Source organism: Dermacentor silvarum, chromosome 9 (genome assembly GCF_013339745.2).
Source record: "Dermacentor silvarum isolate Dsil-2018 chromosome 9, BIME_Dsil_1.4, whole genome shotgun sequence".
Classification (NCBI taxonomy): domain Eukaryota; kingdom Metazoa; phylum Arthropoda; class Arachnida; order Ixodida; family Ixodidae; genus Dermacentor; species Dermacentor silvarum.
In genome coordinates, this window is record NC_051162.1 from 46,552,866 (window position 1) to 46,624,954 (window position 72,089).

A 72,089-nucleotide genomic window follows, 5' to 3' on the forward strand; every position below is an offset into this window, starting at 1 on the left:
CTTTACACTTCCTGGCAAAAGCTTACAAAAATCTGGCGCGCTGCTTAGTCACTGTGCTGGCACATCCATCTTTTTCATTCTATCGTAATTTTGTGGTCGTAATTCAATCGTGACATTCAGACGCAGTGTCCAGCTATTATCGTCTTTGAGCCATCGTCCAGCAGTCCTTCTCATGCATGCGTTCTCATACCGTCGTTTTCATGCCGTTGGAGTGGCGCCATAGTCGTCAGTCTAGCTTTGTCATGCTTTTCTCGTCACAAAATCGTCGTCACGCATTCGTTGGGATAGGCGGGTTGTCATCTTATTATACTCACGACAACGTTATTTAAATATCGTTGTTATACGAATCTCATCAGTTCGGAATCATCGTAGAGAGAGTCATCGTAGGCTAGCGGCAGGTCAGGGGTTGGTGGACATAACCACCGGAGTGCGGCGATAGCCGGCGGTCGCCCATTGCTAACACTCTTTTGCAAATATCGAAAAAAGGGAACGTGCGCAAAGTACAGTCCGGCAGTGGGTAGAACAACCGCCTCGGTAAGCCAACCGCCTCCGTCTTTACCAGGTCTATCAGTGCGTTGACTTATGGGAACTATTCGGTCCCCCATGTTTAGCGATCATTTCAAGGGATTGTTTCGTTCATGATAACTTTCAGCGGCGCCTACCGTCACAGGCATGAATGAAGCAACCGGCTGTTTCGTCCAGATGCCAGCTTCGCACGTCGCTTCAGCTGCGCTGTAATTAACAAGGACCTGGCATGTGGCCTGGCGCCCGACCATCGAATTTTGAGGCCTCGCTTGTATTTACCATCATGGTCAGAGAACTCAACAGTGTCCTTGCCTTAAACCGTTGCATTTGCCTCGCACTCATTAAGTCTCGTTATATGAGCCGCAGTGCAACTTGAACTCTTGTTAATAACACATCAAGGGTTTCTTTAGATATTAACAGCGGAGCTGTTTAAGGCCGGTGTTGAACCATGCCGTTGCGTTGATCAGTTTTGAGAAGCGAGGCGAGTGAAGGAGTGGAGAGAGAGAGAAGAACGGAGGTGCAGTTTCTGGGGGCGGAGCCAAGGAGAGGGAGAGTGGCGAGGATGAGAGAGGGAGAGCGAGCGCCGAGCGGCAGGTGGGCGGAGCCAAGGAGAGAGCCGGCGGCGTAGCTTGCGTAACTTCGTATGGGACTACTGCTTTGCCCAGTGGGCGCTGCGAAAATGGTGCTAAAGAGCTCCCTTTGTCCTGAACTGGGTAGTAAGTACCAAGCTCGGTCGTCTGCTTCGGAAAGCACGTTTACAATATGGACCCGCCACTTTCGGTTGTGTTGTATCACGGCCTCCACCGTATATCGGGTGCCGAAGATTTTTTCAGGGTTGGCACGCAGCGTAAATCAAGAAATTATGCAACGCCGAATACGTGCACGCCGTTAAAGAAATAAGCGGCGAAGTTTAAGCACGGTGTCAATCGCAAGTGAAGCGAGTCGCGTACGAAGTTGAACATCAGGTAAGGTTTGCACGCAGCTAGATTCACGCGCAGAAACACGAAATGCTTGCTATAAATAAATTCACAGCAGCGGTAATAAGACATCTTGTGTAAGGAACTATTCCAGCGCATGACGGGTACTCGCCACGGCGGCAGCGGTCTTTCAGCATGCCGCGATGGACGAACTGCTCGAGCGTACGATCGTACGCGCCGCGAAGGCACCGCTCCTTCAGCATGCCGCGAAACGACGGACCTCCTGTAATATTTGTTGACTGCATGCCGCTAAACAAGTAGTCATGCCTGCGCTGTAGTAACGGCTATCTGTCCCTTCAGCAATTGATGAATAACTGATGCAATGCATTTGAGCTCGCAGTAACGTACTACGTGCGAATCGCGCTGCAGCGCGAGCTCGTGCGCTGCTCGCTTGACATAGCTTTTTATGAGAGCGCTCGAATATCGATGTGCTGTAATCACTACTGCCTTGCTGCACTGTCTCAACGTGCTGGTTTGAGGTCAAGGATGAGCACATTTAACTTTCAAGTCTGTGCTGCTCATAGCGGGGTAATCAAGTTATCCAGCGCGCCCGACGCTCCGCTTCGTGAGGCCTTGAAAGAAAACGGTAGAATCTGATGTTTGGATTCTGGCCTTCTTGATCGTGGCAGCTCACGACGCAGCAGTAACGACGGTGACGCTTTTTCGCGTTTGAGCTAGGTCTCTCCGGATCGGCGTCGCCGATTCCTTGTGCTTCCAGCATTACGTCCCACGGCACACGGAGAGTTCGTTTTCGTTAAACTAGGCTGCGGCCAGCTCGCAGCTTGGTAGGCGTGGTCTCTGAGAAGTGACGAGCCTTTTTGCAATCGCAACAGAGCAGAAAAAATGTGGTTGATCCCTCTTATATAGGAATCGGTATAGAACACGAAAGTGAAACGTGTCTTCACAGAAGTAGTGTAATGTTTATTGCACATTGATATATAATGTCTATTGGTGTTTTGTGGCTAAAGCGCCCTTAGGCGTTGATGCACCCACGCTGACGCCTGGTGGCACGTCTCCTCCATCACGACTACCAACGTCGATGATCATGAGCAACCGTCGTGCATATGGAAGCTGCACTACGCTGCACACGCTAGCACAACGCGAAAGATGAAGCACGTAACTGACACACTAATACAACGCGCAAGACAAAGCACGTAACTGAATCGTCACCGAGTCAAATCAGCGCGTACAGCGCGTCGTAATTGCAGCCTCCGCGATCAACTTCAGAAACATTTTCAGAGCTAATTTCGGAGGCCACGCTCCGCTGTGCTGAGTACGGTGAACGCCACTACCAACGCCACCTAGGTGGCGTTGGTAGTGCTTCTTGATGCCAGCGTCCCTTCGAATGCTGGCATCGAGGCGTCGTAGTGGTGAGACCACCGAAGCGTTCACTGTCGGTGCGCGTTAGTGTCATAATGCAGTACTTCTCTTTTCTGCTCGTAGGCGGCGGCACCGCCCCGAACAAGAGTGCGGGTACACGGAGGAGTGTTAGATATATAAGGCGCGTCTGTGTAGCTCTCTGCAAATGCGTTTGTGGCGCAATGGGTTAAACGCTCGGCGATCTATCGTCGCGGACCGTGAGGTCGTGGGTTCGATTCCCAAATTTTGCATGTTTGTGGAACTTTTTCTTCTGGTTTCTTTCTTTGTATTATGTTCTATGACGTATTTCCGTGACGGAAATACGTCAGTGAAGTCTTGGTGGACCCCGGCATAAAACACTTTCGTGTTAAAAAGTGTGAATCAACGCAAAACTCGGGCTAGAAACATGCTTCGCCACAGCCAGGGCTCAATACTACCCAAGCTGGTACTACCCAGATAACTTTTCTTGCCGCCACCAGGCGCCGCTACTATACCTCAAACTCCAGCGCAAGACGCCCATATTCCGACGTAAAGTTCCTAGATTTTCTCAAAGCAATAAAATATATATATATATATATCCAAGCACTTTAGTCCGAAGTAGCGTAGACGCGCGAGCGCGCTCGGCGCGATGATGCCACGACAGCGAAAGTGCAGCTCTCTTTAGTATGGTGCGATGCGCGGCCGACGTATCCGTCGTTCGTCGGCGTGTCCGGCTGCAGCCGACGTCGACATGCGAAACACCGCATTTCGCGCCGTCCTCATCTCCTAGAATGTACGGCGTCTCGTCGAGCAAGATGGACTGGTAGATGCTGGTGGCACCACGTGCAGCCAGATCACAGTTTTGTATCATCCTGAAAGTCCGAGTTTCGTATAGAATGTTCATGCGTGTAGGCAGTGCGGCGCCCGCGTTGGACTATAGTGGGGTCGGTTTACCCGCCACCGTAACGTGACGCATCTGGCGTCGCCAGCCTCCACCGTCGCTAGCTGACGCGCACGCTACGCCCGACCATAGAGTGCCCTGAAAAGCTTGCACTGTTGGTGCAGATCATTATAGTTGAACTTAATTATAGTTGAAGCCATCAGCTCCGCCGTTTCATTAGCCTTCGGGACGTTAGGTCAACGAAGCTTCGGGGAATTTTTGTACCGCGTTTTCTAAGTGATGTCAACCTAGTGTGTTGTCTGACGCCTCTCATGTGCTGCGCACACAACGCATCCAAAAAAAGTTGCAGTTTCGCCCGAACGGCGAAGCATCGATTGCGATAGCAAATTAGTAGGCAGCTATACGAAGTAAGGATGGTACTTTTACTGGCAATACTTCTAAACATTTGGTGTGAGTACGCACAGGCGAATATCAACACACATGACCCTCGACGTCCGCGGACACTCGCTGACAAAAGGCTGGCTTGAGGAAGCACCGCAGCAGCAGCGAACGAAATGACCTTCGCGATCCCTACCCCCCCCCCCCTCCCTCCCTTCCTGACATCCCCCGGCGGCCTTTCGGCCGACCGAACAGAGCGTTTCCTGTCAGCTTTCCCCACTTCCGCGTGCCAAATTGTGCCGTGATCGTCCGGGTCCCCTCACTCGCTTTCATTCGCACATACAGTATACGGTGCGCGGTGACGATGTTATCGCCCTTGGAATGTATACGGAACATCATGGCGACGCCAAGGGCAAGAATGTGCCTTTTAAGTGTCCATGAATAAAAAGTTATCCATGAACGTGTCATTTACGTCAACCAACGTACTCACATTAAATCAGAGGGGGTCATAGTGCTAGTGGACATGGACAAGAACGAGAGAACAGAACGAGCGCTAACATTCAACTGAGATAGTAGTTGAAATTTGGCGCTCAAATAAACAGTCAGCAGAATGTTGGCGCTCGTCCTGTTCTCTCGTTCTTGTCCGTGTCTTCTAGCGCTGTGACCCCCTCTGATGTACTTAACCAAGTAGCCAAAAAGCCATAGTTTTAAACTCACATTAATGTTTTTGCGGAAACGGTTCTTGTATAGATCAGAGACGCCACCAGAGAAGCCTAATCAGAACCGCAAAAAAGCTCGAAGCCAAAAGATCATCACGAGCGCGTTCAGCAAACATCAGATATTGGCGTCAGGCAACAACAATCATTCCTCGAAAGCTTCACGTTCTCACAGTCCCGACACAAGCGTTGAAACCCATGCGCAGTGTTTGTCTTGCTAAACTTCAGGACGCCGCCTTAGCACTTAGTATTTTACTATATTAAAAGGCGAGGTGAAAGAAACTGAGCAGGCGGAACCAAAGCGACGGGACTAGAAGCTACCTCACACCTATTACATCACGAAGGCCTAGATGTCACTGATATATATATATATATATATATATATATATATATATATATATATATATATATTTCTGACTACGCTTCAAGGTTGTCACGTAACGCGCTCTTTTACTATTCAAAGTGCATAGTTTCCTTTGCCTCTTCCCCGTTTTCGTCGTTGGGCACTTCTTGATGTTCGGTAGTGGGAATCAAGTAAGAAAAACGTTCGTTCATTAGTTAATTCGCTTCTTGGTTCGTTATTTCGTTCGTTCCTCCGTTGGTACGTTTGTTCTGGTTATTCGCGTACACTGGCAATCATTTCTGCACAATTTTTCTTACTCCATGTATACGGCTGCTTCGGGGCTGCGACGCAGGCTATTTTGCTGGCTGTTGTACGACTGATATTTGCATTTCACCAAACTGCCGCGTTCCGCCTTTGGCAGTCGCCGCTAGCGATGCAAAGCCATTGAAGAATTCTCCTTAACTACTTCACGGCAAAAGGCGCAATTCATGTTGTCCAGTCATATCAGTGTACATTATGCCATCTGCACCCCGTCATTGGGTGGTCCTCTTCGTTACGAATGTTGCCGTCGTGCTTTCATCGTCGTTATGCCATAGTCTACGTCTTTACTGTGCCCGCGTGCACACTACAGTCGTTGTCCTTCTCGTAACCATCAACACTTGCATCGTGTCGCAGTCGTCATTATCATTGTCTATGACTAAGGAGGTTGTGCTGACACACTCGAAAGCACTGTTTGGAATCTTTCGCAGATTTCCGGCTCTGAGAGTCTCCTTTTTCGTTAGATGCAAGCACTTCATAGACAAAGCGGCCGAAGGTAAGAGTCGCTATAACACATGCCAATGTACTCGCTTTTGAAATTACCGTACAGTTGTGCTCGCGAAGTGACACCACGATATCTCTATGCCTGATAATCTTCTAATGTTAATAAAGTGAAATTGGGCAGGCACAATGGAAGCTTTTCTCACATATTGGCCAGACATTTTCAGGGAAGAAAATACTGTACCAACGTGCAATACGGTAGCAACGTGATCCATAAACTAAATGCATAAGTTGAAGCCAACGAACGGATGTAGGTGTCCGATATTGTGGTAAGATGGCGATATTTACTGCTGAGATTCAGAACGCACAATGCTTTGCAGCACGGGGTATTGCATGACGTATGAGAGCATGCTAGATTTTCAGAACCTATGTTATATGTTCTTTCACATATATTCTTATTTCTAGGGGGTTGTTGGTTGATTTTGCCTTTGCAGGCTACCACTGAGGGAAGAGAATTCACATGGTGAAGCATCTAATCTACATGGTATGTTTTCATAACCAATTCAAATATGAATTACGCACCCGTCCCTGTGTCCTTCTGTCTGCGTTTGCTCCAGTATTCGCCGCTAATGTATGCTACTCAGAATTCCCAGAACAATGTATGGTAACATATAATGCGATTTTAAGTTTGCTGCACACTAAGAAGTACACTTGTGTGTATTGACAGAGTTGGCATTTGATTGCGATATGAATTGCACTAACAGTCAGGCCGCTTTGACCTTCCAGTGGTCGCGCTGCCCTGGTAACGTTGCACATGAGTGGCCCTTGTGCGGATAGGAAGAATATATAAAGAAATGAGCTTAGTTTTTAGCTTAAGAAGCAGTCAAGCCAAGTGGACATACGGTCACCTTCCACTCAGTCGTCTTTTCAGCAGCGTGGTCATCGTTCTGGCATCAGCGTATGGTGCGTTAGCGTTCGTACTGAGCATTTATGTACAGACCATCTTGTCTGAACCGAACGGCCTGCTAACTTGAGGCTCAATTTATCCAGTAATTTTATTGAGCGTTTAGAAATACTGGTGTTTATTCGTAAATTCCGGCTATAGACGTGAAGAGAACTATAAAAGGCGCAAGAAATGAATGCAAGCTAACAGCCTATAAGTCTTGTGAGGCCTGTTCTTGAATACGCAGTAGTTGTTTGGTCAGCTCAATGGACATTTGACGTATCAAGTCTCGAATCTGTCTAAAAGAAGGCATTCCGGTTCAATTTTAGCCGATACAATAGCAACCCCTCTCCTTCATACTAAGGCAGTGTCTTATAGTTTGAACCGTTGGCTCACAGACACACTTGTGGACGAGTAATCATGTCGCACAAAATTGTACCCTGTTCAATTTGCACTTGACAGCTCCTCTACACGTTCTTCCCTAAGCGTGTTATTGTTTGATGTTTTTAGGTATTGTTTGTCTTTTACGTATTGTCTTTCTTTTCTGTACCGAACTTCTGCACTGTCTCAAGTCGAGGACAGCAATGTTTGTAAATAAATAAAAATAAACAATGTTTTCCGTCCGTCTCACCTTGTGCACTCAAGAATTACGGTGTTGGTATCGCCACAGCTGGCGCGCATCATCGCGTCAGCCTTGTATCATGCCTAGTATCTGCAGGGTGTTCTCCCAACAGCGGAGTTGTGGTTGTCTCGCGTGTTGGGCCACGCTCCGTTTCCTCCATGTATGAATAGAAGACGTTGCCCACCACAACGCTCTAACTCTGGCACTGTTACAATCTTTGCTATGAGAGCTTGTTGGTACGTTAACCTTCTGGCAAGCAGTTCTTGAGGTTGCCGACAGGGGTGTGGTGCGCCGACATTAGCTATCGGGTGCTCCACTGTTGCTGAAGCATTTGGCTGTGGTAAGCTAGCGGGTCCACCTCACATCGCCAGGTTTCACCACCTTAAAACTTGCCTGACTTTTCTTCACTGTGGTTGCATAGTTTTTAGATCAAAACGCACAAATATCAGTTTCGATCGAGCGGCGTAGTAGTACGTACCGTCACTGCTGAGTAGTGCGCATGCTGCTTTCCAGCAAGCGGAAAATTCTTTTGGGTGTCTTTAGTGGTGTGTAATGTTTGTCTTAGTTGTGTTATTGCCAATAGTTTATTGTCTAATTTGGTACTATGGGGAACGATGATAATTAGGTTCATGTCAAGCATTGTTTTGATCCACTTCTATAAAATAAATGTATGGCTAGTGGCAAAATCAAACCTCTGACTTAGAGCTAAGCAGCCCCAAGCTCTCACCCAGGGATCTCCAAACTTTTTCTCCAGAGGGCCAGATTGACGACAGGTGGCGGTGTTGAGGGCTGGACAATAAGGTTTTTTATGAGTGAAAGTAAATTCGTAAACATACGTTACGGTTTTTAGTGTACGCCCAGTACTGTAACTGGCCCTAGACTAAAAACATTATCCCTATTAGTCGGCTTGCTTTAGTCCAGTAAAGACATATTAAAGGACACAGAAGGAAAGTATTAGGCGAAGTTAGAACGATAGGTTATTTGTCTAGAAGTCTGTCTGGGTTTACTCTGTGTCAGTAGAGGTCTTTGTTGCATAGAAACGTACTACCAAAGGTGCTAATCTTCCTCGTCAATTTAATTGCCTTCGCAAAAACGGACCTCCCCCCTTTGTCGCTCCAAGTGAATCCGCTTGTGCTGATGTCACATGAGAGTAGCCTTCATCCTAAATGGGCAAGCCGCAGGCTGAGGATTTTATTTTTGGACGCTTACAAAACTCTGTTCACTAAGAATGAGGAATTCGCTAATATGGACACCTAAGCATGAAATCTAGCTCGACTTGACATTTTTTACAGCATAAGCTGTTAGGGGCTCATTCGAATAGCCGTTTATGTTGGCTATGAAGCAACCGCTGGCCCGTGACCGGTATCACCGGAAATGCGAAAAAAAGTACCCACTCTGCGCGAGGACTGAACCCAGGCCCGCTGCGTGGGAGTCGGATAATTTACCACTTAGCCACGCAAGCGCTTGCTATCAGCGTCAGAAAAAGGCCCTGTAAACGCGCCCTAGGCAGGCGCGCAGGCGCAGACGACCCGAGCCTCCGCAGTATGGTGGCGCCATCTGGTTAACGTGCCCACAACCGCCGCGTGCGAAGAGATGCCATTCAGACGAGATGAGATTCAGACGAGGCGCGCAAAAAACGCTATCCCGACGTAAGATGTACGCCACGTATTCTGCGTACCTCTTCGGTACACGTTATGGCGTCTGCTCGCAAGGTACGAACCGCTGCTGCAGAAGCGAATAGTAGAGCTACGTGCGCGGCTACAACCAGGCAACAACGGGCTGAGCAGACTGCTGTGCAGAGAGCATTACAAGCCGCACCTCTCCGTCGACGACGGGCGGACAGTTCAGATCGTTCTCGCCAAAATCGAGGCGAAGACCTTGTTGTGCGTGGTGCCGAAATTGGAGCTACTCTTGCGCCGTTCAACCAGCTTACGCTATGAGTGTGCTGCGTGTTGCGCGCAGGCCTGTGACATTTTTGTTCCCCTTTGATTAGATTCATGGAGCTTCTGCCATGACGTTCAGCAAAGAAGTGAAATAATCGTTTTACTGTTATAATTACAACTTCGATTTTGCCACCAGGTATTCAAGGGTAAATCGATTTGAAATATCATTAGACAATCTGTGGTGGCCAATAAGCTTGATCACATATCATGGTAACATGAAGACGTTATTCCCGTTGACAGTCATTCATCTGCAGCAGGCAAAAGTGTGCAGGACGTTGACGTCCTCTATAAAACATGCCCATTCCTAACAAAGAGCCCTCTGTTATGCTGCTGTGTCGTTTATGCAAATTCAGTTTTTCATTGATTCCGTGTTGACTTTTGTGAATAGTGTTTACGTTTTATTACTCTAGATATGTGTACCTGAAAGACAACCCAATACATAGGACAGGCAGTGCTAGTATTTCATGTTACTCCTTCTTAATACTTGACACCATCATTTCAGCTAACTGTGACGACAAACTTGATTCGCCAATAATAACCACATAACTGCGGTATTGAAATAGTTTACAAACGTAGGTGCTGCTGGAAATGTATATTCACCAGTGGGAAAGTGGTTATAATGTTACTGAACCGTTCAGAGCCTAATGATTTACGTAAATTTGTTAGATGCTGTTAGATCGTTTCACTGCTGTTCAATAATTTATGATTGAAAGGAATGCGACAGTGCATCGACGTCACAGCCAATGAACCTTGGAACATTTGTACTTCCGCCTTTATTGTATCAAGGTAAGAATATTGGTCACAAGATAGTGTACGTAGACCACCGAGGATTCCTGGCCAGGGAAGGCATGGCGGCATTAGTATACGCACTAATCCTTCAAAAGCAACACAAATGCTGCTACTTTCGATTTTGCACCTGCTTCTCAAGAAACTATCTTTGCCTTGAATCCTTTCATATCCATGAACACATAAACAGGTCATGGATATGGTGTGCCTCTCATCTCACCTTTTCTCCCACTTGGGGTGGCTGTGGCTCGCGCGACACGCTGCTGTGCCTCTGACTGCGCTAATGTATGCTTAAAAAGCCAGTAAGCACTCGAGCGTTATATAGGAGCTTAGTATAGTAAACCAAAACACTATAAATGTCCTTTACTATGAAATGTTACTAGGAAAGCAGGAGCTACTGAATCCCAAGTTATTCGGCAAGCTTGAGGTCCCGCGTAAAAACGCCTCGTTAAAACCGTAGCTGACGATGGAACATTCGGGTTGCACATTGCTAATAGTCGTCACATTTTAATACCAAAACTAAGAAAAACACAATTACAGCTGGCCGCAAGTGACACATGACCTAAAACGCAGGGCTGCTCAGCAGGGTCTGCGATATTCAGCAGCAGGGGTGGCTGCGACGCAGCGCTGGAAAATCTCGAAGGCCACGTCTTGGCACTTACGTTATAGCCGGTAACCACCAGGGGCACGCATTGTCTCATTGGGTGTTGTTTAGATACTCCTAATGTAATAATTATAGAATTTTTAGCTGTGGGGCATTGGAAGGTTGAATCAGTGCATGTAGCTCTAGTTTACAGCCAATTTAGACATTGGGAAATTTAGTTGCACTTGGCATTTAATGCCAGCTCCCTGCTGTACATCATTTTTTTGTAAAATTGGAACGGAACATAAAAGCAGCCTATTTTGCTTGGGTAATCGCTTCAATTGCTTTTCAAACTAGTTGCAAATATTTTGCAGAAATTTTTTCTAGCAGAGTAGAATGGCAGAAACCCATTAGTGTGTACTGCATGTACTTTGGGGGCTACACTTTCCGCTATTTTTCGCACGCTAAATGTGGAAACGGTTGTGAACGGCTTTAAGAAATTGTCCAAGTTTGCTTACTGCCTTTCTTGCGCATTTACTTCTGTGCAAGTTGTGCTGCGTATCTGACAAAAAGCTTCACACAGAATTCGGGGGCGCATGCTCATGTGGGCCCAGCTACTAGAGTTTCGATAACGCTTCTATACGTCCTTCGGAAACATATTCTCCCGCCTGCCTCGTTCAAACAGGTTCTGCAAATTTTGAATCAGCCTGCGGCTCCGAAAATGTGATGATTGTGTCGGACGAAGGCAACGATGATGTTACTTCTTTCACCCTTACCCACGAAATATCACATACGTAAGTACCATTGCATAATCTGCTGAATCTGAGTGGTGATGTTTGCTTTTTTAGCTCTCCGGAGACAGTTCAATACTGCATAGACATTTCTATCTTTATAGACTATCTCCTGCGCATTGTCTTCACTACGGTGAGTGTCCATATCACCTATTTATGGCGGAGGGTTTACTTTGTCAGTCGGATACGAAGATATCTGACCAATGAAGGACCTCACATAGCCCGCTGTTTACTTGCAGCTTAGGTAACACGGTGCCCTCGAGCGACACCAATACGTACACGCCCATACATTTTGAGCCGCACTCCTCGCACTTCCCAGCATCAGCCCACAAATTTGGGACATGAAATACTGCACCTTAGTGGCTGCAAATGAAACAGCCACAGTTTTGTGGCAGTGCGTTATGTTTTTCAACCATTGTATCCAGGAGGACATTACTTAAAATGTCCGGAGGATACAGATTTTACAGGAGGATACAGAGGATACAGGATACAGCCCGTGCCAAGTCACATGTCATATTTTTCAGTGTAGAAGGCTATTGAAACCATTGAAATATGGTGACTATGCGTCGCGATAAGCTATTCGTTCAAAATGTACAGTGTTGATTTGAATATTCTAGTGCTTTTAGGAACTTCGAACTAGCCTTGTAGCCCGTCCTAACGAGACGAAGGTTGATTTGATCATCATTAGTACAAGAGGAGGTCACGGAAACGATTATCAGTGGGTTCTCCTGTCGGTAAGTAACAATATGGCAATTAAAGCTCAACTTGCTACTTAGCCAGCAACAAAGTAAATGAGGTTAGACAGCTACTATTCAGGATCAATAAATATTTACAATTTTCCATGAAGATCATTATTGATTTATCTATATACTGCTGTAGCATTTCAAAAGAGGAAAATAAAATGCTAGGATGTGGACAGTAAGATCGTATATAAAAACATCTAGAAGCAAACATTGCTGATGATAATATTATTTATGAATTATATTTGCACAAGGACAAATAAAGTTTGGAATAAAGTAGTGTAACTAAAAGATAATATACCCCCTATTCTTTCCGGCAAACCACACATAGTCACATCATGATCTCACATCGTACTTTGCACATACTAACCTTTTCAAACGCTCGTTTTTTCCACGAACAATTAGTGAATGGAATACACTATCTTGAAATGTTTTTCCATAACGTGGCTTTCCTGACTTCGAAAAACACATGCGTCTTTTCGTGTAAACTTCATTGTTGTTATTGCCATACTACATTATGACTACGCATTATTTAGGTCGTGTTTACTTTACCCTTTTGTGCATAAACTGTGTGTTTAAAGTGATTGTGCATAAATTGTTGATGTGTTTGCCTTACCCATGTGTACATAAAACTGTTGATACATAGGTATGCAAATTTTTATACACATGTATATTTAATCATCTTTGTTAGTGTATGCTTGTCTTTCAGTAGCAATGCTTATTATAACCTGTTGTATAACTTGTTCATTTCTTTCACTATCGTTCCCTTTTTTTGCCCCTCCTGCTTGGTCTTCGGACTGCAGTATGTAATAACAAATTAAATAAAAATATGAAATTACAAAGTTGATAATATATATTTAGCATTCCATGTGTGGCTAGTGCCTTAAGCAGATTTGTCTTCACGGGTTTCTTAATTACTTCAGCGCTTTTCCGTGTCTGCTATTCGTCCCCGTGTTTTTCTCGCACGGTGTATTACCAGTATATTTATTAATACTGCTTTATGACACGCTTTCAAATAAAGTGCTTCTTTGTTGAGGTGATAATTCCTAATAACATTCACGGTAAATCTTGCATAGATATTGTGTTTATTCAAGGTAAAAAGAAATTATGGGTGACAAAGTATTGTAGTGGGAGTGCTAGTAAAACTAACACATTATGTGGCGCTTTATTACTTTAGTGCTTGGCATGTGTCTGCTATTGGTCCCCGTGTTTCTTCTCGCGCTGTGTCTTAACAGTATCGTTACTACTACTGCTTTATGGCAGGCTTCTAAATAAAGTGCTAGCTTGTTTAAGTGATAATTCTGATAACAATCACGGTAAATTGTGCAAAAATATTCTGTTCAATAAAGAAAAAAAGAAAATATAGATAATATAATATTCTTGTGTTAGTACTAGTAACTCTAACAAATTTTGTGGCATGTCGAATTGCTTTATGGTTTAGCATGCAGTATATTGGTAAAGTAGATTTGTTCTGAAGCTGATACAAAAATTTCTCCAGCCATAACTGTCATAAAGTTGAATAGAAAATGTTACCTATCAGCGAATATAAGCTGATTATCTTGCAACATATTATTACAGAATTATTTATGATATTTTTAATTTATAGGTTCCAAACATAAATGGTATTTTAAGTATCATAATTACTATTACAGCCCTATTGGAAAACGTAACATGGTGGGCATAGTAGAACCCGGCATCCAGCATATAGTGGAATAATAAAGTGGGTGCTCATGATGGTCATGGTACGTAGTGGGCATGCTGGGTGGGTAGTCGTTAGTGGGCATACCGGGTGGCGTCATAGTGGGTTGTTGGTAGTGGGCATACCAGGTGGTTTCATGGACAGTGGTGGATAGTGGCACGCCGGGTGGAGGTCATAGTGGGTGTCGGGCAAGTGTGGTTGCGCGACTGGCAACCATGTTAGGCTGCAGTAGTCCCGGTTGGTTGTTTTTTCGCTTGGTTTCACACGTGTTGTAGCATCATAATAGAGTTAAATATGAGCGTGCAGGCCTGTTTCAAAAAGATACTCAACAGCGCCTTATAAAATGCATTGTCCATAATCCATCTATCATAGTATTCTACTTGATCACTCTTCAGTTTCACTCCTTTGAGAGAACTTTCTCGAATTGTCTGACTTTCTGCCCGGTTTGTTCGCACCGTACACATAGCTAGATTTCTGTCGTCCGATATCTGGAGCCGAGCGAATATACATACTCGTGTAGCACATCAAGACGTTTCGGCGGTTGTTTACATTGTATCTCAAGGTTTCTGTGAGTGCTACAGTTTTTCGAAATTGACCTCAATGCAGCTCAGCAGCGAACTGCGGGCATACCTTCAGTGACGTGGTTCTCTCTGTCACGGCCGAACGTGTGTGTACTTAATTAAGAAACACAAGGCCATAACCAATAAATGAGAAATACTGTATTGAACCGTTGGGATTGACCCAGTAAGAAACACTGGGGCCGTACTTTCAGCTTACCTGGTCATACCTTGTCTTCGCTGGTTTCAGCTTCGCAATCCATACAGCTTCGCTGTATGGAGTGCGAACTCTTACAGCAAAGAGTTCCATACTTTGCAAGAATCCATACTTCCATACTTCCGCAAGAATCCATACTTCGCACTCCATACTGCGAAGCGAAGCTGTATGGAGTGCGAAGTAGGGACCTTCGCGAAGTATGGAGTGCGAAGTATGGATTTTTTTGCACTCCATTCGTATGGAGTGCAAAAAAAAACACCGCACAAGCTCTCCATACAGCGAAGCTCTGTGGAGCGCTGGGGAGGTGATTTTTTTTAACAAATTTAGATAGAGGGAATGTTATAAACAGCCTTTACACCTTATTCTTTCGAACTAAGCATGCTGAAAGTTAGCGGCAATTCTAGCTGAGCTGCAAAGGAGGTAGTGCTGGTTTCAATGACTGAGCATTCTTGTTCAAGAACGCTAGCCCCTTAACGCAAAAAGGTATAATGCCGTGTATCTGCACAAAAATGTGTAATTTTCAAAGTTGAAATTTCAGGTTGGGTCAGCTTGAAATTTGGAGGTGGGCCAACTGAAATTGGGAGGTGGGTCAATTTGAATTTAGGGGCTGTGCCAACCTAAATTTGGGGGTGGGCAAACTTGAAATTGGTGGGTGGGTGCACTTGAAATGTGCAGTAGGCCAACTTGAATTTTGGGGTGGGCCAACTTGAAAGTTCGATGTGGGCCACCAAAAGTTTGGAGGTAGGCCAACTGAGTTTTGGAGGTGGGCCAACTAAATGTTTGGACGTGGGCCCAATGAGGTTTGGAGTGAGCCAAATTGAAATTTGAAGGTGGTGACTTGACATTTGGGGGTAGCCCAACTTGAAATTTGGGGGCAGATTAATTTAAAATTGGAGGGTGGGCTAACACAAATATGGGAGTGGGCCAACTGAAATTTGGGGGTATACTTACGCATATTTAGACAACTCTAGTGGAGTTTCTGCATTGTTTCTCCTGCTAACGACTGCAAAGAAATCGCAACTGTTGTACGCATGTATGTATAAAATGGTTGGTCGATCAAAACCTGTGTCGTGGTTTGACCGATATACATGTTTTGAGGCTACTATGAAACCAGAATAATGCCATGAGCAGAAATGCAGAGGACGCATTGCAAAGTTCACCTTTTTCGCTCATGGAGGGCAAGCTAGTGAACATTGTGCTTCGTATCGCTCCATCTCTATCTGCCACGCCAAGTTGGCCATGAAAGTTTGCTGTATAAAGATGCCAGTTACCGACAAATCCCTAGTGCCGGTACAGATATGGATCTGTTGTGTACTCAATGCAGGCTCTGCATGGGTATCTGGCACGAGTACATATTACTCGTGCCAGATACTGTGGTCACGAACAGGCTGTCACCTATGAATCCGGTTAGATTAAATGAGGCTATAAGCATAGAGTTTCAAGCTTGCACTTCAGTGAGGTATACTGGGCACAGTATGGACTACAGCGTTGAAATCAAGCATTTATAAAATTATTCTCAGTAGATGAGTGTTTCTAAAATAACCATGATGACATGCACCATTTCCTTTTAAACAAAGTAAACCGAGAAACAATGCCTCCTTTAAAAAACCTATACCTGGGACGTGAGCCGTAAAAGCACAGCCCTACCCTTTCCTGCTTTCTTCCTGTCCACTTGGTACAGTCACTAGAGCCTCTCGCGGCGAACGCTTGCAATGCACCTGTGGCGGCGGCCGAGGCGGCGCGTTGCCTTACCTTGGTAACTCTGAGCAGACGACGCACGCCCACCCTTGCCTGCCGTGACCATTGCTTCACCAGACGACATTCATGCTACATATTGTCGCGTTGAAGTGACGGTCTTTGTCAGTAGGCAAAGAGAGGAGATGACTTGGGAAAACAGTAGCCTTTATTTGGATAAACTTGTGCCCATAAGCGAGCTTCTGGTGAAACTATTCGGCAGCGGCGAAAACAGCATGCGTGGTTGATCGTCGGCAGAAAGAATGCCAGCGTTCTTCAAACGCATCTCCAATGTGCTAGCGACGCGACGCTGTACACGAGCAATGCACGCCACGAGCACACAGGAGAGCGAACGTTTCTAACTTTTTTGTGAAACCTTCTCCCTCACTGTAGTGCCTTTTGGCGCCTGTGGGTACTGAATAAATAAATAAATAAGTATATAAATATGGACAAATGTCATCAATGGAAACCATAAACTTGCTGTCATGTCCTAGTAACACGCCAAAATTAAAGAAAGCATATCGTTTCATTTACATTTAATACTTCTAATTGCTTCAAGAAGAAATAAACTTTATTGAAAGGGCCGGAACTTCCATTGTGGTGGTCTCAGGTGGTGGCTCGAAGTCCTTGGATTCGGGCGGCATCTTCGGCCGGATGGCCTAGAGCTGGTCTTCCTTCGTAGAAAAATTTTGTCACGCAGCAGGCGCGCGCTCTACGTCGTACCTCAAATGCACGCCACGAGCGCGCAAGCAAGCACCTACACAACGCGTACTCCGCTGCGCCGACACAGGGTTGCTGACAGAGTCACTCCGGCAGTACAGTCGCGAGCGCCAACACGCGGCGCCCGCTCGCAACGCCCGGCCGCGTACCTGCAATTGCAAAGCAAGCGACGTCCCAGGAACAGTTTTTAGGGGGCGTTAGCGAAAACACACCTGCACAAATCATTATTCCTACTTTATAGTTGCTACACTTCTTTATCTCTCACGTTATCATATCTGCAATATTCAAAGTACTGTACATAGCTTTGACACATCCATGATAGAGGAAAATAGGGAATGACACATTTGTATACAATGATATGCTGAATGAGCCAGAGGTATACAATAAACAATACCCTTGTTTTATATGACACTAATTGTTCTTGGTGCTTCTTCATGCGCACATCATGGACAAGGCACACTTATTTTGTGGGGTTATAGAGTGCAGTCTGACATTATTTAGACGCAGGAGGCGATATCATATATTGGCGAGAGATATCGTTTCTCACTTCATACCAGCATTATGACGTGCATACATCATACTGCTGATACAAACATGGCCCCCATAAAGTGCGTCAAGTACTCTAAGAATGCCAATGCATTAAGGAGTTTGCAAGGGAATCATCACTTGTCCATTTATTACATCTGAAATAGCCACCTCACGGGCTCAATGGAGTGTGTATTTAATCGTGAGGTCATATTGTAGCACTCTTCAATGAAGCACACTAAACAAAGTGGTTTATTGTGGGCGAACTTGCGCCCGGAGACTTAACACTAAAACACATTCACACAATTGACAAGCAGAGTTAACAGGAACGCGTTCCACAGTCAACCACGTCCGAAGATTGAGCACACGCGAAGCCGCGTTCGCGTGCACGAGAGACACGCGCTGTCTCGCCACGCGCAAGGTGTTGCTGGCGCTCTTCTAACGGCGGTGCGATGAGATGCCTGGAAGGATACTTCGCGTGGAGAGATCTCTGCGGCATTACTCCCCCTCCGAAAACGCATCGCCCCGATGCGCGCGAAATAAATTTCATATGCAGAAGTGTTTTCATTGCCTGTCGAAGTACGGCTTCATGCGGACTACATGTACGACCTCTGCAAGGTTGTGGCGCTTTGATAGCTTTTGTCCATGAGGAATGGCTTCTTAATTCAGGTCACCTACTCGGCGAATAACTTCGTAAGGACCGAAGTATCGGCGAAGCAGTTTTTCGGATAGGCCGCGACGACGCACTGGTGTCCATACCCACACTTTATCGCCTGGCTGGTACTGTACTTTTCTGTGACGCAGGTTGTAGTAGCTGGCGTCCCTACGTTGTTGCTGGCGTATACGGAACCGTGCCAACTGCCGGGCTTCTTCAGCTCGTTGTAGGAAGTCGTCCACGTCGTATGGGTTGTTAGTGTCGTCAGCATCTACTGGTAACATAGCATCTAGTGTAGTTGTGACTATGCGGCCATAGACCAGTTGAAATGGAGTGACCTGAGTTGTTTCTTGAACAGCCGTATTATAGGCGAACGTAGCGTAGGGCAAAATTACGTCCCATGTCTTATGTTCGAGATCGACATATATGGACAGCATGTCGGCCAGGGTTCGGTTTAGACGTTCCGTCAGGCCGTTTGTTTGGGGATGGTATGCAGTGCTTTTCCTGTGACTGGTTTGCGTCATCTTCATCAAGCACGGCATCAACTCAGCTGTGAAGGCTGCTCCTCGATCCGTAATCACCACCATTGGCGCACCATGTCGCAGGACTATGTTATAAACGAAGAACTTCGCAACTTCAACTGCCGTTCCTCGTTCAAGGCAGTCAGTTTCAGCATATCGTGTTAAATAGTCTGTCGCTACTACGATCCATCTCTTCCCTGTAGATGACGTTGGGAACTGTCCAAGCAGATCCATTCCTACTTGCTCAAATAGAGTCTTCGGTGGGTCTATGGGTTGGAGAAGGCCGGCCGGTTTGACGGGTGGTGTTTTGCGCCTTTGACATTCAAGGCATGTCTTCACGTAATGCTGCACCGACGCTAATAACTTAGGCCAGAAGTATCTGAGCCGAATTCTGGCGAACTTCCGGCTGACACCTAAGTGACCCGACAATGGTTCGTCATGGCAAGCTTCCAAAATTTCCTGTCGCATGGCTGATGGCACGACGAGTAAGAATTTTTCCTGATTGTGTTCAAAGTTCCTCTTGTAGAGCGCATTATCTCTGAGGCAAAATGACGATAAACCTCGCATAAACATACGCAGAACTTGAATGTCGTGTCCTTCGAGGTGCTTGATCAGTGGTAGGAGTTCTGTGTCGGCCCGCTGATGCTCAGCGATTTCCGAAGCTGTTATCACAGTAAGGAATGGGAAATCTTCTTCAGAAGGAGTAGAGTCCACTGGTGAGCGGGACAAGCAGTCAGCATCATGATGTTTTTTCCCAGACCTGTACACAACCGTAATGTCGAATTCTTAGGAGCCTGAGACTCCACCTCGCAAGTCGTCCGGATGGGTCTTTTAGGCTTGCCAGCCAGCAAAGGGAATGATGATCGCTGACTGCACGGAACGGCCTGCCGTAGAGGTATGGTCGGAACTTGCTGATAGCCCATATGACAGCCAAACATTCATTTTCTGTCGCAGAGTAGTTTGTTTCAGCTTTCGAGAGGGTACGGCTAGCATACGCTATGTCTTCCCCGTTTTGCCATTGAACTAGAACGGCGCCGAGACCAAGATTGCTTGCGTCGGTATGGACTTCTGTGTCCACCGTCTCGTCGCAGTGGGCCAGGATCGGTGGGGCTTGTAATCGTTCCTTTAATTCATTGAAGGCAACCTCTTGCTCTGCATGCCACATGAAGGCTGCGTCTTCTTTAGTAAGTCTCGTCAGAGGTTCGGCAATTTTGGAGAAGTTTTCCACAAATCGCCTGTAATAAGCGCATAGTCCCAAAAATCGCCGGGTTGCCTTCTTGTCTGTCGACTTCGAAAATCGCGCAACGGCCACAGTATTGTCGGGATCCGGGCGAACACCTTGTGCGCTGATTACGTGGCCCAGAAAACGAAGTTCTTAGAATCCAAACTGACATTTTTCAGGTTTAATGGTCAGGCCTGCGGAGTGGATAGCTTGGAGCACTAAACGCTTCCTCTGCATATGCTGGTCGAACGTTGCAGAAAATACTACCACGCCGTCTAGGTAAGCTAAGCACGACTGCCATTTGAGACCAGAGAGGACACTGTCCATCATGCACTGGAATGTCGCCGGTGCACAACAGAGGCGGAATGGAAGTGCTTTGAACTCGTACAGGCCGTCTGGGGTAACGAAAGCAGTCTTTTCGCAGTCTCTTTCGTCCACTTCAATTTGCCAATACCCGCTCTTGAGGTCTAATGAAGAGGAAAATTTTGCATGTCGTAGCCGATCCAAGGTGTCATCAATGCGTGGCAAGGGATACACATCACGCTTGGTCACGCTGTTCAATTTCCTGTAATCAACACAGAATCTCAGTGTATTGTCTTTCTTTCTCACAAGAACTACGGGTGACGCCCACGGGCTGTTCGATGGCTGAATGACATCGTCCTTAAGCATCTCTTGCACCTGACTCTTTATGATCTCTCGTTCAACCGGTGATACTCGGTACGGGTGTTGGTACACTGGTCTGGTTTCTTCGTCTGTTATTATACGGTGTTTAACAATCGGTGTGCGCCGTACCTTTGACGAAGTGGAGAAACATTCTGCGAAGTCATTTATCAGCTCTTTCATCAATTCTTTCTGGGTTGGCGACAGACTTGGGCTGATTGCAACTGACGTTATGGCGTCATGCGTAGTTTGTGCAGCAGGCGGCGTAGATGCTAAGCTACATACATCTGTGACTGCAGTAACGCTGTGTAGAAAGGCGATCGCTGTGTTCTTTGCGACATGTTGAAATTCACTTCCGAAATTTGTCAGCAAAACATCAGCACACCCATCGCGTAGCTGAACAATTCCCCGTGCTATACAAACACTTTTCTTCAACAGTAGCTCGATGTTGGCATGCACTATACCTTCCGAGTCGTCGAATGCTTCACTTCTTACGCGAACCAGCATGCTGCATCGTGGTGGCACGGTTACGTCATCGTCAGTAATCCGCAAGGCAACGTGCTCTGGCTCCTCTGACTTTTGCATACCTATAGCCTGCTTCGTAGAAAAGGACACACTAGAATTCTGCAGGTTGATTATGGCACCGTTTGCTAGATGAAAGTCCATCCCGAGTATTACATCCTTCGAACATTCCGGTAATACAACAAAGTCAGCGACGTAAGCAAAACCTCGAATTCCAATTCTAGCTGTGCATCTACCCAGGGGTGTAATGAGGTGCCCACCGGTACGTATCGAGGTACGTATCTGGGGTCCACTCCACTGCATCAAAACCTTTTTCAATTCCTTTGCGAGTGCATACCTTACGACGGAATAATCAGCACCTGTGTCCACTAAGGCATTCAGCTCGCGACCGTCTATGGTAATGCGCAAGTCTGAAGAAATGTTCTGTTTAGTTATCTTACTCACGCGTCTCTGTTCGTCGCTGCTGCTCGGTAAACTTGACGGAGGATCTTGCCTTTTTCCAACGTCAGCGGCCTCGCCTCCACTGGTCGCTCGCTTTAGTTTTCCTGAAGTGGGCTCGGTGAACTGCGTCTTGGTGAATTCGAGGATGGCCGTGGGCTAGGTGATCGGAAGCGTGTAGACGCTGGTGATCGCGGCTGGTGTTGGTATCTAGCCGCCGGCTCCTGTTGTCTGGTCAAGTAGTCCTGAATTTCCATGGGTCTTTCACCATTACGGGGGCAAGGTGCATTCATCGAAAAGCCGCGAAGACCTGCTCTGCGATATGGGCACATTCTGTAAAGGTGCCCAGCTTCTCCGCAGTGGAAACAGAGCGGAGTCCGGTCGGGTGCACGCCACACGTCGCTTTTTCGTGGTCTCACCTCTGCTAGAAGGGGTTCACTGCGCGGAGTCGGCTGACGGCTACTGGGAGCTGCGAATTGAGCATTATGCACGGATGGCTGGCATAACACATCAGCGTACGTCGGCACGCGACGTACCGGTGGCGCTTGTTCGAGATGCACAGGCGGTGCCTCAAATCCCGGCTGCAGAATGGCATGCCGAACTTCATCGCGAATGACGGCGGCGAGAGTTGAAACTGTCGGCGTGGCTTGCGGTGGCTGCAGCTTTCGAAGCTCTTCTTTTACAATGGAACGCACCAGTTCTCTTAGCGCTTCGTTGTTGCTGCCTGGGCTCGCTGACAGGAGGTCGGCTGGTGCACTGCTGACATCACGATTGTAGTGATGGGCACGTTGCTGCAGGCGCCTTTTCTATGGTCGTCGCCTCGGTGCGAAACTCAGCAACGCTGCGTGGTGGGTTGCGAACGAGTCCTGCAAACAGCTCTTGCTTAACGCCACGCATCAGATGGCGTAGTTCCTTATCTTCGGTCATGTTTGGGTCCGCGCGCATGAAGAGGCGCGACATGTCCTCGATGTACATGCTGACACTTTCGTTAGTGCGCTGGTTTCTGGCTTGTAGAGCGTTCTCTGCCTTCTCTCGCCGATCGGTGCTGGCATACGTGGCAAGCAACTGTCGCCGAAATTCTTGCCTTGAAGACAATGATGCATTATGGTTCACGTACGATGTCCTCGCTGACTCTTCTAGCGCGAAGTACACGTTGCGAAGCTTCCGTGCCTCGTCCCATTCATAGAAATCTGCGACTCGCTCAAAATGCTCTAACCAATCTTCCACATCTTCGAACGCATCACCATGGAAGGACTTAGGCTACGTGGTGGGTACACAATGAGCGCCGACGCGGCCACCGAACTGGTCATGGTTGTGCCGTCGCTGGTAACTGTTGCCTGCACCGCAGCGGCAACAGGAAGCGGTCCGAACTCGGGTGGGTCTCCTCGAAGGCGGCGGCTTGTGCGCTGGTGTACTGGAGTCAGCTCTCCGGGTTCCAATCGCCGAGGGTCGGGGCTCCGCTCTGTTGCGCCCTGGGGACTTCCAATCATACCCCGCACCTCCACCAGAAATGTAGCACTCTTCAATGAAGCACACTAAACAAACTGGTTTATTGTGGGCGAACTTGTGCCCGGAGACTTAACACTAAAACACATTCACACAATTGACAAGCAGAGTTAACAGGAACGCGTTCCACAGTCAACCACGTCCGAAGATTGAGCACACGCGCAGCCGCGTTCGCGTGCACGAGAGACACGCGCTGTCTCGCCACGCGCAAGGCGTTGCTGGCGCTCTTCTAACGGCGGTGCGATCAGACGCCTGGAAGGATACTTCGCGTGGAGAGATCTCTGCGGCAATATGTTCAAATTCCGATGACATTGCTGTGTTTCGATGGATCGTAATAAGAAAAAGAATACAGAATATCCACTGGAGTAGTCTAAGTATGCATAAGCTTAGCCTCAAATTTCAGTTGGCACACTCCAAATTTTGGGATTGGCCACCCAAATATTTCGAGTTGGGCAAGCCCCAAATTTAGTTTGGCCTGCTCCCAAATTTTAGGTTGACCCACCGAAAATTTGAGGCTGAGTCACCTGCAACTCTAAGTTGGCCCACCTCCATATTTCAATTTGACCCAACCCCAAATTTCAATTTACCCAGCCCCAAATTTCAGTTGGATCACCCCTACTACAAGCTTCAGTGTGCATTTTAACGTGAAAGTGTTAAGTGTCCCGTGTCTCAGAAAATCGGGTGTCGGAGTCCGGCGCCTTTGATGGCGTTGGCATCCCGTGAGGAGAAATTGTCGTGTACATTCTCTACGGCACTAAAGTTCTTCTATGACTAAAGTTGCTCATACCTTGTCTTACATTCTTGACAAGGTTATTCCTCGTAGTTTTGGGAATGATACACCCACAAACAAATTTCATGAAAGAAAACATCGACAGCACATGCCTTCTATGGTAACTTTTCTCAGACTGAAATATTAAAAGAGCGAAAAAAAAAACGTAAGATCGGCCGAGACAAGAGGTAGCATTTCTATTAGAAAGCTCGCTTCCATGCGCAGCGTTCACTGCCCAGCGCTTCCCGGGAAACTTTACGGTTACATAAGCAGAAGTTGCCAGGAAGCGTGAGAAGCAGTGGGGGATCTTTTAATGCTATGGAGTTCCAATTTTAAAGGCGAAGCTTAAGCGACCTCCAAATTTTTCGAATGAGCTCCTATGTATCCCTATGGGTATCCTGTTTTTATTATATATTAGTTTCAATGATTCCTTATCGTTATGAATTTGACCAATCATCTACATTTACACTAGCCCTACGAATAAATGGCTTAACTTTGCAAATTACATATTTTTGTACAGATACCAGCCATTACAGATTTGGCAAGATGGGGCTGGGGAACTCGCTAAAGAATGCTTACGCGTTAAAACATTAGTTTGATATGCAATGTGTGTTCGTTAAAGGCCACGAGTGCTCCAAATTCTGAGTTTTCAATCACTACATCTGTTATTCTTATAGAGTGGACGGATACACACCGAAGCAGTTGCTGAAACCTAAAACCGGTCAATTCGTGAGGTTTTCTCATTATTCCGATAAATAGTTGAAAGGTTTTTATGTGCTCATCATTTTTCTGCTTAATATTACTGAAACTGTTACCATGGGCGTTCCGTGACCACACTAGCTGTGAACATGAGGCCACGAAACAAAGTTTTGACCATTTTGCAGCACTCGGATGCAGCATAAGAAAACATTATTTGATAAGGAATGTGTGCACAATAAAGTGCCACGGTGCTTCTAATTCCGAGTTTTCAATCACTATGCCTTCTATCAATCTCCTGGAGAGCGACAGGATACACAACGAATTATTTTAGAAACCTAAAATGAGTTTGGGCCTGAGGCTTTCTGATTGTTTGAACGAAAAAATCAAGATGTTTTCGGTTGGCTCCCTGTTTGTAAATTCAGTACTTCCGAAACACCCATCGCAGGGACTGAGTGGACATTTGATTGCTGTACGTGAGGTCACTGCTCCAATTTTTGGTAACTCAGCAGGAATGTGAGGGAGTTAAAACACAAAAAAGTTCCCCGATGATTGCGACAGGCTTTACCGAAGTTAGGCACGATTCCCAATGACCACCCCTGGCAGACCTACAATATGACGCGCGCTACTCTGGCGCCATCTCGTAGCCATCATCGCTGCAGTGCATGCTTTAGATTGCACTATACTTTTCTTCTCACGCTTTCACCATATCCTCCTTCTCCGCTTTCTGCCTTATGCATCCGCTGCACCCTCTTCCTCTGTTGTCCTCCTCGCCGTATTCGCTTTCGCCGCTTTATTTATCACCCGCTGCCCTACGCGTTTACTCTTTCATTCACACTGCTCGTTCGCTTGGTCACGATGACGTTAGCCGCGGGAATGGGCACCTAAAAGCTGCGCACTGAAATTTTTGACGGTTACGATACTCCATAATGCGAAATTTGAGCACAGCTGTATCCCTGTTTTCATTTCGCAATATTTTGAGGCAAAAAATTTGAGAGCCAAACCACCGAACCGACTGACAGTGGGCTAGTGCCGTCAGCCCCTTCGCAGAGGGAGGGGTAGTATGGTAACAGTGGCATGATGAGTGGCATTGGAGCCAGCTGTGGAACAAGACGACGACGAAAACGCGAACAGTGGCACGAGCTCTTTTGCACGGTTATGCCGAGGGATGCCAACGCTCAACGCAGGAACGGGTGCTTAAGAGATGTACACTGAAACCTTTTTATTGGCATTTATACACATTACTTACCATCATAAACATAGAGCTTCCTACCATAATCTCTGATACCCACTATTCTATGTGTCATTGCATTGCTGCCCAGTATCATCCCTCATCTCGGTATTCACATCACTACTCCTATCCTACCCACTACATATCCTGTACTTCTCAGTATGGCCCATCATCCATTTCCCTCTACCCACCTTCACTCCACCATGCCACCCACTGCGTGCCAATATGTCCACTATCCCCACCATGCTTACGATAACGAGAATAGCTGCTCACTATTGACATGAGATTTCCCACTATGCCCAGTATAGTTCCCAGTATATCCATTATTGTTTCCAGCATGCTCCAAGGTGATTTCTGATTCGGTTAATATAAGGTCTGTGTTACTGCAACAAGGACAATAAAAATAGGCGCCAGAGGAAAGGTGTCAGCTTATCATGCGGGTTTTTCTGTGTCCTTGTTGCTGTCATGCAGCGGCAGTTTTTACTAAGATGAACTAGTCGTCACAAAAATGGTTTTCAGTATAACTGCACGGGCCCTATGTCAAAAAATATTCCTATCTGTTTTTATTCCGACCTTCTTACGTCGAATTCATGTCACCTCCAACGCAAACATGGGGCGGTGATCCGATACGGCGTTTGACCAGCTCAACCAAACACCTTCCTAGTTTAAAGTAGGCCACATTTATTGTTTTTAAACGAGTACAAGTGCCTACATTGACAGGTTTTTCTTGTCTAACTGGTTGTCAACAGGCCTGGAGCACGCTCAACTACAGAGGATTTTGGTGGAGCCAAGCTAGCGCGGTGAACGTATACAGGCAGATGAGGAGTGTCGTGCCAGTGTCAGCGATTGGCCCTCCTGTTGCTTAACTTGTGGTGGCTGATCAAAAATTACGACGGTATGCAACGGAATGTTCCAAATGCGAAATGCCGCGAAAACGAATCTTCAGCAAAGGCTAGTTGGCAGAGCGATGTCGTGTACATGCCGAAAGGGTTCAACAACGTTACACTGCCACGCAAACATTTTAATCATGCGCAAAAAAATCCACTCTCGAGTGTCCAGTGCCAGAGCAATCGGTGGGCAACCATTTGCTATTCCTTTCGGAACGGAGCACTCTCTTGCTATTCCAAAAATTGTGAAGTTTTATTCGGCATAATAATGCATTTTTAATAACGAGTTGTTGCGGCTTTGTGACGACACGGGTCGGACAGGCGAAGTAGACGAAGCCCGAAAGCTATTGATCGATAGAGGAGGACTAATGGCATCGAAGAAATACTTAGAATATGACATCTTTCTTGCTTAATCATGCCTAATCAGTGTGTACAGTGTCATATCAGATGGGAAGTTTCCTGGTCTTCGTGACGTAGCGTGACCGACAAGCGAAGTGGCATTGGCCCAAACATGTTTTCACCGATTGTGAAGGACTGATTGCAGAAATGGAATAGCAGCAGTTTGGAATAGATTTACGTGATAGTGACCCTGATTAACTAGCATCATCGATTTGGCTACGGCTGAGCGCTTTCCAAGTTCGGTAGTTTATTTGTGGTGCACGGAACGGCAAGTCGCAATCGGATCAGCTTATCAACTGAAGGCTGATTTTATTGTAGGCCATCTCACTACTTATTTTATTGCAGAAATTTTGAATAGAAAGCTCACGGGGGACGTCTGGTAGCGGTGCGTTCACCATCATAATCATAATACCTTTATGTCCACTGCAGGTCGAAGGCCTCGCCCTGAGCTTTTATATTACTAAGTCTTGCACTACGTGATTCCAGCTTGGGCGTGCAAATTTCCTAATTTCATCACCCCACCTAGTTTTGAGCCGTCCTCGGCAATGGCGGAGCTTTCAAATGATACTAATTCCTCAGCGTGTGCTCACCTGTGGGTCTCTAGTATTGTTTGACTTTGTGCCGCATTCTTGAGTTCTATCTCAATCATTCTTGTGCCGAAATGTTCAATACAATGCAAAATAAACTCACTACCTTTATATCATAGCTGCCTCTACATGCCAGTGGCGATGTATGACGTTTTTTTTTTTTTCAACTGTGCAAACACTTATGTATATTCCGCTGAATTTTCAAACCCACAATATGATCGTTTGAAATTCTCTAAAAATTCCGTATGGTCGTCTTGCTCCCCTTCACAACTACTACCTAGTACTCAGAGAATCTCTTTCATCACTCATTATCAAGGTGGAACGCCTTGCCAACGTGAACAAAATAGGACAAAAATGTTTTCTCGGTAGTTTGGTAGTTGTTGAGGCAGATACAGGTGCTCAGAACTACTCCACAGCCAAATTGCACTCTTCTTAAAGAAAACCACCCCTTCCCCTTCCGAGAAAGTGGGGGTAAGCGAAGCGTGTGGCAAGACTACACTGTCTTGTGACAGTGTGGTCTCGTAACAAACAAACAGAACGCACACCCAATGAACGAAAAAAAATCACCAGCCCTTCCCCTGTCGAGCAAAGGGGGTTAAGCGAAGCTTGTGGCAAGACGACACTGTTGCAGGCGCTTCGCTTCGTCTACCATAAACACAAGGTCGGCCACTCTTCGCTGATATTTGGCCTCAACATCGTGCTCCCGCAACTCGGGGTCCCCGGCTCATCACTGACGTTGCGCCTGGGCTTCAGAAGGCCTGACGCTAGAATCGGAACGACGACGACTAGCCCTTTCCCGAGCGAGTTTGCGGCACCGTTGCTCAAACGTAGCATGCTCCTCGGTGGAACGCACCACACGACGCCTTCCCATCCGGTTCCTGAAACTGATCTGAGGTGAGGGAACAGGGAAGCCCGGCGCTGCGCGCGTCAGCCCCTTTCATTTCCCTGCCCGTGATACACCAAACGACCATGATTGGTCGAGCGGGTCACGTTATCCGATGCCGGCACAACTTTCTCCGCACCTGCTCTAGCTTGGGAGCGGAGCTGAAATGTCCGGCCCCGGTATGGGCCACACGTGATTTCATTATTTCCTTCTCTATCTCTTTCTTTTTTCCTTTCTTTCGTTCCTTCCTTCTTTATTTCTTTATTGTCCTTGGCTCATACACGCATATGCAATGCGGGTATGCGCCACACGTTATTTTACTGTCGTTAATCGTAGCGTAACTGACGAGCATGTGACGTTAGTGATGTCACGACCTATCAGTCCTGTTATTCGTACATTCGTACCCTTCCATGGCAATTTTGGTATATACCAAGTGACCAAAACGCGAGTTTTCGACAGGTTTTTGATAGTGTTTTAGCGTGACACCATCACCACCACCACCACCGCCGACACTTGTGAGGCGATACAAGCTTGGCTTGAAAAGAAGTTCAATAAAGTAGTAAGGTTACAGCAGCAACGTCACTCGAATTTTGCAGAGTAGGTCATCTTGCTCTCTTAGTCAACAAAATCATTTGACCGGATGACCACAGCTGATAAACGTGTCAACTCTGCATAAAATAACTAAAATGTCCTCATAGTTTGATTTAAGAGTGCTATCAATCGGAACTACCACAAGAGAATAGGCGACTTGATGGCCTCCAAAGCTTTAGATACGGTGCTTCATATGCATACCTGACCCATACATCCCGCATGTGGCTGTATATTTTTATTTCTTTGTTGAAACCCAACTATTTGTGAGATTTTAATGCGGATAGCATTCTTTGAAACTTCACCCAGTTTGTGGTATGTTTGTATGTCATGCATTATTGTGTGTTATATTATCATATAAGCGATATTAAGGCCAGTTACACACCCACCAGAAATTGATTGCAAGTCGTAAGAAAGACCCCAATTATTTGCAGAAATTCGATACACCGCCATTTTTTGGTATCCCCAATAATTCCGGCGGAACTCATCTCCCGATGAATGTTAACCATAACGGGCGTTGCGACGCGCGGACCCTGCCAAAACGCGTAATATATGAGGCGTGCATACAGCCGCGCCCCAAACACTTCCCACTTGACATGTTTCGCCATCTAGTGGCGTGGCCAAAAGCCCGCACATGGTGCGTGTCTGAATACATATGACATGTGTGCGATCCCACCCAGCGTCGGATAAGCTTTAAACGCTATTTATTGTTCTTGAAAAGGAGTAAATACCCAGTGACTCAAGTTCGCTTCAAAGAGGTATATCAAAGAGCAGCGCACACTGAATGCGGACTGCTCAAGTCGCCAAAGAAAAAAAAATAGCATAGCTTGCACTGGAGGCGCAATGCTAAATAGACAGCGAAGCTGATGGGCACCTAGCTAGTCCTGGCTTTTGGGCTAGGCTAAGCACTACCAAGTCAATCCCAGCATTTTCCAGCATTTATCGATTATTTATCGGCTATCGATTAGCAATTGATTGGCTATCGATCGAATATCACAATGTATTGGCCACGTATGTTGGCTAGACTAAGGACTACGGAGTCAACGCCAGCATTTCCCGGAATGTATTGATTATTTGTCGATTATCGATTAGCTTGCAGCGGCAGCAGCATCGGGGTCGCATGAGAATTACGTTGACGCTCGCGTCTGTACGAGGCACGAGCGGCTGGTACGCACCGGCACAACCTAGCGTTCCAAACGAGATTAAAAAATGCTACGCTAAGAGATCGGGTGTCGGTTTTTCTTCTATCGCGATAGTCCTGAGACTTTACCGGTCTACGCGGTCGCTCGACGCCACAAGCTGTTTATTGGCTATCGATTGGCTATCGCAAGCTATTGGCCACGTAGTTGGAATACGCTAAGCACTACCAAGTCATCCCTAGTATTTTCCAGAATTTTTCCACGTTATCTATTGATTGGCTATCGATTGGTTATCGATGACTGACTAACTTTAAGTAGGCTCAAGCATGCTTAACTAGACTTATTAAGGCTTAGCTTCGCTAGTTCACAGGGGTATGTGCGATTGCGCTTGCACCCTTTCTGCACCACCCCAGGATCTGCCCACATTTTTGGATTCAGGCTTCAGCATACAGGTTACGCCCGACTTAAACAGCTCCAGTGTTGAAGCCATTAGAGGCAAACATAGAGACATCCCGAGAAGTGCTTTAAGCATGTTAAGAATGATAAAAGTCACATTGTAAATCTAGGTGTTATTAGTGTTCCTAATGCTTTCGGCGGGGCAATATTCCCATTTTGTTTGAGAGTCGTCAGACAAATAATGCCAGATGGTGGATACGACTGTGAATCACAGCACTAACGGAAAGCTCAAGGTACATTTTAAAATCAATAAACTCAGACAGCACGCAATTACTTGGGTTTAGAAATGTTGTGGAAAAGTTAATTCAAGGAATCTTTTCTTCCAGCTTCCGGTATGTGGAGCAGCGTTTACTGGTATCAATGTTTCGCATGCATATGACCAAAACTGTCGTACCTCGAATTTGTTATGCATTTGGATGAATATTGAACATTTATTTTTTAGTAATGTTAGTGGCTTTCCCTACTCTGTTTTTTTTCGTATTACACTTACAAGTGGATTTACGAGAAAATGTGTTCAATCTTGTGAGAACTTCACATTTTTGCGAAACTTCTTTTTCTAGAATCGGATCGTTTCATGATGGTCAAGGTAAAGCACTCAACTGCTTAGACATTGGATATATAATGAGCCCTTATATGATAAGAGCCCCAAATCCATCCTACTCTGATTGCAGCATTAGGGATATTAGGAGGTTTTTGAGGTAAGTTTTCTTGAAAAAACTATTTGTGCAATAAAAATTGCGCAGTGTGCAGGCGACAGTTGAGCTTTATTTCTGATCATATGTAATTGAGCTAAGGTTTTTATGGGTCTGGAAGTGTTCGAAATAACTACATGCGTGTTTTCTGGCATCCGGACCAATGTAAGTATAACACAGACAGTAACATTTCAGTGTGTTGAGAGACTTGTCAAGGGCAATTTGCAGGTGAAGATTTTAAGGCTCTAGTTTAATTACGGCTGAATGAAAATAATGAGCCCTTCCTCTATGGTTGTTCTAGCCTGAAGAAAAAAAAACACCCTAGTTCGATTCCCATGTCCTGGTGAACATAAATGTCACAGTTTCGCCCTAAGGGCGAAGCAATGAATGCGATAGCAACACAGCAATGTCATACGAAGTAAGGTGAGCGGCTTTGGTAGCAACAACACGCAGAACTGTTGTCGACGCCATCGGCGTTTTGCCCGCGTTAGCTCAAAATGCGTGCGGCGTTGGTGACTGTTGCTGGAGCCTCTGATATAAATAGGCACTTGGTGCCGCAGCTAAACGTCGCCTCCCTTCCCTCCCCCTCCCCCACGGCCTCTCGCGCGTCCGAAGAAGGCGCGTTTGCTCTACATATATGGTGATTGTAAAGGAGAAAAGAGACGCCTACTTCTGCAGCCCTTAAGCGAGCACGGCGCAGAACGCGCGTTTGTTCTCCGCCGTGCGTTCACTCCCCGTGAAAGACGCGCCCCTCGCGCCCTTTCACTCGCACATACAGCGTTCGGCGCGCGGCGACGATTTCATCTCCAAATGACGTCATACGGAACCTCACGGCGACGGCGACGGCGACGGCGACGCCGACGGCGACGGCGACGCCGACGGCAGAAATCTGCTTTTGAGTGTCCATATAATTGCTATCGCAATAATATATTGGGCGGACTGTTCTTTAACAATAATGTGCATTTTTATTTATATCAGCACTTTTCGTGTGTGCGGCAGGCCTCAGGCAGAAGTTGGTTACAAAGACGTATACACTGACTGTATATAACTAAATACATTAAAACACATACAAAACTGTTTGTACAATAAAAATGGGCAGAAAAAGTAGGTTGGCGGCAACTGATCTAGGCTGACACAGACCGACTAAGCAGTGTGCGGGCTACAATGCAATGACACTGTTGCGCAGATATAACTTTTCAAGAAGTACAGTGGAGACTGGATAGAAATGAACAAACACAAAACTATACATAGGGCGTGTACGCGTCAAATCAGGTGAGTATGAACCTAATTTGGGGTGTAGGAAATTGCTGCTAAGTCATGCAAGCAGTTCACATGGCACCTGCAAACAGGCTGACAGTCACGACTACGTTATTTTCTATTATTTTCAAATGCCCAGACAGTTCAAATTTGTCTGTGCATTAATCTAAGATGTCCCAGATTTTATCATGAAATAAACTTGTTTATTGACCTAATTATCAGGAAACTAAATAATACGCACATAGCGTTTTCAAGCGTTTCTAGTCTCTTGAAGATTGTCGATGTTAAAAAAGCGGGGTTTCCAAGCTAGGAGGAAGGTACCATACTAGCGAACAACTTTCTATGACAATGAAGAAAAAACTATAGGTACGTAGCTTCTCTGGATGTATTACTGCGCTAAGTAGCTCGTCATAGCTGCACATATCTCCTGATTTTCTGGCACAGACATCGAACCAGTGTAGCTTCCACGTGCGAGGTTTTCATGTTTCCACAGATACATGATCGAATAGCAATAAAGTGGGTCATATTTAACACTCAGTGGCATATTTTGTCTCTTTATTGCTGTTGTAAATTATTTCTTACTGTTTTCTATTCCGTGACCTAAACGAACGTTGGACTGCTTTCAGCTGCGACCTTCAGCGCGATTTGCCTCACTAGCTTTACCTTCATTATCACCGAAAACTGATAGCGAGCGTAGATGATTGAGGAACGCATGGGTAGGAGACAATTGCACACGCACAAAAAATCGTAGACACAGAATGCACACATAATGAACGAAAAAAAAATCACCAGCCCTTCCCTTTAGAGAAAAGGGGGTTAAGCGAAGCTTGTGGCAAGACGACACTGTTGCAGGCGTTTCGCTTCGTCTACCATAAAAACAACGTAGGCAGCTCTTCGCTGATATTTGGCCTCAACATCGTGCTCCCGCAACTCGGGTTCCGCAGCTCTTCGCTGACGTTTCGCCTGGGCTTCGGAAGGCCTCACGCTAGAAGAGGCAGGGCGAAGACGAGCCCTTTCCCGAGCGAGTTTACGGCGCCGTTGTTCAAACGTAGCCTGCTCCTCGGCGGAACGCACCACGCGATTCCTTCCTATCCGGTTCCCGAAACTGATCTGAGGTGAGGGAACCGGAAAGCATGACGGAGAGCACGCCAACCCCCTTTACATCCCTTTCGCTCCCCGTGACACCCTAAACGACCATGATTGGTCGCGCACGTCACGCTATCCGGCGCCGGCGCAGCTTTCCCCGCACCTGCTCTACTCTGGGAGCGGAGCTGAAATGTGTGGCCTTGGTATTAGCCACACGTTCTTTCATTGTTTCTTTCTCTCTCTCTTTCTTTTTTCCGTTCTTTCGTTCCTTCCTTCTTTATTTCTTTATTGTCCTTGGCTCATACCCGCATATCAATGCGGGTATGCGCCACACGTTATTTTACTATCGTTAATTATGGCGTAACTGACCAGCATGTGGTGTTAGTGAAGTCACGACCTATCAGTCCTGTTATTCATACATTCGTACCCTTCCATGGCAATTTTGGTATATACTAAGTGACCAAGACGCGAGTTTTCGACTAGTTTTTGATAGTGTTTTAGCGTGATACCACCACCACCGCCCACACTTGTGAGGCAAGACAAGCTTCGCTTGAAAAGGGGAACCTAGGGCTCCCATTGTTGCTAATAACAACGGCATGAATCTAACACAAAATTATATCAACAAAAGCGTAAGCAAAGCTATTTGTAGTTATATTTAAAGGTACTAATGATCAGGTAAGTGGAAATGACACTGTACTATAACAAAGTTTGCTGCCGGTAGGGGCCGAACTAACGTACACGTCAAAAGGTTATTTCCATTCCGCCATTATGGCCATGGAGTGGCGCTAACAAAGACTGCCCGTATTAGACCTTGTAAACATGTGTAAAAAGCGATGAATTGGGATGTAGGAAAAACGGGTTTCCGCAGCACAATACGTAGTGCAACGCAGACCTAATGTGGTTTTGTGTGTGGCTCCCACCAGCAGAAAATGGGGTTTTCGTGCACTTCCATTTACCTTCTTCAAGTAATCACTTCTACATTACCATAAAACTTAGATAATTTCCCGTATTCATTCCTCTGCTCCATTGTGTGTCGCCTTCTTGTGGTTGTACGGTTTGTATGTTTCGGTTGAGAACACGCATTCACAACTAAGTGAACTTACGTTATCTCGAGGAAAAGGCAGATCTAAACATATCACGATAGCATCGCTTTGGTTGATGTCAACATTGCGATGGGTGCGGATAACAATTTACTTTCCAGCTGATTCCGATCTTTATGTTTTATGCGCTGATGATCTCTATAGATAAGAGGGAGAAAGTTTTGAGTGAACGCGTTATCCATGGATGCAAACGGGGGGAAACAAGGAATCCACATGCAGTGCTCATACCATACATTTTTTTTCTGGAAACGCAGTTTCAAAAACGTTCACATACATTATTATTGCAATTACGCAGCAAACCAGCAGCTAAGTGCTTGTTTGAAGACACGAGTGACCCTCAACTTGACGTCACAAGGGCTGCCAGGTGCAGCGCCTTCCTGCCATCGGGCGAGGTGCTGCTGCGTACTGAGGTACGAAAATTTGGTTCTGAAATGTGAGAAATCTGTCGCATTTATAGCGTGCATTTTGATTTGTTAAGACTTTACCCATATGAACTTTCAACATATAAGCGTTCTGAAATGGCCAATTCTATTCCGGTGGGATTAGCTGCTATCTTTTACTAACAGCGCACATACACAAGTTATAGTGGTTTTCTGGTATTGTATACTTCTGGATATTAAAAATCTTTTGAAATGGTTAACAAGGCATTTCTGTACACAAATAAGTGTTCTAAATATTGACTCTGGGGGACGTAATAAAATTCAATCGTTCCTTTGTTCTCTTTTTAATTTGTTGCAACTAATTGTTCCACATCTCGAACAGCTCCAGTTGAATCCATCGTTCCAATGGAATCTGGCTTTGGCAGTCCTTTATTTTTACTGTATGTTGACGACTTACAAGATATTTTATCACATTTTTTATTTGCTGACGACTGTGCTATATATCGTAAAATAAATGCTAGCTCCGATGTCAAGTTTCTTCAGTCTGAGGTAAACACTTAAGCAACGTCCACAAAGGATGCCTTACCAGCTACATGGATATGCAGCTAGTAAGCCCTCCTGTTATAGGCTCTATTGGGATTGACATTATGTATAAATAAAGAAATAAAATATACATATGTAAATATAAAGCGTTGTGTACATATCGTTATAACAGAGTCTGTCCTACGCACGCACTCATCGACTGCCGTCTTGAATCTGTAAAGACCTACCTATGGCGTTTAGATAAGTACACGCTATTTCTTGGAAACAGCATCTACTATAGCTTGTGTCCAATAAACACTGCTCCTTAGGTTCAAATAAGAGAACTTTCTTCCTTGCATTAGCTTTATTATTATTAATATTCAACTAGAATATTCTTCGTCTGTTTGGGATTCCCATTAGGCCACAGTAATAGATGAGCTCAAAGCAGTACTAGATTGCTTTGTCCGTGTCATTCTAGCAAACTGTCATTGTAATGCTTGGGTTGTATTACTGGAAATCACTCTTCGCATTTCGTTACTTTCTCTTCGCAAAAAGACATCACGTATCTTTCATTTCATAAAGTGTGCTATCCGAATGCACCCTTCCTCTCGTTTAAGATCCACCCGACGCTTTATCATTGTGGTGGTCGGGATTATGCGCATAAAGTTAATGTACCGCGTCATAGCACCGTCAAGTGCTCAAAATCATTTCTGCCTGGGACGTCAATCGTTTGGAGAAACCTACCTACCTGCGTAATTAGTAAGCATCAGTGACCCCCCTCGTAGTTTTTCTAACATGAAATCAAATAGTATACTTAATTATATACTAATTTTTAAACACTTCTTTGCCCCATATTGAAAAATGGATCTTGCCTGCTGTTTCTGAACTATCCCCAGTTTTCCCACTACGGCTCCGTTTTGTTCTTCTGTGGATTCCCTTTTGCAACGCAGCACGATTAAAAAACAAAGACGAACGGCGTTACGCGCAGCAAACCTAGTACGTATTGTTTCCAGTGCAGTGGAGAAACCGCCAGTAATTTATTCTTACTGAGATTTAATTAGTTAATTGTAATTAATTATCTAACTCGAGAAGTACTGCCCTAATTATAAAAGTGTCAATGAGAAAATTGTAGAGGAACATGAAAAACTCCCTATACAGCTTTCTGTTGCTCAATACGTGCTACATAAATGTGTTTTTCCGAGCATGAAAGGAGACCGCGAATACACGCAAAGTGCCTCGAGCGGCCCTTTGCGCGGCCATTCTGCGTTATTCGCGGGCTTCATTCGCACTTAGGAAAACCAATTTATGTAGCAGGTATCGAGCAACAGAAAGCTGTATCGGGGGTTTTTCATGTTGCTCTACAAGTTTCTCATTGACGCTTTGATAATAAGGACAGTACTTCTCGAGTTAGATAATTCATTACAATTAGCGAAATAAATCTCAGTAACGAAAAAAATACTTGCGGCTACTCCACTGTACTGGAAAGAATACGCACTAGGTTTGCATCGCGTAACGCCGTTCGTCTGTTTTTAAATCGTGCTGCGTGATAGCTGGGACACCCTGTATATATATTGTAAAGACGAAGTGAACTTGGCCGCGGGCGCTAGGGGGAAGACGACGACGGAGGAGAATAGAACAGCTGGCCTAGGAACGGGTGCTGTCTATGTGTCTCTCCTTTACAATAGCGCAGTCGAAGAAGGCCCAGCCTTAAGGCGCGCCAGCCTTAAGCACCGTGCTGCGGAGGCCTTGCGTCATCGTGCATCTCACCGTCCTGCGTCCTTTCGTCGAGGGAACGCCGCCAACGCTTCTCTTGTCATGGCTGCCGTACCTGGGACGACCTTGATCTCCGAGCTACCAAGGCATGCCGTCCACGCTGCCTTCGATATGGATTCTCGCCGTCCTGGGAGCCTCCTGTGGCGAGGGAACGCCGTCCACGCTTTCCAAGCCCTGGATCTCTGCCCCACGACATCATCGACAAATAAGATAGCATGGGATGCCGTTGATGCTCCCCTGGCCATGCTTACGGCTACACTGAATACCACGGCCGTCATCAGCTCTGGCTCAACGGCACGCTCCCTTGGTAACTGGTCCGGCTGGCCCGAGTTCTGCGGCTCGTGCCGCCGCCTCAGGGTGCACGGATGCCGCCCCCGGCTCAACGGGCAGTTCAAACGGCAGCTTAACCGACGTCGTGCGAGCCATCTCACTGGTGTCACAGCAGCTGGACTACATCGTTTCAGCCACTTCCGGTTTCCTTCCCCCCTAGCAGCCTTTCCATCACCTGCTGCCTCGGAACTACCGGAGTTCCATGGATTTGAGAATGACCCCATTCTTTGGGTGCAAGCAGCCAACGCGCTCGGTGCACGCCACGCCTGGCCCGACAACACGATATGGATGGTTGCAGCGGGTCGACTTCGAGTTGCCGCCAAACCATGGTAAAACTACCAAGGCATCAAACAGTGGTCCTGGCCTGAATGGAGTGCAGCTCTAATAGCTTCTTTTTGCCTTCTTTCTCATGCCTGCGCGGCCCCAACAACCCAGAACATAAGCTGCGGCTCGTCGTTGTCGAAGATCGTTGCCGAGAATCAACAGTTCAGCAACAGCGGCAGCGAGTCGAGACCTCAGCAGCCACCGCATCAGTCACCGGGCTCCGGTTCGAGCTCCATATCGGCGTTCTCCACCCTCCATAGCGATCCTGGCAGCAAGGCCTCCAAGACAGTGGATGAAGCTGCATCAGCAGCAGTGTCGGCAACAGAGGCATGCGACGACGACGCAGGCGATGTGCAGTTCTGCGACCCTTGGAACACCGGCCCAGCCGCCGTGGCTCTGCGGCTGCTGAGGGACAAAGAGCAGCCCAAGAAAAGCCCCACTCCAGCACACGCCACACCTGCTACAGGAAGGGCGTCATCCGCCGACGAGATGGCCCTCCAGCGGCACATCTACGAGACGGCGTTCGGCTTGCGCGTCAAGCTGCGAATTTCGGACAAGGCCTTGGACCAAATGGCCCAGATCCATGGGCTGCAGTAGCAGTGCTTGCCCCCTACACCCGGTACAGTCATCGTCCTCGTCTTCGGGAGTGTCAGTTATACCAGGTCGCAGGGGAGGCATCACGGGACAACCTTGACTGCGGAATGCCTGTTGCCCCGGGCCACCACCGCATCAGGGGAGCAGTGGCAGCACTGCGGTGTCTTCTAGCGTTCAGCAGTAACCAACCCCAACACCTCGTGGGCCAGCGGCACTGGCGGTGGCAGTCCTTTAGTATTGATTCCTGCTACAGAAGATCAAAGGTTGGCGTTTGGGCAGGCGTCGGCGGCTATTGACCAGAGCCATCCACAAGCACAGTCGCCTATTTCCGAGGATCCCTCTGCTGCACCTCTCGGTGCTGTCGCTGTTAAGCATAACATCCACGCAGGTGTCGGGGTGCTTCCTTCGGGGTCAGTGCGGCGCTCAGAGCATAGTGGCTACCGCAACGAAGCGCCGCTTCAGAATAGCTCCAACTGTGCCCTCCAGTCATTCAGCGCATCACCATCCTTCGACAGCCTCTCCAGCTCTTCCTGTGTTAGTCCTCCGACACCTGAGGAGAGGCGAGGAAGATTTGTAGCAGTCGCACCACTCACAGTGATCAACGAAGCACCTTTGAGGGAATCTCCTCGACTTTGGCTGAGACGGATAGCGCTGAGCGGCGACATGGTCGTCGGCAAGACCTGCGACCAGCGTGCAACTGCCAGTGCTGCTCGCCAGAGAAACTTGTTGCGCCCTTGACGCCTCGCAGATGACGACTTCAATGCATGGACGGGTTGCGTGATTCCAGGTGCGCCGGAAACTTGCAGCGTGGCCGAGTGTAAAGACGAAGTGAACTTGGCCACGGGCGCCCGCAAGGCGGGCGCTGGGGGGGAAGGCGAGGACGGAGGAGAATAGAACAGCTGGCCCAGGAACAGGTGCTGTCTCTGTGTCTCTCCTGTACAATATATATATACTCATATCGACTGGAGCACGATGCTAGCCTGATCTATAGCTGTTCGCTTGGCTATGCAGTCTACAATAATGTGTTCTAACGTAAACATAAATGCAAGATCATTAGTAGGACCCATAATCTCTGTAGCGAATATAAGTTACCTCTAGAAAAGTAGCAGCCATGGCCATAATTCCAGAGAAATGTAAACAAGACAAATATACTTGCTTAAGTGTTCTTCTCAGCTCCTTCAATTTGTGCCGCAACAGTGCCGCAATAGCAACGCGTGATACGATATTTTAACAGGGACTGTCAGCTGGACCAGTAACTAAGCCGTCCCTTGAGGCGTGATCGGCACAATCAATATTACAATGTCGGTTTTATTACTCTTGCTTTTATGGTTGTCCTTGTAGCAGCTACCTATCCTATTCAAGTGCGTTTGCTTCATGTATCAATGTATGTATCTTTTTTTTTTGCTTTTAACTCGTCATCATGCCCCTTATGGGTGAACATAGAAGTCATAGCTGCCCTCCCCCTTCCCTTCCTTTTTCCACCATGCTGCCACTTCAACATGGCGAGAACGAAGCGTGCATCACATCCACAGCGGCATGACCGGTTAACGCTTACTCAACATAGGTATTCTGGATAGAACTGGGATCCGCAGCAGTTTCATGTTAGACCACGTCGCCTTCCCAGTTGCGGAGGTTGATGTTTTTCTAAATGTCCTCAACAAGTGAGCTCGTCTGGTTCATCTTCATTATTCCTCTAGAGCTCGAAATTTTCTCGCGTACGTTTATTTAATGACACTGAGGCCGTCCTGCTTGTTCGTGTTTTCCTTTTTTTCTACGATATCCTTACGCCTAATAGAGGGGTTGCCCAAATGTAAACTTTTAAAAAGGTTGTTTTAGTAGGTACCATTGGCTGGAATTAGAATTTATAGCCCTACAGTTGGGGAGCTGCAAGTATAGGGACAGTCACCTCATCAAGCTTCTTGTTGGAGAGACTCTTAGCGGCTTCCCCACACTTTCTGTCAAAGAATTTCTTGGTTGTATTGTTTGAGTGAATAAACAATTGATTCCTGATTGATTGATTGATCGATTAGTAAGTTTATGGCATGCATGAGGTATCCCACTTCACATCAGGAAGCACGCTGTTGTACATTTATTCTAGCTAACTACCTCTTCAACTACGAAGAACGGCATCTCGATCTAAAACAGAGCAATATCGCCCAACTGCCAAACAAAAGCTCACACTCGAAGCTGCGTTCATGCTCCCACATTACGGTGTTGGCTAGAATAGAATATTTACAAAACTTGAAGCAACGACGTGATAAGAACAGAGCTGTGTAGTAATCGTCGGCTGTTTGCGCACAGATATACACAGCAGTTGATAGACTTCGGATATTTTCTAATGGTAATAGTGCACTGCCACAAAGTATACCAGCATGTCATTCTTGTGTGACTACCACAAAAGCAGTTCGAACTGATTATGCGATTACGATGCGGCATGTCTTCAACACGACATTGGGTGTCGTGACATACTCGCAAGGATATATTATCCGCATTTTCCGGCTGCGAAGGTGTAAGTATAGATTATACGAGTAGAAACCCATTCATAAACCTGTGCTGACATGAGAATGTCGGCTGGAAATTTGCACGTCATGTCTGAATTCTTGCTCATTGGTAAACGTTACTATTGTGCCAAACGTTCACCATAAGTTCACATGAATCTGGGAGACAGTGAGCCTCAGGCATGCCCACATCCCTTTGTTGCGGCCTCAAAAGATCCAATGAAACGCTAGCGTGGGAAGCATTTTAAAGGTATCAATTAAACATCAGCCTTGATTACCGCTACAGCTGACTCCGTCGAACGCCGAATACGTGCTTACCCACCATCAAAACGCTAACGTGACCACTTGCTTCCCGCCAGGCGCGTGAAGTAAAATTTCATGATGGAAAAGAAGGGGAGTGTTGTTGCAAAGGGACTACATTTTAAGGTCGAGTACAATCATGGCATGTCACATGCGGTAGTCCTGTAGGAAACGACAGGTTTAAGTGTAAGATTTCTCACAACTTTACTCCACATATTGTTAAATGTTGTAACGTGGGGAGTCTTAAGGGTACATCACCTGTTAAAACATTTACATGTGCTTATTTTTCGTTACAGCATACGTCTGCGTAAGCTGCCAATCTGCCAGGCATCTTTCCCACTGACGTTGCATCCTAAATATAGAAATTCGTCATGCACACAGAGAAAATTTGCGTTGGATACACCATCGAGTTCAATTCGAATGGTGCCGCTCTGATGGCAATGCATGGTGATGTTCTCATTGCTACGTGTGGCTCATGACGGTACACAGAAGCATACGTGTGTTCCTGTCCAGCCATGGACATTTTGACTCTAGTGCGGCCAGTGCAGCGACCCTCTGTACTAGGTACTATTCAAATTTGGCCCCTTCACGTAGCAATATTTCCCGGCACTCTTTATAAATATGGCGGCAGAACTGCGATATTAGCGCCAATACCTCTTCAGTATGATTCTCCTTCTAAGTATTCGTCCTCCCCACGCCTTCTATGCTGTGAATGCAACGGCCTCCCACCATCGTTCACACATGAAAGCTGCCCCCACCAGAAGAGTTGTCGATCATGAGGATGCAGTGGCATTGAAATTATACCGTAGCAATCTGATGCTCCTTTACAGCCGTTCATGTTTCAGCTTAAGTGGAAAATTTTGCTCACTTGTATTTTTTACACATTTTCATTTGTGCTTTTAACACTTTATAAAACAGACACAGGCACCATGCTCGTTTCGCTGCTTCACTGACTCCAAGTCTTACTTTGTGCTGCCAGAGCGAGACGGTAAACCTTGTAACAAGTCTAATCTATCTCAGGTAAATGTTCCTTTGTGCTATCACCTATCTCACTACATACCTTCATAGGTCACGAAGACGGCGACTGAGTTGCGAATTATTGCTATGTTGGCCTAATTATTACTACTTAAGTCAATACAGCGTATCAATTATGGCCACTCACGAGCATTGTGTTTGGGCTCTTTAAATTGCATGCCTAGATAATGACATGGACTTTGATTCAGCAGACATAGGTGCCATGAGGACATCGTGTAGCCAAGAAGCGACGTCCTTGTCTGCCTTCCTTAGACCTTTGTATTTCAGTTCAGCTGTTCAAACCTTGTCTTAGCTACGAACCAACTAACTCAGTCAAATACTATTATGACGTGCAGAGCATATGTGGATGTCTGAACAAATGTATCCGTACATTTCTGCTTACATGTCTCCGTACATCGTACCTACCTCGATTCTTCATAGAACAAGCAGGAAAGTAATTATTAGGAAGGTGGTGAGACAATTACAAATGGTCTCTCCATTGACAGTCACTGCATGCTTAGAAGTGTTGAAGACATTAGATAAGGGGCGCAATAACGCAAAATGATTCCAAGCTGTCCTGATTTCAATTTCTGCAACCAGCCTCCACGATTGGTCAAAACATTTTCGGGAAACTCCTAACTTTGCCTGTCTGTCACGCAACATCTCAAAAACCGCGATAGCTCCCCATCTGATATAACGTGTACACACTGATTATGCATAATTATGCCGCACAAAAGAAAAATATTCATTCCTGATTCGACGCCTTTTCACCATTAGCGCTGTGCTATTGGTCATGTTTTCTGTCTACGCCTACTTTGCCTGTCTGTCACGCGACTTCACAAAACCATGAAAACTCACCACATCAAAGTGACGTGTACGCGATCAGGTGCATGAATATGCCGAGCAAAAGCGAAAATTTTTCTTAATAGCCACAAACTGCCCCGTTCCGAAAGGAATAGAAGATGGCTGCGCGCCGATCACTCAGGCCCTCGCTCCTCGCACCTGCCGTGAGCATGCATTTAGTTGCGCATGATAAACCTTTTTGCGTGCGAGTAAAACGTTATCGAGCCCTTTCGGTATGCCTACGATATCGCTATGCCAACTCTTCTTTGCTGAGGATCCGTTTGAGCGGCATTCATATCCTTCCGTTGCACGCCACCGCAATTTTCGACCAGCCACCGCAAGCTAAGTAAGGCGAAGCGCACCAATCGGAGAAGCTGGCACCCTCTTCATCCGGTTATCTATTTTCACTCTGCTGGTTCGGCCCCATTGAAACCCATTCCACTAGAGCGTGCTCCTCGCCTCTCGTCAGCCAATTAGATAAGAAAAAAATTGTCGCAGTTTCACCCGAAATGAGAAGTGTCAATTGCGATAGCAACTTATTAGAGAGCTATACGCAGTAAGGATAGTAGTTTTATCAGCTGTATAAATTTGGAGATGCAGCAGCACCAGCAACGCGCAGGACTGTTGTCGACACCGTCACCGTTTTGCCCGCGTTCACACCGAACATGCGCGGCGTTGGTGACTGTTGCCAGGGCCTCTGGGGGCGGCTTGGAGGTTTTCGACGAGATCAGAAGGGGAAACTCGTCGAGCAGCGTCGGAAGTCTTAACCACCTTCTCGCCTCGCAACGTTTTTAACACGAAAGTGTTTTATGCCGGGGTCCACCAAGACTTCACTGACGTATTTCCGTCACGGAAATACGTCACACGAACATACACGAACATAATACGAAGAAAGAAACCAGAAGAAAAATTTCCGCAAACATGCAAAATTTGGAAATCGAACCCACGACCTCTCGGTCCACGACGATAGATCGCCGAGCGTTTAACCCATTGCGCCACAAACGCATTTGCAGAGAGCTACACAGACGCGCCTTATATATCTAACACTCCTCCGTGTACCCGCGCTCTTGCTCGGGGCGGTGCCGCCGCCTACGAGCAGAAAAGAGAAGTACTGCATTATGACACTAACGCGCACCGACAGTGAACGCTTCGGTGGTCTCAGCACTACGACGCCTGGATGCCAGCATTCGAAGGGACGCTGGCATCAAGAAGCACTACCAACGCCACCTAGGTGGCGTTCACCGTACTCAGCACAGCGGAGCGTGGCCTCCGCAATTAGCTCTGAAAATGTTTCTGAAGTTGATCGCGGAGGCTGCAATTACGACGCGCTGTACGCGCTGATTTGACTCGGTGACGATTCAGTTACGTGCTTTGTCTTGCGCGTTGTATTAGTGTGTCAGTTACGTTCTTCGTCTTTCGCGTTGTGCTAGCGTGTGCAGCGTAGTGCAGCTTCCATATGCACGACGGTTGCTCATGGTCATCGACGTTGGTAGTCGTGATGGAGGAGACGTGCCACCAGGCGTCAGCGTGGGTGCATCAACGCCTAAGGGCGCTTTAGCCACAAAATACCAATAGACATTATATATCAATGTGCAATAAACATTACACTACTTCTGTGAAGACACGTTTCACTTTCGTGTTCTATACCGATTCCTATATAAGAGGGATCAACCACATTTTTTATATAAATACGCATTTGGTGCCGCAGCTAAAAGGCGCCTCCCCTCCCTCCGTCCCTCCCACCCTCCCGTCCCCCCCCACGGCCTTTCGCGCGACGGAAGAAGTTGCGTTTGCTCTCTCTCTCTCTCTCTCTCTATATATATATATATATATATATATATATGGTAATTGTAAAGGAGGAACGAGACGCTTAATTCTGCAGCCCTTCAGGGATCACGGAGCAGAACGCGGGTTTGTTCTCCGCCGTGCATTCGCCCCCCGTGAAAGCACGCGGCCCTCGCACCCTTTCACTCGCACATACAGCGTCCGGCGCGCGGCGACGATTTCATCGCCGTTGACGTCATACGAAACCTCACGACGACGCCAATGGCAGAAATCCTCTTTGAGTGTCCATATTATTGCCACCCCCATAAAACCGCTTAGTGTAGACAATGTTACTGGTTTTGAAAACGAACAAATTGTGACCTCCTATAAACGAGGAGAATGTTTGATTGGGTTGTTCAGACAACGATGCGGGTTCAGACAACGCTGGCGTTACGTAAATTTGACGTCAGGAGTTTGGAATGAAAACAGTGTGGAAACATTTTAGGTTATAGCGCCCGTGGATTAACAGCGGGCAAAGGGAATGGTTCCTCATGGCTGTAATAAAAAGTGGCAGAAGAACGTCACTGGAGCCACATTTGTGCAAGAAAACGTATTCTTCAGTCCACCAACTGCTTTCCTTAGCAGTAATCTTATGTATCTACTATCGATTAAAAAATTTACGAACCAAAGAATCTGACAAAAAGCCGAGTATCTCCGCAGCCTCAAAACACAGCCTGGTATCATTTCCAGCCTGTACTGGTACGTTGGAACAAAATTGTGATGTACGGCATTACTGGCTACTTTTAAAGGCTGCTCGGATATTTAGCGTTTTCTGAGATCCCGTGGTCCGTAAATGTTTTTGGTCGATAGTACGTGTAGATCCCTTTTGCCTCCTATTAGTGAAGTGGAGGAGGAGAATATCCCGGCGTTCAAAGCATGTGTCTGAAGTCCCAGTACACATGAAAAAAAACGATGTATATCATTATATCAGGTATCAGTCAAACGTTTGAGCTGCTCACTGTTTCAGGTATGTGTACTCACTCATATGGTTCACTTTTATTTCATCTGAAAACAAATAAAGCGTAGACTCACAACCTAGAGGATCGCCTGCCTTGGAATGTATGTAATATTGTACGTACTTATGAAATCTGCTTCCACGGATCGGCTATGTGATAAATTTGGAACCACTTTTTTAGGAATTGAGCAAATTTTTTTTCTAGCTCCGAAGGAAATGGCGGGCTAGTTGGTTGGGCATTTTTGATTGAACGGCCTCGAACCTAATGGGACGTAGACGAATAAGACACTCATACACCGCTCGTGCATGTGCGTGTGTGTTATTGTTACTCTAAGGCTTTTTTTATTCGATGCCAGTGGTGGCCGGCTCGGAGTTCGACTCGTCCAATTTACCTGTTTACTCTAGGAGTTTCCACAACTAACTTGCCCAAGAGAGAGAAAGGATGCATAGAAAGACAGGGAGTTTAACAATATTTAGTTCCGGTTGGCTAACCTGCAGGGGTTAATGGGTAGGGGTATCAAAAGATAGAGTCGAACGAGGGAGAGAGAGAAAGAGAAACGAGCACAAACAAACTGCGTACGCTACAGAGTGGTAGGGGGCGGCGTTCTTAAGGTCTATCGTAAAGGCCCGTAGACCGCAGGAAGCTTAGTAACGCGAGTAAAGCCTTTTAGTTCCATTAGTGTACTATTTTCCAATTGGTCCAACACTCTGCTGAGCACTTCTTGTCTTTCGGCATTATAGCTCTGGTAGACACAAATAATCTGTGCGAGCGTCTGATCACTATTACACATGTCACAAGTAGGGTTGTTCGCCATTCCAATAAGGAAGGCATATGAGTTTGTAAATGCGACGCCTAGCCACAGGCGGTAAAGCATGGTCTGTTCACGTCATGGCATTCCAGGCGGTAGATGCATCCGTATATCCGCAGAAAAAGAATGCAAACGGCACTTGGTGAAAGTGTTCGAGTCCCACAGGGGCAAATCACATTCACGGGACATGAAGCGCAGTCTAGCCGCCGCGTCTGTTCGCAAAAGTGGAATGAAGACACATTGACCACTTTCATGTGCAGATCGGGCGGTTTCGTCGGCGTGGTCACTGCCGCTGGTGTTGCAATGTACTGGAAGCCATTGAAAAATTATGTTGTGTCCCCTGTCATGGTAGCGATGATATATATCTCATGTTTCTGAGGCAAGTTCTCCATTGGATCCGTGGCGCATTCGGTTTTGTATGCACTGAATCACTAAAAACTGTGCAATGTTGCTGTGGTTCCTAATTAATAAAATCAATTGCAGCACGGAGTGCCGCAAGTTCTGCACCCGTCAAGGTGGTAACAAATAAATTTTTATTATGATTTCATTAGATTTTGCCGGGATGATGGCTGCAGCAGCAGAGGTGTTCTGTTTTACCGAACCATCTGTGTAGACACGTTGCCGGAATGTATGGATGTTGTAAATGTGTTCCAAAGTTGCTTGCTTCAAAGCTTTCAGCGACGCTCCAGCTTTCTTTTTTAGGGCCGTAATTGTCCACTCTACTTGCCGCCGGTGCAGACACCACATTGGAGCTGATAATCGTGTAGCAGACGGTAATTGTGAAGGCAAGAAGGACTGATGTCTTACAACACTTTTGGCCATGTTGAATGTGGCATCTTAGCTGGTAAGCAAGCACGATGGTGTGAGGAAATTCGAGTCAGATGTCCGATGTGTGCCCTCAGGACATCTGTACGAATGTAGACTGTCAAAGGGGAGGCTCTGGCAATGGCCACCGTCGCTATCAATGACGTCGTTTTTGGGAGACCAAGGCACGTTCTGAGTGCTTGGGCTTGCACATTTTGGAGTCAGCGGATATTTGTAGTGCTAGTATTTCCTAGTACAGGTAAGCTGTACCACAGGAAGCCCTAGAATAGTGCTTTACATTGTTGCAGCATTTAGTTATTTATTTTACCATCAGGGTGCAGAGTACATTTCAGACGGGAAGGGAAATTCACAACAATAAAAAGAACACAAAGCCCATTTCATACAAGAATATAAAAGTGTAGAGGAAAACTATTGTTAATGCGAACAAGATTCTTACAAGAAAATAATAAATCAATTGAAAAACAAATTATTACGCGAGAACCAAACAGGATAGAAAAATCAGTAAGTGAACAACACAAAAGCGGTAATTAGGTGATCATCGTCGTAAGAACCATTTCAAATTGAATGGTATCAGTGATACTCGTTAGTGACGCGGAAAATATGACTGCGCACATGTTACTGTGTTGGAATGGGGCACTGATACTTTTTGTTGGTGAATACGGCGACGAGAAATGAAGTGTGCTGGTTGAATCCATTGGGAGTGAAGATTAAAGTTATGGTACGAAATCTTATGGAACAGACAAATGCGGTTGTGCTTTCGGTGGGTAGCTAGTGGGATGATCTTTAAGAATTTTTTTCATTTGGATGACGCTAGCTGAACGGCCACAGTTAACCGAGATAAAACGAGCTGCACGATTCTGCACACTTTCCAACATCAGTGCTAGTGTGACCTGTCAACAGTTCCATACAGATGAAGCATATTCCATTTGTTGTCGCACATAGGTGATATATATTAATAACTTTAGTGATGGAGCAAGAAAACAGTTTCTGCAAAGATAACCTAGTGTTTTATTTGCTTTTGATGCTATATGTTCTGTGTAATTTCCAGAACAGAGCGTTAGTTAAATGGACGCCGACATACCGGTAGGATGGTATGCGCTTTTAAGGGGCTGAATGTGAAGAAATTAAGTTGGACAAGTTGTATTTGAACGAGAAACCCCCATAGACTTACTTCTTAACGTTTAGTTCCATATTTAAAATATGGCAGCAATAAAGTATGCTATTGAGATCGACCAGGGGGAGCGAGTGAATATCAGAATCGTTATTTATGTTACGGTAAAGCACACAGTCATCAGCAAATAAACAAATTCTGGAGGTAATAGCATTAGGTAAGTCATTTATATAAATTAGGAATAGCAGGGGGCCGAGTACTGATCCTTGAGGAACCCCAGAGCCAACTGGTGCAGTAGGGGAATTTGTTTCATTATTGCTGACGAATTAACCACGAGAAGAAAGAAATGCACGAATCCAGTTAAGAACTGCAGGGTCAATTTTTAGAACACTTAGTTTGTATAAGCGCAGCGAATGGCGGTACTGTTGCGTCCCAGGATTTCCCACCGAGAAACGCGAGAATGTTCAATATGGCAGCCAAACGCTTTGTCATGTACGAAACGTGAGTGCTCCAAAACACCTCTCTATCAATGATGACGCCAAGAAATCGGTGCGTTCGTTTGTACGGTACACTTTAACCATTAATTCTTAAAGCGTACCGGCCATCGCCTTGCGAGTAAAATCAACGAGTGCACAATTCTCAGGTGCGCAGCTTTCTTAGGTATGTTGACACGGCCGTTGTAGACAGAGCTCAAGTGGTTTGTACATTAAACGCATATATGGCCTAACGATGAATACCTTATCAAATAAGAGTCACTAAGGTCAATAGTGTTGAACGGCGCTCGTTGTGCACACAACAGTGACTGGATAGATCTCGTCAACATTTGATATTTTCTAAGCTGTTTTGGATTACATCAATATACTGCAGTTCAGTTTTAAGCAACACGATATCTCAGGATGCCCATAATCAGCTGACGAGGCGCCAAAACGAGAAAAGTTTGAGTACACAACGAGAAAGAAACGTTCGGCTGCTACAGTCTAATGCTTAATGAAGAATAAAAACTTATGTGAAATGCCGCACTGCATTACTTCAATAATTCAGCGCGGAAATCTGCATCATTTGATACGCACTCATCTTACACTTATCGCACTTTCTTACGAGAAAGCATCGTCTATTGCTACCAGCACTCAGTCACTTGGTTGATAAGATTATGCGGGCAATGAATGAACAGCTGTTGCATGCAAGAGTATGCGACTTTTTTTTCGTCACCTCAGAGAACACTGCTGGATTTCATGAACACGTCTGTTTCGTAAAGCCATCAGCTTGAACTAAGCGATTTGTGACATCTACAAAGCACACACAACTTAGACAGACACAGCCGGTGAGCATGCTATCTGCAGGAATATCACCCTTACACGGCATTGTAGTAGATTTTGCAGAAGCTGTGCACTCATGTAAACCCACTTCCATACATTGTATTCTGATATAAAACGTGCAATAGAGTGGGCTGTTCATCTTGAATGAATGCCAAGCCAGAGTACTGAATCAATCCTATTAGCCCGAACAATTTTGATGTCAAACAAGGAGCACCAAGCACTTTTTTTCTCATGCAAATATCTATTTTGGAAGTGGCTAAGACAGTTTCAAACTAAATGAAATATTTATAAACCCAGGAAAGTTTTCAAGAAGGTGCTGCCAAAATGAACCATTCAGCACCTGAATATTTGAACTGAGAAGCAAGAAGCGCATTGCTGTAATAGCAATACTTTGTGCGTAGTAAACATCGCTTGGTTTCACGTAGTGGGTGCCACTGTATTCTTTCCCTTAGACTAATCATAAATAGCTTGTTCATTTAGCCAAGCGTAAGTGTGCTACAGACGTTTAACATCTTTTTTTAATGAATAGAGGAAAGTTAGAGCACGGTAACGGCCAATTTTTCAGGCTCAGTGCGTTCCGAAGCTTAGTAGTGCTATGCCCCTACTTTCAATATAGCCTGGCACAGCGTTCCTTAAACTGTGCCGTACCTTGCATGTATCCTAAAATTTCAGGTCTCTACGAAGCGCAGCCTGGTTTGGCCTTTTAGCGCTTCAAGTTGAACGAAGCTTGGTGAAGATCTTCGTTTAGCCTCTTTCACATGCAAGCGAAAACGCTCGCGATTCCTGCCGCCGGGGCGCAGAAACCTGTTTCGAGCGTCGGTGGCGGAACTAGCGGCTGGAGCGGCGAGGTTCGAACAAGTTGGAATTTCATCGCGGTGGCATTCCGAACAAATGACGGCCCACCTCGCCACGTGACCAGTGGTGGACTAGTGCGGGAAAGCCTGCGCATAAGACGATATTAGAAGCGGTGGAAAATGCGCTGCGGCAATGCATGTGAAACGAAGCCTCGCGAAAAGCTTCGCTGCACCGGGTCGCTGTTCGCTCCATTCGCTCAATCGCTTGCATGTGAAACATGCTTTATTGTGATGATACTAGCCGCACAAAGATGGTTAAATAGAGAAAGATTTGAGCGTCATGCATTTCACTTGAATTGTTGGGGACATATGAAGCAATCCAGAAGGACAGAAAATATCATCAGAGCCCGAATTCACAACTTACAACTTCAATTCAACATACAATACAACGATTCACAACTCCTTACGCTGGAATTATTCGTAAGAAATAATTTCAGCCAATCCGCATGCAACAAGAGAATTGTGTAGCGTCGTTCAAGCCAACTTTGTGATAGTCAATATTTAGTCGGAAATGTTTTTATTTTTCTTTCGCAATTCGGGTGAACTTGCCCGCTTTATAGCTGGTTGAAATATGCGTTTTTTTTATGACGCACACGTAAGAAAAAAATGCAGTTATGAGTTCCTGTGAGCATACAAATTGCAATCCTCCTTGCACCAAAAACATATATATGTCGCGCCTAGCGGAAGCCTTAGTTGAAGCTGCATCAACCACACCAAAATAGAAATTGGAAAGTTAAACAAGTGAAGCTCAGGCTTTTGTTGAAAAAAATATTCTGGGCGCTAATAAGTGAGAAAACAACAAAGCCAGTAGAATTTAGAAAAATGTAACTGCACTTTCGATACTTGGTATTTTTCTTACCTGCTCAAAATACCGCAAACGGCACGCATGTGCACAAGGTTCACTTTAATAATAATTTATCCAAAATTCGGCCTCGAGCAGCGCCATCTGTTAATAATGCTCACAATTTTATTCAGAAAAGAACAATACTTCTGGCTTGAAAAATGATGCACTAATTGATTGGCATACTCGAATAAAAGAACCACAGCAATCAGAAAGAAATTAATTCCATGGCATGAATAAATAATATTTAAATGACAAATGAGTCGGCTCTTTAATAAGGTAGCCGGCGAATATGTTCAAACCATATAATAGCTTACACTAATCAACTGTTTCTCTTTTCCAGAAATGCCGGAACGGGATTTGCGTGGAAGAGGTACTGCCACCAACGAATACAAATCAGAAGGAAGAAAATCATAAGAGCACGCCATTGACTAACCACGCATCTTGCATTAAATATTTGGATGCTTGTGGTTTTGTGGAGAGCTAACACACGTGTGGTGCGCGTTTTGTGTAGTTGTACGCTAATAAGTGCTACAAAAAACCTATGGCAGTTATTTTTGAGTGCTGCCATGCTTACTACAGTATCGAAATTCCACCTACACAATGGGATCTTTATTTTCTACGAAGCGCAACAATAAATAATACCAGCCTTTGACTCAGAATGAGTATTTACTTAATTATAAATTTTAGAACAATATCTGGCCGATCTGCCTCCATAATCTCAATTTAACATGGAGTGCTCTACCAGAAAAGAAACGTACCGCAACATTCCGTTCATGTTCGCATCTTCCTCGCCTAACAGAATGCAATACAATTGCTAAGGAGTCTTTTGTTGAGGTCATACATTGTGCTCCGAAAACTGCATCATTTAGCCATTCGAGATACTTATATTTGTCCCGTAAGTCCTGTCAAATTTTTCCAGCCCATGCATAAAAACGGCCGGCGCGGTAGCTTAATTAGCGGTTATAGTGGCTATAGCGTTGCACATCTAAACTGAAGATCGCGAGTTCAATCCAGGCCGCGGTATTCGATGGCGGTGAAACGGAAAGACACTCGTGTGCTGATATTTAGGTTCGCGGTAAAAAACCCCAGCTGATAAAAACTAAACCGAGTGTCTCATATTCATGACGTGGTTTTGATACGTGAAACCGTACAATTTCACAAATACCAAAAAAGAAGGTACCTACATCTTTCAGCTTTTTTAGGGGTGTAAACAAAATGAAGTTGTTCTCGAGTCTGATTTCCCAGAAAAATAGTTTAAACGTTAACAGGTCAAAGTTGCCGCTCCTATCGGTAATGCCGTTCATACGATTCCTAAGCCGATTAATACATAAACCAGTATATACCCGCCTATGTATATATCCATCACCCGTACTCCACGGTGGTATGTGATATTGCACTTGTACCCTTTCTGCACTCTGACAAGGATCGGCCCACATTGTTGGTCTATGTCACCGGATACGATCCGCTAGATCCTAGCCATATGGAGCTTCGCTGTAAAAAATTGCTGGCTCTCACGTACTCGAGAGTAGATGTAAGAATGAAATGACTACTACATGGCATCTTTTACTGCCTGTGGTGCCACCGTCTTCAACCGCTTTTCTTGTTGCGACAGTGCAGCGCGCTCAGCGTCTGTCGCTACTTTTGCTTCGTTAAGAACTTTATGAAGCCTTCACAGGAAGGCATGGATGACGGCTGCTATCTTGCTGCATTTCTATATACATGCATCATGCCTGACACCTTTCAGCGGTAGCAATTTAATAATTTCTAGGAATTACAAGAGGATGTTTCCGAAAGCATTCTTTAAAAGGTAAATATTTTTCAAGCAGCCACTGGCAAATATTCCGATTAGAACTATGCTTCTTACTGCCTTCTTTGATTACGCTTTGTGAAACATTTCATCATATTTCTGGTCTAGAAGGCAGTAACCAGAGATGATTTCTATAGAAAAAACTAGCCCTGTATGCCATATGAAAAGCAACATATATTTCTATGCATCAGTACTTCCTTATGTTGTCTTTATGACACAGTTTTGGTACCTTTTGGAGATGTGCCACTGTGAGATGTACGGTGCCTGTTCGCAAGCGAGCACATCGAAATGCCGGAAACTTAGCTAATAAACTTGATAAGGCAACCTGCACAGTGGTTTACAGCAATTGCAAAGCCCTATTTCCCAGTATTGCCGTCCACGATGTTACCCTTTAATCATTACGGTAAGGTTTAAGTAATTTACATACACTTAAGTACTCACGGCAAGGTTAAGCTGTAATATGCGTGTTCATTGAGGGCAGTGCGAGAGGAAATGGTCACGCTAGCCAATAAATAAATGGCCACGCTAGTCTGCGGTCTGACAAACTTTTCCCGCCAAGTAAGTAGTTATAACAGTGCCACAATTTGGACAGCTTCGGACGTACTTCTGCAAAAGAATGTTCGTGTCTGACATTTCCTCTTGTCCCGTTCACAAACACTTTCTCATCCAAAATCAGCATTAATAATTCAATTATATTGAAACATTATTTCAACAGCCTGCGAACGGAATGAATGAACTAGCTGGTTTGACACAGAGAAATTTACGCTCGCCGCTCTGCACTTAACTTTTGTCGAATGTATTAGCATGGATTGACAACTGACTGTCATTGCAACGCACGCCTCTGCAGGTCCAACTACATTTCTGCATATCCATACTTCCACATTAGCACGCAATGCAGCGACAGATCACCTGTTGCACTATCTCGAAAGCCTTTCCTAGCAATGAAGACAGTCGCATTACTAATAATTCCTTAGCATATTTAACATGAGACTTTGAAGTTAAATCCCAAAGAAAATCGCGGGCTAACGAGGTGCCTTATGGCGAATTCCATTGGGAGAACAGGAGCACTCAAAAGCACGCTGAAAGTGCTCGTTCCAGAGGCGACGTGTTTCAGTGGTCGAACAGGAGTGGGAGCGCCGTCATCCAGTGGTAGAACAAGAGCAGTTTCGCTGCACCGAGAGCAGCCGGGAGCAGTCCGGACTGCTCTCGCCTGAAAAGCGGAGTACGGAGGAAGTCACGTCACTTAAACCGTCATATCCTCCTCATTTCTTTTTATTTTGCTTCAGCCGGCGCGCGCGGCGGCAATGGCGGCAGCCAAGTGTAGTTGGCGTTTTGGCATCGCTGATTTTGACGTCGGTGATACGAGCGAGCTTCGCAGCGATTTAGCGACAGATCCTGGCATTTCTAGTCCGCCTTGCTTCTCGTTGGATGCGCGGGGGACAGCGGCAGCAAAGCGTCGTCGCCTTGCTGAAGTGCTTGAGACGCTCGACGGTGACAGCAGCGAAAGCTGCTGGAGCTCAACTTCAGATTCAAGTTGCAGTTTCAGATGATCTTCGCAGGCGGACAATTTGTGGGATGCGTCGACGTTGCACAAAAGTATGTAGTACGTGGCCGCAAACGGTGACATGGTTACGCCCGACAGATTACAAGACGATCACGCGTGTTTTGCCGCTCACCTGAAGAGAATGGGACGTCGATTGCTTTAGTCACATGGTGCATTTCTCCTCACACGTCCCCCTCCCACCTGCTCTCCGAATGCACGCTGTATTCCAGTGGCGGGTCGAGTGTGCCTGCTCTCACTGCGCTGTCGCCCGCCTCCGCACTGCGCGGCGCCCTGCTCCTATTCTCCCAATGGAATTCGCCATTAGTGGAAGGTTCTGAATTCATTTCAAACACGTGTGTTTTCTAACCACCTCTCAAAGCATAGTACATGAGCACTTTTGCATTCTGTCCCAACACAATGCAGCCACTGTAGCAGCCGCTACAATCTTCGACAATGCTAATTGGAATACGAGCCAGGGGACTACGATTGGGTTTGGACCCTGACATGCCGACGAGGAATAGTGAGAAGACTTTACGCCGCTGTTTCGGCCCGTACAAGATCATTCCATGCAATGGCACACTGGACCATAAGATCGTGCTAGACAGCATTTTGCAATCTCAGTGGCGCCGCGCCGCTCACGATCTGAACTAACCGATGTGTGCTTAAGCCGGTCTACCCCCACTAATGAACTTTTGGACTTCGTTGCTTTGTTACTTCTTTACTCGGTGTACTTTTGTTATTCGCTCCGCTGTTATGTTTGTAGCATCGGTATGATCCCATTTTATAGGATGGGATTGACGTGCAGACGGTTTTCAACAGCGGCGGACGAGTTTGATCACGCGATCACGCCGGCATGTAGCGCTGCGTTGAAGTCCAGCGAAGCGACCCTACAGCTGTATACGCATGGGCGATGGCGCGGCAAGCTGTCCAGCGATGAACAGCAGATGGATCGATGAGAAAGCTTCACCCATCACTCAATGAACATTTAAGTGAATAATTGTTTGTGATTTTAGCGTTGTATGTGATCGCCGTGCAGCGCTTTGGCAATCGATCATTGTGGATGCGCGCTCCTCCATCGCGTCGAGTGAGCTCATCACGGCGTCTTGTGGGTTGTTCACGCCAGTTCACCCCTGAATAAATTTTTACAGCGACGCTGACTAAGAGGTGTTTTGTGGCATCCATGCGGGAAAACTGATGATGATGATTCCTCAATCAATGGCACAACCCACTGTGGTGGATAGGCCACGAATCGGGTGGTATTATGATAGAAATTTAAACTAAATTAATTTATAAATAAATAAGTAATACAAATGAAAATAAGTGAATAATTGAAGATTAGAAAGAAAGCGATAATAAAAGAATCAAGTAGTCTATACTAAGTTAGTCATCCTTGCCTGGATAGAAATAGTAATATGAATTGAATAATAAATTAAATACAGTAAAGAATAGACGTAAATTTTGAATAATAATAATAATATTGTTAGTATGATTGTGATTTAGTGACTTTACTTTCTGAAGTTGCTAAATTTATAATTTATTGAAGGATAAATAAATCAATCATAGAAAAATGGGAAAATATTATTAACGCAATCTTTTTGTGTCACATAGGAAATTATAAATGGCTGCGCAAACATTCCCGTGGCCAGATCCAAACACCCTGGCTCCAAGTGAGAGTACAACTGAACTGCTTAACGGCAGTCCTAGATTACGAAGTGGGATTTCCAAACATCGTTGTCGATCATTCGAAAACCGCCCACACGATAATAAAAAGTGATCGATAGATTCTGGTTCATTGCAGAGGTAGCATAATCGGGATGCCGCCAGACCACATCTGTGCAAGTAAAAATTTAGTTGTGGAAGTACTGCAACGCAGTCTTGTAAATGTTACTTAGAATTGCCGGTCAGGACACCACTGTCGGTTCCAAGAATAACTTAGATGTATAAAGTCTGTAGATTTTGCTAATGCGAGGCTTTTCTAGTCTTCGTTCAACGAAAACTGCGTATATCTGCCTGCAGTGATATACGCAGTCGCCGGCAGCACAGATATCGCCGGATCTTTTAAAGAAGCTCGTGCTAAAGAATCAGCTATTTCATTAAGTTGGATGTCTCGGTGGCCTGGTACCCATACTAAATGAACTAACTTTAGGTGGGGTGGAGCACATGTATAAAACGTGTTTAAAGCTGTCATATTTGTAGAGGCGTTAAGCGCGCTGCATAGAGAAAGGGAATCTGTGACAATAACAACTTTTGTAACATGTAGCGGTAACTTTCGCAATGCAAGAACTATTGCCAGAAGTTAGGCGCGAAAAACTATTATATTCAGCAATGGCACGAGCGTTGTCGTCTTCTTCCAAAGCTAACTTGTTGGCGCCCCTGAGCGCAACCGCGCGAACGTGCTCGTGCCACTGCTCAAGCCTTTGTCGTCGTCGTCTCTTCTTCGATACCTGGCACCGTATTCGCTCATCATTCCAGCGTAGAATTTCACTTCTCTTCTGTCGTCGTAATGGGGAGGCCGCGTTTACGGGGGTATGAGCCATTATTTAAGGCTACATGAGCCCTACATTCTATTACGCGACGGACAGATTTAATAAAAGAGGTGATATGTGAATGTGTGCGCGTACCTATCGTCACACGATGACCACCATTCAGGATACCTTTTTTGAAAATTCTGTGTCACATCTGTGTCGTGCCTCGCTGGTCATCCACCTTCACGTAGTGGAATGGCTCATTATTTTTTTGTGTGTGTGCGCGTGCCCAGTGCAGTTTATTTCAAGCTACAGTCGGTTTGAAGTGGTTGCCTAGCCTCGTGTGCTTTGCTAGATGGCCTCGAATTTCTATCTACACATTGTCTCTAAACCTGCAATGGCCCGTCTGCGCAGCGTGCCTATGCGGGGGGCGAGTGGCAGCCCGAGCACAGTGCTTCGACGGCTCTGTGCATGGATGCAGCATCGAACGGTGCAACGGCGTCGCTGCGGGTACCTTGAGCAGAACAAAACCTGTAAGCCGGCCTGGGCTCGTCATAGGGCACGGTGGCACGGCAGGCATGCGGAGTAACCCTTTCCTGTACCTTGTGCAGGTGAGCAAACGTTTCGGAAAATGCTTACGATCGAAAAGCTTACGCTGCCGTGCCCTAGGCTGATTAGCCCGGCTTAATGTGACTTGTCGCTGTATTTGAAACATATATTGCTTTTGGCTGGGGATGTCGAGACCAACCCCGGTGCGGCGGTGGCACAGCTAACCAATCATTTACAACAAATTTCTGACGACCTCAGAAATAATAAAGAAAACCGTCTGAATTCTATCGATGTCAAACTTGAAAAATGAACGTCTCTCGAAGGCAAGATTTCGTCCTGCGTTGACCAGGTCGCACACCTACAGCATGTAGTATGTTCACTACAAGTAAAGATAGACGTCCTGAAAACAGAGCCAGACGATCCAACCTAATTGTTTACGGCGTCCCAGAGGAAGGTGGTGAAAACGAGCGCTCACTTGAAGAAATTATAAATGACAGTATCATCAAGAGCACTCTAAAACCTCAACCAATAACCATAGAGCGAATTCACAGACTTGGAAGGCAGTAGCTGGGAAAACTCGGCCCGTTATAATGACATTACTAGACTTCCGCGACGAAGGGAAGGTCTTAAAAAACTGTTATAAGCTAAAAGGGACGAACTTTACGATTGGGGAGGATTTTTCAGTCCGCGTGCGTGACATCAGAAAAGAACTATGGGACTTCGCGAAAACAAAGACAAACTCGGGAACTAAAGTCTCTCTTGCATTCGATAAACTTCGCATAAATGGTGCCATTTACCGATGGGACGCTCAAAGCAACAAGGTAACCCTCATTAAAAACCCATCTGACATGTCTAGTTCTGAAAAAACGAAGACACAGACAAACGTGCATTACGGCCCCGCCGCCCTCAACAGACCGAGAAATAAGCTTTTCTAACTTAAATGAACGCAGAATACTATCAAAATTTAGTTCGCTTGAATCTCTGCTCTCAGCATCGAACCTGATTTCGTAGCAGTGACTGAAACGTGGCTGAAAACTGATGTTAAAAGATTTCGAAATAACTCCACCAAACTATGATATCATATGCAAAGACAGAATATCTAATATCTAGAGACGGTGGCGTAGCATTTCTCATAAACAACAAAGTTCCCTTTAGTGTTCTCCCGAGCATAGAATGCGTGGAAGCGATTTTCTGCAGACTACTTTTGAGCCCTCAGCAAATTGTCGGCCGCGTCTATCCAAGCCCTTCTTCCGAAACCGAGGTTATGCAGTCATTGTACGCATGTATGCTCAGACACGTTTTTGGAGCTAGGCTAATATTATTTGACGACTTCAACTTACCGATATAAACTGGCACACTATGGAAAGCAGAGGCGCATGCTCCGATATGCTTATTGACATGATGCTCGCATTTAACCTCTGTCAACTTATAAAAGAACCTACACGTGTCCAAGGAAGCAGTTATGACTTCCTTGACTTGAAATTTTTGAGTGACCACTTTTGGGTTATTTGGGTTAAAATAAATAATTTTGCGTTATTTTGCTTTTTTGTTAATTTTCCAGCCCAGCGCACATGAGACCGCCCTTGGGTTTGGACGTGGAAAAAGCCTTTGACCGCATATATCATAAGGCCATACTTGACGTTCTCTCTGCGATGGGGCTAGGCAAGAGATTTTTTAACATGGTTAAGGACTTTCACGAAAATAGGTCTGCACACCTCATGTTGGGGGAGCTTAAGTCAGAGGCAAATAACTTGGGAAATAGGGGCACCCCGCACGCAGCAATACTCTCGCCCATGCTATTCAAATTAGAAATGTCTAGGGTTGCAAGAAAAATTGGAGAAAATCGAGGATATACATTACGTGATATATGCTGACGACATAACCATATGGAGTGCCAAAGGTAACGTAGGGCAGACGGAGATCAGATTACAGGAAGGTGTATATATTGTAGAGAATACACTGAAAGATATGGGGCTGAAATGCTCAGCAGTCAAATCGGAACTTTTGGCTTTGAAACATCGTAGAAGAGGTCGAAAAGCAAGAGGTTGCATCACGACAGACGAGCCCAGAGTGAACTTACACACTCACAAAGGAACTACAATCAGGCTAGTCGAAGGAATCAAAGTTCTTGGATTCCACATAGAAGCGAATAATGCGAACTATAGAACAATACAGCATATCTCAAATAAAACCGATGAAGTCGTAGGCTACTAAGGAGAATTACCAATAGACACAGAGGCCTGGGGAATAACAGTGCTTTGAGGCTAGTTCATGCTTTTGCTCTCTGTCATTTCACTTATGTTGCTGGATTATTAAAATGGACGCAGGTAGAACTTACCAACCTAACACGATGATTAGGAAGCTCATTAAAGCTACTCTAAGGATACCGATTAGCACTGCAATCGAGATATTGGTGAGTCTAGGGGTGCACAACACAATAGAGGAAGTTGTGGAGGCTCAGCAGCTTGCTCAACAGGAAAGATTGACAAAAACACGAGCCGGCAGGAATATACTACAGGCAATAGGGGCAGACCGAAATAGGTCAAGGCGCCCACTGGAGGATGAAGTGGAGTTACGAGCTGAGATTAGGGATCTGATTAGAACCACCCCCTCCCTAGAAACATGCATCCAGAGCACAATATCAAAAGGAGAACAGCAAGAGCTAAAGCACTCTTGCGGGAGATACAACATCAGAATCAACAGGCGGCTATTCGTAGATGCTGCCTGGGTGCAAGCTAAAGAAGCATATACTGCCGTAGTAGCAAACATTCAAGGGAAGGTACAATATGCCATCACTGTATTTACCAAAGATTCCATGGTGGCGGAGCAAGTGGCAATTGCTCTAGCCATCAGGAACAATAAATGGACTTTTATTTACAGCGATTCCGAAGCTGCTATAAAGGGTTTCGATAAAGGCTACGTGGCCGTGGTTGCAGCTAAACTAATTGAAAACACTATGAGTATGAGAACTGTAATCCAATGGTTTCCTGCGCATATGGGAGAAGTGGACGAGACCCGACCTAACCTCAATGAGGTTACTCTTGCCTTGGCACGAGGACTTGCTAACCGTGACACTCACAACCGAGCCGTCCGCCACCAGGCCGGAGAAATTAGAAATCATTTATTAACATATAAACAGATTACTAAACACTACGATCTAGGACGAAGACAATTTCCATTGCCACGTTCAAAGCTGAACAGGGCTCAGGCAGTTTCACTGACACTATTATAAACAGGAACTTATCCGACGCCGTACTACCTTGATAAAATTTATCCAGAAAGGGACGTCAAGAAAGATTGTCATGCATGCAATGGGATCATTGGGATCAGACACATGCTCGCGGGATGCCGTGTTACTCTCACTAACCCTGAAGAATAATGGCTCCATTGGAATAAGATGCTACAGAGTTCATCTTTTGAAGATAAGCTACGGGCTTTCCAGAGGGCCCACGATGTTGCTGAAGGGCTGGGCCTAACGGTGCCATCGTGGGTGCGGCCCGCCTCGGCTTGAAATAGTCGAGCCTCAGGACTTTTGGAAATAAAAAGCTTTCGCGCACACACACCACTTTTGGGCGGAGAATGCAAAAGCAGAACTAATCGATGGCATGTCGGACCATAAAATAAGCTTATGGTCTCTCCCTATTCAACACACTAGTTTACCACAAAAACTAATCGCTAATTTTTACAGATTTCAACAGGGCTGACGATAACAGTATAGTAGACCATCTGTTACACGAACTAAGCACTTTCGAACAACTAGCCAGCGTTCCCACTAGTGACGTAGAAGTACTCTGGCAAGAGCCTAAATCTATTACTTTTTACTGCATTCACAGCTACGTACCCACACGAACAAAGAAAAGAAACGAAAACAATCTTTGGATTACACGTGACGTCATCCACGCGAAACGAAGGGTCAAAAAGCTAAGACAGACTTTGAAAAATAATGCTCAGGCAAACTTTAAACAAAAGCTAACTCTAGCCATAAACACTATGAAAGCTAAAATAAAGGCAACTACATATATAAAATTACTTTCATAACACCCTCGGTAACTTTTTGAAGTCCTCTCCTCGTAAATTCTGGAACTACCTCTTGCCAAGGTCTAACCCTAGCACCGAAGTTACACGAGAAGAAAATGAAGCGAGATCTAACAACTTAAATGATTACTTTCAATTTTTATAGTGGACGATGATAACCTGCCGCACCGTGAATCTCGCTCTACCAAATTACTGGGACATTTGATTGTAACACAGGCCGGCGTGCTAAACCTAATACTGAAATTAGACAATAAGAATGGCCCAGGACCAGCCAAAATTCCAAATGCTCTTCTTAAAACGTATGCTGAGCTAGTATCTCACTATTTAGCCCTAATCTATGAGAAGCCTTTATCCACATGCACTCTACCAAATGACTGGAACACTGCTAAATTATCCCTGTATACAAGTCAGGGAATAAAAACGAGCTCTCTAACTTTCGAACAATCTCTCTCACAAGTTCCGTGTGTAAACTACTTGAGCACATCTTCCTTAAACACATAAACACTTACCTCGATCAAAACCGCATTTTAACTCCGGTTCAGCATGGTTTTCCTCAGGGTTCATCCACAGTCACTCAACTAGTGGAATTAATACGTGGTCTCTCCAGAGGCATAGATAACCAAAACCAAACAGACCTTATCTTCCTCGATTTTTCGAAAGAATTCGATGGCGTTTCACGTCAGAAAATAATGTCAAAATTTGAGCACACTTTGGGAAAGGGTCCCATTAACGATTCGATAAAGGACTATTTAACTAACCGGACATAATTTATGCAGATTGACCATACCAGTTCTAAGCTAACTCAGGTTACCTCTTGTGTCCCCCAAGGCACCGTACTAGCACCTGCATTATTTTTAGTTTATAATAATGACTTGGCCTCTGACATTCACGTCAACATAAGACTCTCTGCTGACGACTGTATACTGCATAGAGGAATTACTTCACCAGATGACCACGTAATCCAAAACAATGCTCAAAAATCAATCTATGCGTGGTGTACAAAGTGGCAAATGACACTTAATGCTAAAAAATCAGTTCTTTTGAGAATAACAAGAAAACAGCATGTACAGTAGTTCCCTTACACCATAAATGATGCCCCTTAACAGCAGTCACATCGCACATGGTATCTGGGTCTAACACTAACGTCTGACCTTAGATGGATCTCCCATGTTAATCATTAGTTCAACGGCCCTAAGCCGACTTTCCTTTCTTAAGCGGCGTCTACGTCAAGCCCCACGAGAAAAAAATTACTAGCTTATAGTGCACTTGTCAGATCAACTTAGAGTACGCTATCTTTGCTTGGTTTCCGTCGACTAACAAATTAATTAACATGCTAGAGGGAGTACAAAGAAAAGCAATTAGATTCATCTTCAATAAATATCGACTTACAGATTCTCCAAGTGCTCTGCTAAACATTGCCGGAATACTCACAATCCAAAACCGAGCCACACTCACTCAATTGAAATTGCTGCACCAGGTAATTCATAACAAGATTAATGTTAACAGCTCCAAGTACGTTACCATCGCAAACACTAGAATAACACGACTTAAGCATTCGTACACCCTACAGGAATATCGTTTTAAAGCTGACTGTTTTAAATACTCTTTTTTCCCGGTAGTCATAAAGCAATGGAATGGTTTACCTTCCAATATCACCAATAGCTAGTCAATTACACATTTTTTTCTGTTCTTGAAAATTACTTACTAGATTCTCAGTTATGAAATTTAACTGTTGCGCACCTTCTTCACTTGTTGTTAATAGTGAATTGCTAACCTTCTTTGCCATGCCTTTATAAAATACTGCTGGACTGTATTGATATACATATTACCCCTCTTTATACTTCTCAGTTTTATGTTGCCATTTATTGTATTTGTTATACTGAGATTATGTGTTTGCATTTTGTATTTTTCTACATTACTACTATGACTTCATTAGGTTTACTGTTTGACCTTGTGGCCCACCTGCAATAATCCCTTATGAGATTGGCAGTATTTTCTAAATAAAAAAATAAATAAATATGCTTGAGCATCGAGTGAGCAATCGTGTCCGCCTTTGCGTTGATATGTCGGTCGCTGGTATTTTAGCTTCCCACATAGGTTAAGGTAAGCGTTTGCCTCGGTACATGTGGAATGGTCTCGGCAGAATTCACCAGTGCGGCGGGGACGTGATAGTTCCCCGTAGTTGACTTCGGATCTGCAGATTGTGTTTCTTAGGTGTACAACCAGGATGCCCCCAAAAGGGTGTTGTTTCATAGTAAAATACCTGTGACACGGGCACTTTCCATCACAATCGAAAATCCCTAGACGGATCAAAGCTCGATGGCAAGCGAAAGTGCCCATTTACCAAGGGCCCATGTTTCGCTTTAACTCAAGCGTTTCATAAGTGAAAGCTTCCGTTTCAACATATCTAACTTTTCACAGAATATCAACCCGAGCTTAGTGATCCAATCAATATTTAATAATTATTGCTACTATGAATATATAATTACGAAATCCAAACGATCATTCAGTTTAGCATCAGAGTGTGTCTAGCGTGTTATTGAAGTTCTTTCAAATATGTGCCGACGTCTTGAGCAGTGAATAAAAATCAGCGTTCGTTAATTGTTTTTTATTAGCGCAGTCAATATAGATTTTTCTTTTTGTTTCAGTTGCCTACGAATACATGGTTAAGACAACCAACCATGAAGGGAAGCGCGCACAGAAACGGCCTAGGGCTGGGACAGTTTTGATGCATCAGCGCCATGTGCATTTTACACACCAGTGTGTTCCACTGCACATTGTCGCCAGGACAGTTCTTGCATCCGACCACGACAACAAGTTTTTGTCTAGATTTCACATTGTGCAGAATAATGTTCCACGTCGCTCATAGTGTTCAGAAACAGCGCTAGTGAGAAGCCGTTTGCTTTGTTTTTCGACGGCGCAATGGTGCTTTCAGGTTCACGTCCAAGGCCAGGGATGTTCAAAGCATGCTGTTCAAAGCATGGTAGGCATGTTCAAAGCTTGTTGTAGGCCTACTAAGACAAAATTGTCGTCAACTGACATGGTCTGCCGAATAGTATGTTTGTACAACGCGCCTAAAGAGAAAGTTTAAAACGAGGAAACCAGCTAACTCATCCATCGTACATTTATGTTGCAGCACGGCAAGATAGTGTAAGCCTTGACGAATTTTAGACGTATTCGTATTGAAAATACCCGCACAGAAAGCCTTAAAAGACATTCAGGAATCGTATTGGTGTTGAAAATATGCCCATAAAAGGTATTGAGTGGCATTAAGGATTCCTGTTGGTGTCGGAAAGGTGCCTCCAGACAAACATGATGGACATTCAGGATTCGAATTGGTACTGGAAGCGTGCCCACAGGATTTCCTGAATGGCGTCAGGAATCCTGATGCTCCATCATGATGTCTTTGAAGGATTTTTTGACCGGGCAGTGATATTAGGAAGAAACATTAGGAAGAACTCAGAAGCAATATTTTTTGTTGCTCTTTTCGCCAGTAACTAGCGTATCTAATGTGGGCATGCACAAAGGGTTGGGGGCCAGAGACATCATTTTATTAAGGTTTGACTGGCTGGCCGGATGATCTCGTTTTGTTCTGGATGTTCTCATTTGAGTGCCCGGATAACGGCGCTGGCTCTTGGTTCATGGTCACTTGAAGGTCGCCGACAAGGGGAGCTAAAATCATTTGTTACGTAAAATAAATGTCCTTGCCTTAATCGAGTTAGTCGTTGTAAAGGTGGGCCTAAAGGTGGGTCTGCACAGGGTGCCCCACGTAACTTGCACGAAATTTTAAAAATACGCAAATTGCACGTAGCTAGATAGAAGCAAGTAACATTTGTTGGCATCGCTTGGAGATACTCAGATTATTTTTTGCATTCCGTCTGATTAGATAATTACTCGAAATTATTATTAACTTCTCAAATATGATAATTAGATGAAATGTGTCAATGCTAAAATTGTAGACCAACATAAAAAACACCTGATACAACTGTATGCTGCTCAATAGGTGCCGCATAAAAACGTTTTTTCCATGCGTGAAAGAAACCCGCAAACACACGCAAAGTCCATCGAGTGGCCAGCTGCGTTGCATTATAACAGGTATTCGCGGGCCGCCGTTGTATAACTCATCTCATATCCCCCTCCTCCCATAAAGACAGACCAAACGGAAAAACCAGAAGTGCCGTCGTCATACAGACCCATTTCATTGGCAAGCATTGACTATAGGATCCCAATCAAGGACTTAGCAGCTAGGCTTCAGTTTATTATCCCCGAAATTGTTGCCGATCATGAAACTTGTGTTATAAAGGGTCATTGAATTCGTAATTGCATCGATAAGGCTAGATGCGTTCGCGAGTGCTGTGACCCTACGCAGGTTTATGTTGCGCTTCTCCAGACATTTCACAAAAAAACTTTCCACTGTTTTTTGCATAACATTTTCAGCTATATTTTAATTCATCAGTGTCGGCACGGTTATTAGACAAGGTGTAGGTAGTCATGGCGTACCTGAACTGCGCCACACAGTTCCAGTTCAGTGCACAGATGGCAGCACAGCCAATTAGTGTGCAGCGTTCGCTACTCCGTTACCCTCTCAGCCCTATTCTCTGTGTATATTGAAACAGTGTATCTCTCCACAATTCTTAATGGTGCAATTCAATGTTTCCGTCTGCGTGAATCAGATAATACACTGTACAGATACAAAGCTCTTTGCTGTGACAACAAAGAGAGCGTCATTAACGCTGGTAGAGTGTTACACAATATACTGATATGTCTGGAAGTCCTGTGTATTGGGAAAAGTGCATGTGGTTGGGCACTGAGAATGGCTTTCGACCCCAGGCGCATTTGCAAATATTAGATGGGAAACTACTCCGATAAAATCTCGTCGTGGGCCGCTTGGTTCTGGAAAGATAAAGTTCACTACTGGCCACAACAACAGAAAGAGATGGACAAGAAGGTGGATAGATGAAAAGGGGCTCATCAGTCCATCTTCAACAGTGCAGATTTGGTGTGCAGTGCATGTGTTATAATGCTCTCCAATAAACATTCAGAAATTTGATCGCATACTTCCCGTACACAGTAAAAGTTTTTACACCCAAAAGGGTGTAAAAAAGGTGTATTTTAATTTTAACACCCTTGCTTACACCCTTTCACACCCTTTTGTCATTATTTTACAATACTACACCCTATATATAGGGTGCGTACATCTTTTGCACCCTCCGATTGGCACCAAGGGTGTTTTTTTATGCTCAAGAAGGGTGTAAGTGACGCACAAATATGTATGCGTACACACATGTGTGCGCATGCGTCTTCGACAAAGGCTATATATAACATGCCCAGAGCATTGGTGATAATAAAGGCGCTTTATTCGGTAATACAGTGTTCTAGGCAATTCATGTTAAGTGTATCTATCGTAAAGTATTAAAATCCATATGTACTTATTGCAATCGGCTAGCTTTCATTTTCAATTTAAAGAGCATGCGGTAATTACAAAATTCAAGTCAGCCTGTACGCAAAATGCACCCAGTAAGTGCGAACTTGGTGAGCGAATCAAGTTTTTAAGATATTCCTTCGAAAAGTGCTTGCATGACGTTCTCCTTTCTATTTTTCGAGAAAAGCTTTTTGGTGCATATATGTGGAACACCAGTGCATTACGCGACACTATTCAGGTGTATATTTTGCGAGGCTGGTGCCGCTGACAGCATTCCTGTCAAATGGCTGAACTTCACATATTGTCTCGCTTCAATATTGAAATAACAATATGACCTATCAAAATATTAATGAAAAAGTATTATTATGGATATCAGTCCTCGTAAAATATACGTTCTAACATTGATAAAATGTTATGACACAACTCATTATTTACCCGTTCATTACATGCACCAACCACCCCAAATTAGCACTACACTAGATAGATTGCAGTGCACTGCATTGCAACACAGGGGCACTGGGGTTTGCCATCCCCAGTAGGAAATCGGACGCTTGTCTGGTTGACTTGCTTGCCTTTCCTCTCCTTGCTTTTTCTATCTCTTTGAACAAACTGCACTACCTTGTCGAAGAGGAAGCGTTATCCTCTTTCAGAGTTAAATAATTTGTCGAGTAATAATTTTACAGTTCCAGCAACTACAGCATAAACTGGAAAACGAAACCGAATCTGATTTGTTCTCCGTGTTCACAGAGCGCGGCACCAGGTGGCACCGTGCGCTGCGCCTCCGGTCTCGAAGGATCTAACAAGCGGTTGATGCAGCTGCGAATGTGTAGTCAGTCGGCTTTTATCGTTTTATGTTGTGCAGATTGTTAGTTCACCGTAAATATGTCTTGATTTGTACTCAAGAGTGGAGCAAGGCCCCAAGGAACAGAGATTGACGCAACGGGAGCGAAGAACAGAAGCGATAGATGGTTACGCTGGTTGACTCTCGGCATGTTCAAAATGGCGAAGTTCCGAATTTGTCGCTGTGTGACGTGCGCGTGTGTGGTCGTGGTGTGCCGTCATAGCGCGGGGATATTTGTGCTGAATGTGTTTCACTTCGTCTACAAAACTCTGCACGCAATGGCATCGAAGAAGTCGTGTGTTCAGGTGCACGTATGTGTATGCTTGGATACGGAAAGCCTGCCCTCAACGGTAGCGCTAAGCTCAGCCGTGTTGGCTCAGCGCTACCCCCTCAACGGATGTTCAACAGTCTACGTGCTCGTAACTTGCTCACGAGGTAAGCCCGTTGTCATCTTGTTTGTATGTGGTAAGCCGGCGTCGCGATCAGAAATATTGTTTAGAAAATGCCAGTAAACGGCGTCTTACGGCAAAAAGGACGCGTGAATGGGAAAAAGGATTACGTTCGGGGTAGATTATTCGTTGGCGTCATCTATTCTCGCACGGGCGCGTTACCTCGGATGGACATACTCACGCCTGCGGCGCTCGTGCTGTATCAGTCATGCCGGATTATATAGCTTTCTCGCGCCTCTACCTTCAAAATGACATCACTGATTTTCCCGGGCGAGCAGTAGGGGCCGTAGTGGAGACCGGGGCTACTGTCCTGGAGCAGTATTTTCGCTCATGCCAGCCTTTTCGTATGTGTTAAGCTTCTCTGCAGCCTAAATTGTTTGCAGTTAAGGCTGCATGACATTATACTTGCTTGCATACGTGTCACAGCTGTCACCCGTTCGTCGTTGGCGCGAAGTCAATCGACGGGGTATACAAGCCAGTTGGTCGTTCCGTATGCTCTCCGTGACTTTTCAAAACATATTAACTCAAAGAAAATGCCTAAACTGCTCCCCCGGGAAAATCAGCGATGGTGTTTTTAAGGTAGTGCGCCGCAAGGCGTGAGAAAGGTATAATCTGGCATGACCCGCAGGCGCGGGAATGGCGGTCCGAAATACCGCGCCTGTGCGCGGAGAATAGGTTACGCCAACGAGGAATTTACCACGTTTGATCTACATGGTAGTGCGGTCCCCTCCATCGCGATCGAAATTTTCTGTGTGACGATTATAACCTCTTGGTTTGTGATTGCATATTCAGCACTTTTATAAAACAAAGATATTGTTGAATCAAAGGGTAAACAGAGGTTTTACAAGTAAAAAAGAACAAGAATTTTGTGCAATTGTATTGCACATATCTGTGTGATCATTGAAGCTAACACGAATTGTCATCTGTTTACAGACCTCCTTGCTGTTGCAACTCTGAGGACAATTGCTTCAAATGGGAAGGAACAACCAGCACTGGCCAGCGCTATTTCTACATGAGGACGTAAGTTCTTTCACATTTTTGTTAATGAAATCGGATCTAAACAGTGCTGTAATTCCTCAAATGGCTTCAATCGTAGAGACAGTTTGGCAACTGTATAAAGATCCAGATGCTTTTTTTTAATGTGAAAATGCTACCTAAATTCACCCCCATTTGGTTCATTTTTATTTATTCATGCTACTGGTAAAGGCCCTCAAAGGGAATGTATTACATAGGGGGGGGGGGGGAGGCGATACAATGATTAATAAGTGCTGTACATGTTAGGAAGAACAACAACAATACATGTATAAATAATAAAAAAACGGCAATTAAATCATAAGTCAATATACAAAACGTAAGGATGAACAAACGAACAATTTTGAACTGCTCTTGCACTCGATGTGAGGCGCATCTATGCTGCAAAAATGACCTTGCTTGGATTACACAGGTTATTCGAATAATGCTGGGTTGTGTTAAGCTTCTCTACAGCCTACATTGTTTGCACTTAAGGCTGCATGGCATTATAGTTGCTTGCATAAGTGTCATAACTGTCACCCGTTCATCGTCGGCGCGAAGTCATTCGATGGGGTATACAAGCCGGTTGGTCTTCCGTACTCAAGCGAACAGAGTGAAAGAGTCAGAGTCAGGAGTAAACAAAAAAAAAACAGATATTTATCGCCAGATAAGTATACACAATTAATAAAATAAAATAATAAAAAAGACACAATACAAACACACCTGGGGCGCTATAACATAAAATGATTCCAAACAGTTTTGATTGCAAACTCCTGATGTCAAATTTACATAACCACCGATGCAAGCATCGGGCGGTGACCCGCGGCGTTTTCTGAACAACTCAATCAAGCACTCTCCTCGTTTATAGGAGGTCACCTTTGTTAGCTTTGAAAACCAATAACATTGCTTATACTCAGCGGTTTTTCTTATCTAATTGGCTGACAAGAGGAGCACGCTCTAGTGGAGAGGGTTTCGATGGGGCCGAGCCAGCACAGTGAAAATAGATAACCGCATGAAGAGGGTGGTGCCAGCTTCTCCGATTGGTCCGCTTCGCCTTACTTAGCTTGCGGTGGCTGGTCGAAAATCGCGGCAGCGTGCAATGGAAGAATAAGAATGCCGCTAAAACGGATCCTCAGCAAGGAAGAGTTGGCAGAGCGATGTTGTATGCATGGCGAAAAGGCTCGATACGTTTTACTCATACACAAAAATGTTTATCATGTGCAAATAATTACATGCTCACCGGCAGGTACGAGTAGCGAGAGCCTGAGTGATCCGCGGGCAGCCATCTTTTATTCCTTTCGGAATGGGGCAGTCTGTGGCTATTAAGAGAAATTTTCCGTTTTATTCGGCATAATTCATTTTTTAGCATACACGTCACTTTGACGTGGTGAGTTTTCGCAGTTTTGTGAGGTCGCGTGACAGATAGGCGAAGTGGGCGCATCCAGAAAACATTGGATAATAGCAGAGGGCTAAGGGTGAAAAGGCGTCGAATCAGGAATGATTATTTTCCTTTTGTGCGGTTTAATCATGCATAATCAGTGTGTACACTTTATATCAGATGGGGAGCTGTCGCGGTTTTCGTGACGTGACGTGACAGAAAGGCGAAGTTGGGAGTGGCTTGATACTGTTTTGACCAATCGTGGAGGCTGACTGCAGAAATTGGAATCAAAACAGTTTGGAATCTTTTTACGTTATAGCGCCCCTGAGACACAATGATGACGGAGAAATGTGATGAGCAATTAACAATACATATACATATG

General features: G+C 45.3%; 1 long non-coding RNA gene across 1 annotated transcript; it reads left to right on the forward strand.

Moving 5' to 3' along the window:
• Positions 1 to 11,498: 11,498 nt before the first annotated feature.
• On the forward strand, positions 11,499 to 35,495 carry LOC125940147 (uncharacterized). The gene is made up of 3 exons (XR_007463383.1): positions 11,499 to 11,608; positions 31,517 to 31,654; positions 35,387 to 35,495. It is a non-coding gene; the product is annotated as an uncharacterized LOC125940147 (long non-coding RNA).
• The last annotated feature ends 36,594 nt before the right edge of the window (positions 35,496 to 72,089 follow it).